The 66,918-nt window shown below is 34.3% G+C and overlaps 4 protein-coding genes and 3 long non-coding RNA genes across 8 annotated transcripts; 2 read left to right on the top strand and 5 right to left on the bottom strand.

Moving 5' to 3' along the window:
- Window positions 1-3,968: 3,968 nt before the first annotated feature.
- LOC114751521 (uncharacterized) lies at window positions 3,969-4,717 on the bottom strand. Of its 2 annotated transcripts, XR_003740757.1 has the most exons (4): window positions 4,645-4,717; window positions 4,347-4,562; window positions 4,176-4,268; window positions 3,969-4,080 (listed from the first exon to the last, which is right to left on the bottom strand). It is a non-coding gene; the product is annotated as an uncharacterized LOC114751521 (long non-coding RNA). The 2 variants fall into 2 exon arrangements; XR_003740756.1 differs by having other exon boundaries at window positions 4,176-4,562.
- Window positions 4,718-4,729: 12 nt separating this feature from the next.
- LOC114751522 (uncharacterized) lies at window positions 4,730-8,935 on the bottom strand. Its single transcript, XR_003740758.1, has 3 exons — window positions 8,857-8,935; window positions 8,701-8,771; window positions 4,730-8,333 (listed from the first exon to the last, which is right to left on the bottom strand). It is a non-coding gene; the product is annotated as an uncharacterized LOC114751522 (long non-coding RNA).
- A 5,968-nt stretch (window positions 8,936-14,903) lies between these two features.
- Window positions 14,904-16,160, bottom strand: LOC114751527 (uncharacterized). The gene is made up of 2 exons (XR_003740759.1): window positions 16,128-16,160; window positions 14,904-15,665 (listed from the first exon to the last, which is right to left on the bottom strand). It is a non-coding gene; the product is annotated as an uncharacterized LOC114751527 (long non-coding RNA).
- LOC114751526 (pentatricopeptide repeat-containing protein At5g04780, mitochondrial-like) lies at window positions 16,160-20,113 on the bottom strand. Its single transcript, XM_028940188.1, has 2 exons — window positions 20,079-20,113; window positions 16,160-19,759 (listed from the first exon to the last, which is right to left on the bottom strand). Exon 2 carries the CDS (start codon window positions 19,025-19,027, stop codon window positions 16,253-16,255), a length of 2,775 nt encoding a protein of 924 aa, XP_028796021.1. The 5' UTR covers window positions 19,028-19,759; window positions 20,079-20,113; the 3' UTR covers window positions 16,160-16,252.
- Window positions 20,114-29,600: 9,487 nt separating this feature from the next.
- On the top strand, window positions 29,601-30,146 carry LOC114751525 (cysteine proteinase inhibitor 2-like). The gene has a single exon (XM_028940187.1). It carries the CDS (start codon window positions 29,601-29,603, stop codon window positions 30,144-30,146), a length of 546 nt encoding a protein of 181 aa, XP_028796020.1.
- Window positions 30,147-31,787: 1,641 nt separating this feature from the next.
- LOC114751524 (fanconi-associated nuclease 1 homolog) lies at window positions 31,788-57,298 on the bottom strand. Its single transcript, XM_028940185.1, has 17 exons — window positions 57,163-57,298; window positions 55,265-55,359; window positions 48,661-48,825; window positions 47,540-47,738; window positions 46,722-47,179; window positions 46,533-46,637; window positions 45,715-45,970; window positions 45,565-45,627; window positions 44,247-44,321; window positions 43,967-44,085; window positions 42,434-42,504; window positions 41,986-42,073; window positions 41,757-41,897; window positions 41,448-41,668; window positions 33,641-33,914; window positions 33,271-33,504; window positions 31,788-32,312 (listed from the first exon to the last, which is right to left on the bottom strand). Exons 1-17 carry the CDS (start codon window positions 57,296-57,298, stop codon window positions 31,881-31,883), a joined length of 3,132 nt encoding a protein of 1,043 aa, XP_028796018.1. The 3' UTR covers window positions 31,788-31,880.
- LOC114751523 (probable splicing factor 3A subunit 1) lies at window positions 57,221-62,257 on the top strand. The gene is given in 6 exon segments (XM_028940184.1): window positions 57,221-57,274; window positions 57,706-59,976; window positions 60,082-60,151; window positions 60,154-60,937; window positions 61,035-61,102; window positions 61,202-62,257. Coding segments are annotated over 3 exon segments (2,439 nt in total). The 5' UTR covers window positions 57,221-57,274; window positions 57,706-57,804; the 3' UTR covers window positions 60,351-60,937; window positions 61,035-61,102; window positions 61,202-62,257.
- Window positions 62,258-66,918: the final 4,661 nt, after the last annotated feature.

The following is a 66,918-nucleotide window of genomic DNA, read 5'->3' as shown; positions in this document are numbered from 1 at the left end:
ACCCGCAGATGAAGCTGATGGAATTTTTGGGGGCCACGTCGAACACTTTTCGCAGATTACGAGAGGCAAGAATCTTCCCACAGAGGTAGCACGTTCGCAGTCGGGAGAGGGCAGATTTTTCACAGAGTGGTAGCACGTTCACAGACCGAGAGACGCTGCAGTTTTCCTAGAGTGGTTGCACGTTCCCAGAGCAGGAGAGGGAAGAGTTTTCGCACACAGATCACGTTCACATAGAGAGAGAGCGGGAGAACTTTTGACCGTCGCTTTTTCGCCTTATTTTCAAATTTCAGAGGAAGTAAAATGAGGGGCAGTGGCGTCATTTCATTTGTGGAATTAATAAGATTGGCCCCTTGGTCCTGCAGTGAGGTTTCAGAAAGTTTTGGGGGCTCTTTGAGATTAATTGTCTTCTGCGGTCCTACAGTGAAATTTTCCCTAAAAAGAAATTCCTCGTATCACAATTAATTCAAAAGATATAATATTTATATCAAAATTAAATTACAATACAAAAATATAAAATAATAATAATCTCCTATCTTAACCATGGAACTTGACATTTAAAACATCAGTAAATGATTCTTTTAGTTCCATGCAATGGCTTAGATTATCCTAATAAATTGAATAGAGATATATATGCTTCGAAACACCGTATATACGATGCTTGGGATATTTTTATTTGAATAGAGCCAACGATACTCTAGAAAAATTATTATAGATGCTCTAAAGTTATGCTAGAAATCAAAGGTCTATCAAATGTATCTTAGTTAGAGCTTTATGCTCATAACATGTTATAAAACTAAAAAAAAGATAGAGAAGAAGATAATAGAATTAGGGAGAATAGAAGATAAGGGTATTTCTAACTCCATTCAAAGTGCGGATACAAGATACATGCCATCTATTTATAGGTACAACTTTACATCTTTATTATAATCTATAGCTTAGAATTAGATAATAATAGGAGATAATTATGAGATACAATATAATAAAAGATATTGGAAATGATATGAGATAAAAGATAATGGGTGATATATGGGGGGGGAGGGGAGGGGACATTTTGACTTTTCTCTCCTCTAAAATTTTAACCCAGTGAGAAAAGGGGCTCATTTTTCCTCCCCTCCAACCAAACAAACCCTAAGTAAAAAAACCTTTCAACCATGACAACCCAAAAAATTATGGGACAAAATTCAGCCTTAACCCATATATTTAAAACATTATACTCTTATGATTTTAGCTTCCCCTCCCCAAATTTTAGCTTCCCTCCAAATTGGGGGGTTTGGAAGAGAACTAAGTTTTTGAACCATCATACTTTTATGATTTTTTTAATATTCTACTACTGTTTATAAAAATATATTATTATAATATTTATTTCAAAAAAATATTATCCTAAGTAAAAAAATAAAAATTATTATAATTAAAAAAATATTATAGCAAAATTAATTAAAAATAAAAAAGTATTTAAATAAAAAATATAATATTATAAAATTAATTGTTTTTTATAAATATATTATTTATTAAATATATTTTAAAGCTGAAAAAAAGATAGCCTAAAGAGAATAAAATTTCATTTTTCTTAGAGCATATAAAATTTGTTAATTTGATTATTTCAAATATTATTATATTAATTAAAATAAAAAATTACTATACCAATTTTTTAATGCACATATTAACATGATAAGACTGAATTTTCATTAAATTATATAATTTAAATTAAGATGTAAATTAATTTATATAATATATCAATAAAAAATATAAACTAATATATAAGGGTAAAATGATAAATTGATTATTACTATTCTTCCCTTCCCTTCTTGAACCAAACAAGGGATCATTAAATATCATTCCCTTTCTTCCTTTTTAATCAAACCAAACAAGTTAAGGATAAAAACTCCCCTCCTCTCTCCTCCCCAGCTTTCCTCTCCCCAAACCAAACAGTCCTTAATGTCTCTTCAAAGTGTTGAAATAAGAGCATTATTGTTATGCTCTAACAGGTAGTTAAATGAATGTTTATCCTATCGAATTTTATGACATGTATGACTCTCCATGGCTATGATTGTGCCTTCTTCTTTAATTATTTCTATCCTAAAAGTTTTCGTGAAAGGGTAATATTGGCTTTAAAATGTTAAAAAAGAAATAATATCACCCAAATTTAAAAAGAAAAAAAAAGAATATGAAATATCACAGAAGATGTAGAACAAAATACATGATTGAGATGATCAATGGCTTACCATACCCTTGCTATTAATCCATTCTCTTTCCCTTTTAACATTATCGCAAACAAGTTGAATTCGTCAAAGTCAAACCTGAATCTCTAGCTTCCCAAGTTAATTCATCTAATAAATTTTTTATGCAATTCTGATTTAATTTATATTTGGCATCACAGGTGCAGCATCATGAAAGGTGCTTAGCATGCAATCATGAGCAACAACCCTACGACGATTCCATCATTCTAATTGCAACTATGAATGTGAGTGCCATAATCATGTGGATAGCTATTTACCATATACTTCTGCCTCATGTTCTTTGGTGTTTGTTTACATATGCTTCACGATCTTTGTCATTTACTTTGATTGCGTCTTTGTCAGTCTTTCGTATGCTTTTTTTTTGCCCTTGTTCTACTATTAGACTTGGTGATATTACTCTCTCTTTTTAACACTTTCCGACAACAGTGCTTTTTTGGAAAAAAAATTAGGGCAAAAGGACTAAACAAAAGCACAGTCATGCTCACGTTGAATCATACATGGTATAAGGTCTGATATGGCAAACATCTATTTGACTACCCCTTGGCTGGGCAACTTTACTCTAGGTTAACCCTTTAATGTGACATTGAACGTTGAAAAGATTTCTAATACCAACAACTCTTAGCAAAAACTTCCAAAGTAAAATTAAACTTTAACCCTTTTAAAAACATAAATATTTAATTTAACTAAAAACTCAATATATTGAGTTTAGCATCCATATTAAAGTGTAAAAATCATGGTTTTAAGTCAACGTTAACTGTTTAGTAGTAATGTGAGTTAAAAAAAAGTACATATAAATATTACAAAATGGTACAAAAAATGACATGATCATCACCACAAGTCACCACTGATTCTATCTTCTACGACGACATTTTGGGTCACCGCTAATGCTATCTTCTACAGTGAATGGTGTCTCAGTAGCAACTAATGTCGATGACAAAAGTTAATACTATTATTATTATTTTACATTATTGTGTGGATAAATGAAATTATTGAAAGTTGCAAAATATGAAAATCAATACCTACATAAGTTATATCATTGGAAACTAATAGATTAGTTAACATAGTCTTTACACAATTATATAAAACCATCAACATAATTCAAACATCTAATGAAAGTAAAAAAAAAACAAGAAAAAACAATTGTCCTATAAAAAGATAAGTTCATTTGTTGACAAGAAAAGAAAACTAAGTTTATAGGCTAGTTGGAGGAGGAGTAGATGTAGAATTTGATTGCATCTATTGTAGCAAGACAGTCAATTGAGCTTGTATTCTCTGCTCTATCATTTGTTTCATTTTTTGCTCGAATTGTGAACGCTTTGCTTCCATCTTTTTCTCAAGTTGCACACGCTCTGCTTCCATCCTTTGCTCAAGCTGCGTATGCTCTGCTTCTATCTTTGCACGCTTTGATGCAAGATTTGCTTCTATCTTTTCTCATTCCTCATCAAATCTCCTATCAAACTCTTCTTGAAATTGGTAGCACATGTTCTCCACAAATGACTTATCAGTAGATTAAGTACGAGCTCTTTTCCATAAAGGCTTTGCTCCATAGCCTTTCCCTCTCACATACCCTGACCTCTCACCAAGGACAGCAAACAATATCTCATCAGAATTCATTCAAGCATCACTCTCTAGCTCTGACAATTGTTGTTGAATCAGATCTTGCATGAGACCCTATGAAATTAATAAAATGAAATGAAATTAAATCAAAAATATATATATAACATACATAAATCTGTCTAGAATGTAGATCCACCCGCACTAACTGTCTGTTTGCAGCCTTTCCAGTATGTGTTACCTCCCACACCTGATCAGGGGGAGCAGGCTGTCCACTTGTGGGGTTTCTCTACAAAATATAATATCCAAAAGCAACAAATAATAATATTTTTAAAATAAAAGGAAATATAAATATAAAATAAAGTGAAGGTAGATTGAACTTACTATCAAGAATTCAACTTTCGCAAATGATCAAGGGCCACAAGTATGCTTAGTCACTTGTTTTTCTCGATTTTGAATGTTTCTTATACTTTTTTGCTACGACACATTTGGCGAGTAAGCAGGATGTAATAGCAGAAGTAAAAATATGATTTACTTAAAGGGACGGTAATATACCTTGAACTTGTCAGACTGAAAATATGTCATTAACGACTCCCAATCCTGAGAGCTAATAGTTTGAGGTGTGTTACCCAGCCTCTCCTCAGTAGTGTCATATTTCTTAGAATGAGTGTGTAAGTTCGTCTTCCAATTTTTAAAGACATTTTGCATAGTAGTGATTATCATTTTTTCGAACTTCTCTTCATTTCCTATGTCAATAGGTTCAAATTTTTCCTAAAACAAACACAAATATAAATAATTAATATGAAAACATAAATAAACTAAGATAAATACAAATATGTGAAATAAAAAGTACCTTTACTTTCAAAATCATCTCATCACCATACTTGGAGTAAAGATCCTTCCACTCAACACTATCATGAAAAGATCCTACCACCAAGTTTTGCCTTTCTTGCCAAGTGTATTGGCAAGTGAACCATAATGTCAAAAAAAGTAGATAGGAAAATAGTCTCGAACTTGAACAAGTTTAATACAATTCGAGTTTGAAGCTTGTTAAGTTCTTCACATGTCAAACACTTTGAACAAAGATTCTTAAAGAATCTTCCCAATTCTATAATCAGTTCACATAATTTAGAATGTAACAATCCACATATTGCAATTGGAAGTATTTCTTGTAATAGCACATGATGATCATGACACTTCAAACTAAATATTTTTCATTCATGAATGTTCACATACCTTGAGATATTAGATGCAAATACATCAGGTACCTTCAAGTTACCTAAGAATTGGCAAAGAGATTTTTTTTTTCAAGGGACAATATGTAAGAAGCAGGAGGCATGGAAAAATTACCATGTTCGATTGGGTGCAAATGACTCCTAATACCCAAGTCCATCAAATCAAACCTATTATTCAATGTGTCTTTTGTCTTTCCAACCAAACCTATTATAGTGGACACAATATTATCATAGACGTTTCTTTCTATGTGCATCACATCAAGATTATGTCGTATTAGTAAATTCTTCCAATAAGGCAATTAAAAAAAATGCTTTTTTTCCTCCAATTGAGGGTCTCAGTGTGTTTTTGACGCTTTTGCTTCTACCCTTTCCCAAATGACACGTTTCCTAGTTTTTCTAGTTACAGAAGTGCTTGATCACTGGTTAATCTAATTGGTGGATAACCATGTTCTTCTTTTCCATCAAATGATATCTTATTTTTACGCCATGGGTGATTTTGTGGAAGAAAGCATCTATGACCCATGTAAGACAATTTGCTCCTTAGTGAAATGCAATGTGTGTCTTTATGGCAACATGGGCATGCAAGCTTGCCCTTTGTTGACCATCCTGAAAGGTTTCCATATGCAGAAAAGTCATTTATTGTCCATAAAGTTGTTGCATGCATGATGAAATTTGATTTAAAATGTGCATCATATGTTTGAACACTTACTTCCCATAGTTGTTTCAACTCCTTAATCATTGGTTGCAAGTAAACATCTATTTCATCACCTAAACACTTAGGACCAGGAATAAGAAGTGTCATCATAAAGTATGAGCTCTTCATACAAAGCCAAGGTGGCAAGTTATATAGTACTAAAACAACCAACCAAAAGCTATGATTGGCACTCATCTTCCTAAAAGGTTGAAATCCGTCACTAGCCAAACCCAATTGAACACTCCTTGGATCAGCAGAGAAGCTAGGATATTGTTGGTCAAAGTGTTTTCAAGCAAGAGAATTAGCTGGATGTCTCATTACACCATCATCTATACGTTTCTCCTTATGCTACCTCATTTCTTTAGTTGTGTCCCTTACCATATAAAGCCTCTATAGTCTAGGTGTTACTGGAAAATGTCTCAAGACTTTTTGTGGAACATTTTTCTCTTTCTTTTTTTTTTTTAATTTCCATCTAGGCATCTTGCACTTAGGACATAATTTTGCATTTTCATGCTCCCCTTGATATAATAAACAATCATTTCTACAAGCATAAATTTTGTTATAATCTAAGCCCAAATCACGAATTATCTTCTTAGCTTCAAAGAAAGAGTTTGGGATTAAAGCCCCTTTTAGGAGAATATCTTTTAATAAGACCAATAATGCATCCATAAATTTATTACTTCAATGGCTAAAGCACTTTAATTGAAATAGCTTCACAATAAAAGATAATTTTGAGATCTTACCACAACCAGGATAAAGTTTTGTTTCTGCATCTTTTAATAAGTCAAAGAACTTTTTTAGCATGGACATTAGGCTCCTCACCCTCATTTAACCCAATATTCACATCATCTATATAGGGAACTCCATATGTATCACATACCATCCTTACAAGGTTCTCCTCCTCCTCCTCAGTGTCATTTTCTACTGCATTATTATTAGAAGTCCCATAATCTGTTGAAAATCTTCTAATTTCCCCATGCAAGTCTTGCACTTTATAACTATCCCAAAAACCTTTAGTCAATAAGTCTGTCCTAACATCTCTCTTCACTTTGAATATAACATTCATAAATTTTTTGCAAGGACATCATATTTTGTTTGTCACCCCATGTTGACTAAATGCCTATTCTAGAAAGTCATCTACTCCTCTAATATATGTTAAATAGCCTTTATCTTTAATATCTAGCCTACTTTTATCCACATATATTCCTTATAAAGTTCAAGATCATCAATATTTATTTGAAATCTCATTAAAAATAAACAGGACATAATATATGAAAAATAAAGGGAAAATCAAATACAAGTTTTATGCAACACTATTATGCCTTGTATATTGGCTCAAAGGCAAAAATTTAAGAAACCAAAAAATATCTCAACAAATGATAGATTTTATTGCCAATACTAACAAGCAAAAATCAAGTCTTGCAAATATATCATATAGCCATAATTTCATCATGTGATTTAATTATTTTTAAATATTCACAGTAATGTTACATGTTATTACATAATAATCCCAAACTATTGTCTAGCCTCAACGTAGGTCAACGTAGGTGGATGTGTGTTCAGTTCTCAAAAAATGACTAATAGAGAAGTTCACTCGTCATTATTTTTTATCCAGCTGTTATTTATCTTTTTGTGTGATTCAGTTCCAAGGCTTCTCTGGGTGGGTTTCAGTTTTGTCTGTGTATAAGAAAATATGGTTTTGTACATATATAGTAGCACGTTTAGAAAGGATTCTGCAACTTTTTGCAAATTTTCTTGTTTGGCCGCTTGATTATAATACAAGGAAGCTAATTGAATATCACATACTGATGGTGTGATACCTGCTAGGAAAAATAATTGGAGAAGATGGGGGAAAAACTTCTTCATACAACTCGTGATATTGCTTTTACAAAGAGTTCTATTTCGCCACCACTTTACTAATTTCAAGATGAGAATTTTATGATATTTTTGTTTGGTACTAACTCCAAAATCAGAATTTTATTATACTTTTGTTTGACCAGACTTGTGATTCAAATGTTGCCATATCAAAAATCAAAATGAAAATACTTCCCATAAAATTTGTTGTCATTTCTCGAAGTACAGAACATTTTTTCTATAGCATTCTAACTCATTCAGCTTTAAGAGTACATAAGGTGAGACCATTACTATCAATAAGAGTCAATAATAAGTATGCACTAGAGTCAGTAAATCTACATTTTCAACTTGATAAGAAGCTCAAACTCGTAGTCCACAAGCGGCCTATCTCGGGTTACATCAAATAAAAAACTAAAAATAAGCTAATGCAATAACTTTAAAGTTTAGACACGGCCTCTCATGCTTCTTTAACCATCCCCATGCAGGAAAATCAAGACCCAAGATTCAAGCCCTTCAAATTTGACTCAAGATGGGCCTTTGTATGTGCAGGATTGAAATAACTATGAAGAGGTTGAAATTTAGAGCTAAAGAATCAATATATTACTAATATAAATCATGGATAAAGAGCAGGAAAAGCTTACAAATGCCATTACACAATTCAAGTAGCAGAACACGTACAATAACCATTAATAGCCAGAGTGTCTGAAAACTTAAACATATCATTGCCCTCTTGTTTCCCGTATACGTTGTACCCAACGACTGAAATAATGGAGAGAACTTTTTAGGGACTCTTTATGGATTTTTTTTTTCAGGTTGGGGGCGGGGGGTTAGGTTAGCAAACAGACTTTTAGGGCAGCAAGATTAACCATACAATTAAAGGGCCCAAACAAAAACTAGTTAACACCTTAGTGTAATCGTCTCTATGAGATAGGCAAGTCAAAAAACAAACTAGCAGGCAATGTTCAGAGCTTAATAAAAGAAGAGGATTATCAAGTTTTGACAATCAAATTGGCTGAACTGAAAAATAAATACATAATACATATGGAGGTGGGGGTGGCAAAGAGGGGTGATGAAGGTGCAAAAAACTTGCTTTGATGATGATGATGATAACAATAAACCCACTAACCTAGTATATTGACAACCACAGTAGCCAGCTTTAAGCCTTGAAGAAGAGAATCCTAAGAGAAAAGATAGAGGCTTCGAGAAAATACCACAAAGTAACAAATTAGATTTCTGAACGGAGTGGAGTGAGTAAAAACTTAGGATATGAGAAGTCAACTACCTTGAGAATGAAGGGGAGTAAGTGGGATATGAGGATTTAGGGTTTTCTTCTTTCATTTTTCAGAGGCCACGCTAGTTTTACAGTTTAAGAGGGAAAGGAAAAATTTAACGAAACTGGGTGCCTCAGCGAATTAAATGATTTGTTATTCCTTTTAGCTTATAAAACGTTAAAGCATAATAATAATTTAGTAAAAGCTAGCCAAAGGTGTGTGGCTTTGTTGGCGAGAAAGGCACTTAAGATTGATAGCCACGAGTGTTCGAATCCTAAAAAAAATTTTAGCCTAATATTTTTTTCCAAACAATGGAAAAACTAGAACAATCCCAAAAGCACTCAACTTTCCTTAGTAACAGAAATTTCCAGATTTGAATTATCTTCATCTCCTCTAAAACTCAACATGCAACCTGAAAAATATATGTATATACAAAATGTCCTTCAAATTCCACAGAACCCGACGCAACAATCCAAAACAGGGGCATTTTAATTTTTCCCAGGGACATCACAAAATAGAACCAAACATACGGGCAACCTCACAGCAACCTTATTGAAGCTTCTATATGACTTCCCACCATCAATTCATTTGATTCTCATGTTTTATTCGCAACCCAGATTTTGAAGCAGTCACCATCTTTTTGAGGATGCAGTAAACTGAAGGGGGGGACTATAGGAAGATAATCACGAGGCTTACCTTACGCTAAATCACCAATTGCATGCAAGAGGTTGGCCTTCTCCTTCTCTCCTTCTTCTTCGCCGTCCATTGGTTCCTCTTAACTCTGTCACTCTCTTCTTCACTTCTGCCATGAAAATGAAGAGGCGAGGTGGGCAGATGTGCTTATAGTAGCCATTAGACTTCCAGTGTAACCCTTCCATTAGTATTCCATTTGACATCATATATTTATATATAATATACAGGTACTCCCTCCGATCCTAAATATAAGACTCATTAAATTTTAATTAATCACATTTTAACAGAGGAGTACATGTGTTTCAGTAAATTTTAATTAATCACATTTTAACCAAAAAAAAATCAATAGTAGTACTATATATTTAATTAATCAACTATATACATGACTTTATTAACTATCTTTCTCACATGTACTTTAACTAATTATATTATCTTCTTTAATTATATTATTTTTTAACTCTCTCATATAGATGTTAATTGCCAAAGTGATTATTATGTTATACAAATATACCCAAACTAATTTAATTATAATCATCTCTCCCTCAGAAACTTAACTATATTATGCCTTTTAGTCATAATACCCTTCTCTCTCTCACACATACATCCTATCTCCCTTTCAGTTATATTACCTCTACTTTGCACTCTCACTACTTTCTCCTCTTTCCCACCTCACAAACATGCATCCCACTCTCATGCATGCTTCCGCTTCATTCCTCCGTTAATTCTATCTCTTACACATATAATTAAAATATATCTATTTTATACATACTAGACCCTCCCTCCCTCTCCCTTTCTCTCTCAAATACCATATTAAGTTGTCCTAAGTCTCTCTCTATCATAGTAATACAAGAAAAAATATTAGTTATCAAAGTTAGTTACATTAGTAACAAAGTTATAATATAAATGTAGTATAATTTTTTTAAGAACATAAATATAAACTCCAAAAAACTTTTAGCAGCGACATACCTTTGACAGCGACCAAAAAAAGTCGTCATTAAAAGTATCAACTTTCAGTGGCAATACAATAAAGTTGCCGCAGAAGGAGACAACTTTCAGCAATGACACATTTAGTCACCACTGAAAGTTGACCCTTTGGCGGCAACAACAGAGGTTGAAACCTTCAATGGTGACATCATAATGTCGCCACCGTTCTAGACAATTTTAGGGGTGACATTTTTGTCGCTGCTAAAAATCTAACTTTCAGCTGCAACTTTTTTTGTTACCCCTGAAAGCGTGACTTTCAGAGGCGATAAAAAAAGTCACCGCCGAAAATCATCGCGGAAAATATTTTTTTTATAGTGACATTAAGCTAACTTATATTAACCATTTAGCAGATAATCCTTACACGTTGCACAACATTCTCACTCCTACGGCTTGTTCACCTCTCCAATGTCTTTTGCCCAACACAATGATTTTACCTCCTCAGTGTTGAAGCTGTCCCTCCCTCGACTGCCTCATTTGCTATCTTTTTCTTTGATTTCTTTGTTGTCAGATGAGTTGATTAACAAGTCATCTTTAACGCCCTCTTTATCATCCTCTTCTTCGTTTCCTTCTAACGCACGGCTAATGTATAACAACAATGACCCTAACTTGTAACTCCTTATATTTGAGATAAGACAACTATTGATGAAGAAACCAAAGAAAAAGACGAGAAATGAGTCAGTTAAGGGAGGGGAACGGTAGCTTAGATATCGAGGAGGTGCAACAATTGTGCTATACAATATACGAGAACTATTTGTTAATGATGATTGTAACAGTTTTACACCATCTTGAAATCTTAATGTGTAATTTTACATTATTTTCTTGACAGACATATTTACTAAACGGTTCACGTTATACCATTTTGAAACTTTAATGTGTGTTTTTACGCCTAAGAAAACTCTGTAGTGTCATGTGTATATTGGGAAATACTTTATGAGTAGATTTGCATCTTAATCAAATCAATAAAAGTGTGCATAGCTTGTTTACTTCAATTTCAAACTCAGTAATGCAATGTAAAATTGTTATAAAGAATAGTAGAATAATATTTATTAGAAAAATTAAAATATGAAAGTTATGAAACGAGATGTTGCAAAGAAAGGGACGGTGAAGCCAAAGAGGTGGTGCATCCAAGCAGGAGAATGATGGAGGGGGATCACAATAAAGCAAGTATAAACAACATTAGAAGGAAGAGGGGAATGGAGCTGTGAACCACACGATTCGGATATTTCTTTCTTAAGATTAATTAGGTTTAATTATAATTAGGATGTGATTAAAGTTAGTTGGAATGGGTTACAAATAAGTATTGGGTGGAATTGATCTTGAGTTTTGAGAAGAAAAGAAAGGGAGCTTGTGCTTGAAGGGAAATTGAGTTCCATTAACCCAAAAAAAAAAATCAATATTAAATGCTAATAAAATATTCACAAATACTAACATATTAACTTTTAAAACTAAACGATATTAAGGTTATATGACATAAGATATACTTTATAAAATTAAAAGACCAAATTAAAATTGTTTATGAAATTAAATAATCAAATGTGCATTTTTGTCAAATTAAAATATACATATTACACGAACTTTTTTATATATTTGATTTTCCATTTTCATTTAAATTCAAATCTTAATTTCTATTATCTAAAAACACATCTTAAACATAAAAACTATTATTATATTTATTTTTATGAAAAAAATTTATACAACCAACAAAAATTCTATTACATAAATTTTTGTGCTTTATAATATGTTATAAAATTTATTAATTTTAATTGTGTCCTTAAATTTTATAATTTTAATTTTTATCACGTCCAATAAAATTTATTTATTTATTTTTTTGTAAATAGATAAAACATTTTAAAAGTGTATTTATGTTCATTATATAGTATAAATTATATAAATTTGAGATATTATATAAATGATTTTAATTTTTTAAACATATTTTTTTGCTACAAACATTCATAAAAAAACATTTAAGTAAATATTTATTAAATGAACTTATCAAATTTTCAGCCATGTTATTTTTTTGTGCATTAATTGAATTATTTAAGTTTATGCTAAAAAGATTATACAAATGATTATTGTAAAAATAAAAAATAAAATTAAGGAAAACTATAAATTATATGAAACATCGCCAAAATATGCAATACAAAATAAACACACCAATCATCATCATATATAAGTGACTATATAACATGCGTCCAATAAATTTGAATTTGATATTACAAAAGAAAAAGCAATAAAGCATAATTCAAATCCTAATCTCAAAGAGCGGCTAAATGCATTGGAGAGGCACTTGAATGAAAATTATTAGAAATTCCTCCTGACATTAGTATCTTCAAAATCAAAGGAAAAAAATCAAATTCAATAAAGTACTCCAACATATTTTGCAAAACACATCAACTGTGGTAAATTTGATGCGCATGCATTCTTTTTCACTTAACATTCTAAACAATGTCCATGATTTCATATTCTGATTATGTTAAACTTCGTTTGAATTACATAATCCCTTAAAACATTTTTATAAACACTTCATATTCTGCAAATTACGATCAAAGAGCTACTAATAAACTATTTCAAACAAACCCTTAAGCTCGTATTGATAAACAATATATCTCTTTTCAAATACAGTACAATTAGCATCGTACTTAGATTTTTTGTTTTTGGGTACATCCTTAACTATGCCAAGAATTTCAGGCTTTTCTGCATCACTACGGTTTATACAATTTTCACTGTCACCATCAATTTCAAGCTGGCTACCTTCATTGGCTTGCACATTATTCAAAAATAGAATCATCATCAATCCTTTCACTCCCCCACTTTCTTCAACTTCATTATCATCATAATCCTTCTCTTCAACATCGGTCTATAATTTATCAATAGGAGGTCAGTATTTATCACAATTATCAATATCTCCAACATGAGTTATATTATCCAAAAATGGTGAAATTATTTTAATTTGAAATAATAATAAAATATAACTAAAACATATTATATTTTCACGCAAATTACTTTAGGAATGATATATGTTAATATTTGTTCAATAAAAAAGAATTGAATGAATGATTAGATAGTGGTATATAATGGTAAAGAAAGTGTTCGTATTAATCTATTATATGCAAAGCACAAAATATAGCAATGGTTACTTCAACAAGAGAATTAAGCTTAAGTGCACATGCGACAATGCACCCTGTTGCTTTATATTGCAAGCGAAATGCTTAGATCACCAGCAGTTAATAATACATCTCGTTTTTTGGGCAGTTTGGCTTCTATGGATATTTGCAAGTTTTGCTGCTTCGTTTTCAAAGAAAGGAAAATATGTTGGATATGCAAAACAACATATTTTTAGAATCTTTTTAAAATATCCTTAATAAGGTTAACAATTTGAATTTAAGTATTTGTTTTCAAAATAAATCAGAAATCTGCAAGGAACAAAACACCGGACTGGACACTAAACCGGTTGAGGTAGTGATTCAAGAGTCAGTTGGTCGGATCGGGATCAACTCGGAACCTAGCCGGTCATATTAAAATAATATAATTTAATTAAAAATAACAAAAATAACAACATTAACAATCACTAATAACAAAATACAAGAAAATATGACAATAATTTGATTGTAACAATAACAAAGCATAACAATATTGAGGATTTTGATCTTTATGGTTCATCATTAATTAAAATTAATAATCATTTATACCAAAATTATCATTAAAATTCATTTATATTTATAGGAACTGATATATTAAGAGTTACATGAGAAAAAATAGGACTAATAACAACCTAATTATTCAAACCGGTTTATTATAGGTTCACACCAGTTTTTACCGGTTTGACCAGTTTTCTAGTGGTTCAACTCTCTCCCGGTTTAATATCTAAACCGAACATGTCCACTGATCGGTTCACCAGTTGAACTAGCCAGTCCGAACCGGTTTTTTGTTCACCGAGAATTTGTATAATTGATACAAAACAAAAAATATAGTTAAAGCATTTTACTCTAATTAATGTATCTTTGACGACTTGGAATTTAGCATAGAGTTCCATTTTTGATGAATCTGAGCATTTTCCTTGGACGCGTTGCTTGTGAGCATTTTGCTTTCCTAGAATACAAATTTAACTAGGATGTTTCTTTTTTCTTTTTTGGGTAAATAGCTAATTAAGATGTTGATCACCTCTTGTGATGCTTGTGATTAAGGTTTGAGGGAATTGTGATTTTTTAAAATTCTAACCATATCGGTAATGTTCTTAATTTTTTACAAGTCCTTGATCGCGTGGTGTATTTTCCGGGTTTCTAATTCACCAGTTTCCCTAGCGGACTAGCAGTTCATAACATGAAACCCTACCAAATTGAAACCATTAAAGCTCTTTGTAGAACATAAAGTAACTTCTGTATTTCAAGCAAATGAAACGCAATGCATTTGTCTACTTTTTCAACAAATAAAAATGTTAACTTTCGACGAAAGTAAATATATATATATAAAGGAATTTTGTCACCATGCTTTGTATGATATACAATGGAACGTAACATTTGCTTTCTGTATGATTGGTTGGATGAAGATGAAATAAAAATGAATGGAGAACGACCAAAATGCATTTTCAATCTTAGAAAGACACAAAAATCCCTATGAAATAGGGAAACCCCGGATCAGTATCCTAAAATGCTGAAATGAAAGAGAAGTCCTCAGGTACTGATTTAGGGTTACTTAATTGGGGGAACTTACCTACATGCCTTCCACTGTTTGTCTTCCTACTATCCCCTTTCATTGTTAGAAATGTGGTCGTCATTCTCTTCTTCAGTTAGCTTTGGTCAGATAAACTTCCACTCGGTTCTGGTGGCTCCTCTGGACTTGCGTTGCATGGAACTCGCTGAGCTTGTGGAGTAGGTTATGCTATTGCAGATTCTTAAGGATACTGTTGGCAGCCACTATATCACCATCTCCACTACCAGAAATAAAGAGAATGAACAGAGATGAGGCCACGGATTTGATAGGCCTTAAAAGGAGAACCAGCATTCAGACTCCGGGGTTTGTTTGGGGTGCTGCGTTTTGATTTCAGCTTGAAGTGAACAATATTAGCAGATGCTGAAATTTCTGTAACTGGCTTGCCTTACTCTTGTCATTTCTTAACTTAAACCATCAACGGCGTGACTTCAAGCTATACAATGTACGAAAAATTTATCAAGTTAATCAGGAAACATGGCATAATAGAACTGAAATACTCAGTTCTTGAGATTCATAGTATATCAATACCCTGGAATAGAAAGACCTAATTTAAGAATACAACTTAGGCGATCAACAATTTGACAGGCTAATGTAAGGTATTATTTAGAGCAAAAGCTAAACATGCTCATCTCAGCACATCACCAATCATAGAGAAGCAAAGACCTCATATCATAAGCATGCACCTTGACTTATCAACAATTTTATAGCCAGACTGAAGGCATTATCATACTAACAAAATCTGAGGACAGCATCTCGATATCCATATCTCTGCTAAACATTTTCGACCATTCTTCCATTTTCCTTCAGATTCTCTGGCAGTCGAAATTATGAAACATAAAAGGGAAAACAATCCCTTCAAAATCAAATAAAAGATGTGAGTACGAAGCACTTTTACCTTGTAGCTTGTGTACTGCAGCGTTGTCTTTGATGCATCAACTTTGGTTGAGAGGATGGTAGTAGCACATATGTAAGGAATCAGTGTGCTCCATAAGAATGGAATAATGAACCATCTTGATGACATTACCAATAATCACCACATGAACATGAACCGTTTTTAAAATGATGGAATCTATTGATATCTCTGATAATAATTTCCCTTGAAACAATTTTACATAAAAACTTGAAAAAGGTGTGGCAGTCCATGCAGACTCGTAGATTCTTCTTAACCCTTATTGGGGATCCTGGAGGTGTAGCAATTAATCCAAAGACTACAGCCAGTTTCTCACTATGGTGAAATAAGAGTTGCTCCTTTTCACTTTGGTTCACATTATGTAGATCAATCTCTACGATGGGACTATAACCGGCTTTGCTTAGAAGGCCACATAGCTCATCCAGTTTAGCATATATTTCAGCACTTCTATAATGGCTTCTATCCCCAACAATAAAGGTGTACACTTTGTCCTTGACCTCGATCCAACTCATGCCAGGCTCCTTCTTAACCTTGCTGTCCTTCATAAGCTTTCTAACCTTTGCAACATTTTCCCACATCCCTGCTGATGCATAGATATTTGCAAGAAGAACATGGGTACCAGATTTCTCAGGCTCAATAGCCAAAAGCATTTCAGCAGCTTGTTGACCAAGTTCTACATTTTTATGAATTCTTGCAGCTCCAAGAAGTGCCCCCCAAACTGATCCATCTGCTTCAAATGGCATGGATTTTACAAGCTCAATTGCTTCATTTAATTTTCCTGCTCGACCAAGGAGATCAATCATGCAAGCATAATGCTCTTGCATTGGTTTAAAACCAAACATCTCCTCCATTTTCTCGAAGTATTGCTTTCCCTCATTTACCAAACCAGCATGATTACATGCACAAAGAACACTAACTAATGTTATTTGATTGGGACTCACACCTTCTTCAAGCATTTGACTAAACAATTGAAGAGCCTCCTTCCCATGACCATGTTGTGCCAACCCTCCAATCATAGCAGACCATGAGACTATTCCTCTTTGAGGTATCTCAGAAAAAACACGATTAGCATCCTCTATACTTCCACATTTTGCATACATATTAACTACAGAATTGCTTGCAAAAATATCAGACATAAATCCAAACTTGAGAGCATGAACATGTAATTGTTTCCCTTGCTCATATGCTGACAAATTTGCACAGGCATTCAAAAGAGAACTGCAGACAAATGAATCTGGCTTGATATCTGCATCTTGCATTCGCGAATAGAGTTTTAGTGCCTCTTCTCCATCCCCATCCTGAGAGTACGCTGTTATCATGGATGTGTAAGCCACCAGATCTTCACACGTGCATTCTTCAAATATTTTTGAAGCTTCATCAATATGATTACATTTTCCGTATGCGTCAAGAAGACTATTTATGACATAAAAATCTGAATGAAGTCCAGATTTGATGGAAAGTGTATGAATTTGCCTGCAAACATCAAGTACCTGTATACTAGCCACAGATTTAAGAACTGTTGACAAAGTAGTTTGGTTATAAACTACATCCTCCTTGTACATTTCAGCAAAAATGGACACTGCTTCTAAGTCTTCTCCACATTGTGAGTAACCAGAGATCAAAGCATTCCATGCAACCAACTCCTTTTTTACCATTAAGTCATAAGCTCTCCTTGCATCATCCATCATTTCACATTTAGAATACATGTCTACTAGTCCTGCGGCCACAAACGAATCTGAATCAATATCTGTCTTTATCAAACCAGAGTGCAACTGTCTACCCAAGTCCTTGAACCCCATTGCGGCACATGCCTTTAGAGCACTTGATACGGTGAACATATTGGGACAAGTTCCCGCCCTTTTCATCTCACCAAACAATGCTAAAGCCCAATCATGACACTCATGAAGAACACAACCAGCAATAATTGCATTCCAAGAAATAATATCAGGATGTGCAATTTCTCTAAAAACTGCAATTGCATCTTCAATGTCCCCTCCTTTTGAGTACATGTCAACTAGAGCATTTGCAGAAAATAGATCCAGATTGTAACCCAACTTTAGCAAATACGCATGAACTGTCCTTCCATGATTGCCATCTTGCAATCCTGCACAAGCATTTAATATGATTGAAAGGCTAAACTCATTAGGCCTTATTCCACTCTGAACCATTTCTCTAAACAAATCCACAGCTTCTATACCCAAATCACTTTGCACATAGCAAGAGAGCAATGCATTCCATGAAACAACATTTAGTTCTATAATTGAGCCAAATAGTCTCCTAGAATCACCAAGCTGTCCACATCTTGCATACATAACAACCAAAGTATTTGTAACAAACACATCAGACTCAAACCCTGTGACTATTGTCATACCATGAACCAATTTCCCCAAATTCAAATCTTTCTTGATTGAGCACGCCTTAAGAACACTTGAAAAGGTAAACTCATTGCATTTAATATCCAACATTCGCATCTCAGAAAATGCTAACAAGGCTTCCACCCCGAGCCCATTTTGTGCATATCCAGAGATCAAGGCAGACCAAGAAACCAAATCTGGTTCTGAATTTTCTTCAACCAGCTTCCGGGCATACCCAAATTGTTGAGACTTGGAGTACAAGGTTATCAAATAATTTTTAAGACTTGGATTTTGAGATGAACCAAACTTAATCATGTGGGCATGAACAACCATGCCTGAGGTTACAGATTTGGAAGCAATACATTGTGACAAAAGATTTGAGTAAGATACGAAGCTTTGAGTAGAAATTTCTCCAGCCAACTTCTGGGCATACCCAAATTGTCGCCACTGGGAGTACCATGTTTTCAAATGATTTCTGAGACTTGGAATGTGAGGTGATCCAAACTTAACCATGTGGGCACGAGCTTCCATGCCTAAGGTTACAATCTCGGAAGCAACGCATTTGACAGGAACTTTGAGTAGGAAGTAAAGACCCTCGTCTCAAAGCAGGGAAAGCTTAACATAGCAGCATTAGTTTGCATAAATTTAGGGGAGTAGAAAAATTTAGATGGTGGTTTAAGCAGTGGTTGAAGAATAGGGTCTTGGAAGTGGGAAAAAAGTTACAAAGCCAGAACTTCATAGTACACTTGACAACCGGACATGAGAAGAATTGAATTACCTCATGCCCACTGGATTTGTTAGGCAAGGCATCCTATAATAGATCAAGCTATTTAAGTGACAAAACATAAAATATCTCCAACTTCCCCACGTACCCAGTACATAATAGAAGAATTAGTGCTCTCAGATCACAACTGCGTATCTTCAGACATTCAATCAGAGGCAACTTCTGCATACAAAATAGCCGAGGCCAACAATAATGGGAAGCAAAAGATAGGGTTAGACTTCAAACTTGATAGCCATAGCCAAGAATCCAGAAAGGAAATAGCAGAGTAAATGACAACAAAATATCAGACGATGACTCCATGAATTTCTGAAGAATGTCAATGCACATTCAAATAACAGCTAAAACAAGTACGAGAAGAAATGGGGTTTCCAGTTCCAAGTGGGAAAAGCTTCCAATAAGAAACGCAAAACATGGTTCGCCCCAAAATTGCTCATGCCAGAGATGCCCATCATAAAGCATTGCTCAGCAAAGCAAGGTGCCTGCGAAAGTGTGATACAATATGATACACAATTGGACTGTTTTAACAGCAATATGATACTGAAGAAAAAGTGGTGCTTGCCAAGGAGGGGGAATACTTTAACAGTACTATGATACAGAATCCTTTTTCAATTCACAGGATCCAGTCTAAAATAGAAATATCACATACAACCATTTCAACAGCAATACAATCTAGACAATATAAACATATATAGCAATAGGCTTTTCGACTGAAGAAAGAGGGAACGAAGGGTTAAAAAGAAGGCTGAAGCTATAGAGAAGAATGAGAGTGAAGAGTCACATAGATAAACGAAAAAGAACCTGATCATGGCGAGGCTGTGCAGCACCGCCTCACCGACGGCGAACGACGGTGGACAATCTGAGACTAGGGATTTGCAAAATTCAGGACTTTACTCAACGGCTAAGATGATAACTAAATGGACGGTGCAGATGAGACAGTGCGTTCTAGGTGACGTGGCAATGCAAGAATTTCTCATCAGCCCAAGCAAATATTCCCTCCCATCTTTTTTTTTTTTAAATAATATCTCAAAGCTTAGCACAAATAAATTAAAAATTATAATATTTCAATTTAGGTACTTAAAAAGTCAAAACTTTAGGAGAGAAAGTGACGTCTAATATGATATTTTGCAAATATAATTAAATAACTGAAATTTCCTTGCATAAGTTTTTTTAAAAAAAAAAATAAATTAATCATTGTGAGTATATTTCTTGTTATTGGTTATTCAACACTTGTTATTATTAGTCATTATTTGTATATTTCTTGTCATTTGTTATTCAATACTTGTTATTGTCAATTCACCACTTGTTAATAAACTTTTTGGTACAAGAGTATTTTTGTCATTTGACTATATTTACAAAATGTCATATCAGACAACATTTTCTTTTTTAGGTTTTTGATCTTTTAAATGTTTGAATTGAAATATTATAATTTTTACCTTCTTTTAATGTCATTTTTTCTTCTGTTTATAGTGTTTGAACAATGAATACTCTCTTCACTCTATAATAGAAATTGCATATAGAAGAATGACTTGGTTGAAAATATAAGTAAGTAAAAGATTAATTAATACTATTTTTTGTTAATATTATCCCATAACCAAAGTTTAAAGGTAACTCCTTATATTTTTCTCTTTTCTTCGTAACCTCATTTAATATGGATAAAAAAAAAATCTCTTTTACTGCTTAAATGTGATTTTTTTCTCATTTACTAAAGTTTTTTTTTTCAAGTTCTATCATGCAACGAAAAAAGAGAAAATGCTTTAAAATCTCAAAATACCTAAAATTAAGATATTCTAAAGTTACAAAAGAGTAAATGTGCATCTAACATCTTGATCTTATTTCTGGGTGCATCTAACAAACAAAAGAAAATGATTTAAAAAATCTCAAAATATCTAAAACTAAGATATTCTAAAGTTACAAAAAAAATAAATGTACATCCAGAACCCTGATCCTATTTTCTGAGTGTATCCAACGTCTTGATCTTTTATATGGTGCATCCAACACTCTCATCTTATTTTCATTGTGCACCCCAATTTTTTTTTTGTTACATCTGGCATTCAATTTTTAGGATGCTGGTTGTATTAAAAATAAAATTAGAATACTAGATATAACAAAAATCAAAATGACAGCCGCGATATACAAATCAGGATGCTGCGCCTTTATCCGTCGCTAGTTTTTCCAAATAAACAATTTTTAACCCAAATGAGGGGGCAGGTCAGAAGACCAGACAAAAGCGCTTTACGATATGGCAATCTAAAGTTCTCATCCTTCCACCCCCTATGTTCCTTAATTTTCAGATTAAGGTACGCCGAGCAGGGTGGAATTTGCCGTCAAATGTGCACAGTACTTTAAAATATTACATGATTTGTCCAGCATCATGAAGTCCTTTTTAGGTCCAACGTCTTAAAATATTTATGATGTAATTTTAGTTTTAGAGTATTAATTTTTTTTTCAGAAACAATTATACTTTAAAGTATTATTTCATGATCAATTTTAACTTTGTCATTAACTTTAGTCAACGGCTAAGATGATAACTAAATGGACGGTGCAGATGAGACAGTACGTTCTGGGTGACGTGGCAATGCAGGAATTTCTCATCGGCTCGAGCAAATATTCAGGAAAATTTTGATTAAGAACCGCAGTTGAGAATTTATTTCAAATAGTTTCCAAAACATTCTGACATGTCACTGTAAGACCAAAAGACCAAAGTGAAATTAAAATTATGAGTAAGATTACAATAATACCTCTCACTTTTATTTTTCAAAAAATAAATATTAATGGTCGTCGGAATTCCAGCCATCGAAAGTTGAAGGTTCAGCCACCGGCGCTCAGGTGGCCACCATCGAAGATGGGAGCTCCGGTGGCAGCTACTGTAGCTCCAGTGGTCGGAATTTTTTTTTTAAAAAAAATAAGGTGCCTAAGGGAAGGTTTAAACCCATAACCCTTAGCACACTAAAAGTGATATGACCACCAAGCTAACCAAACCATTTAGTTATATGATGCAAATAAAAATACATATAACAAAACAAACACAGGTATCCAAATGTAATGAATAAGTGAAATTTGACGATTTATAAGTGAAATTCAGTAATTTACAACAAAAATTTGATGATTTACAAATAACATAATGGAATTTACAACTTTAAATGCAAGTGTTTAAATACAAATGAGTAAGTGAAATTTGAATATTTACAACAAAAGTTCATAAATTTACAACCCAAATTTGGCGATTCACAAAAAATAAAAAAGAATTCACAATCCAAAATGTAAATGTTTGAGTATGATCGAACAAGTGAAATTTAGCGATTTACAACAATAATTAAGATATTTACAACCAAATTCAGCGATTCATAAGAAACATAAATACTTATATTTGAAGTTATGAATTCTCTTATTAGTTTTGTAATGCTTATGTTTCTTATGAATTACTGAATTTAGCTTGTAAATAGCTGAATTTCACTTGTTTATTTACACTCAAACACTTATATTTTCGGTTGTGAATTTTCTTGTATTTTTTGTGAATAGCTGAATTTGGATCTCAAATTCATGAACTTTTGTTGTAAATCTTCAAATTTCATTTGCTCATTTATACTTAAACACTTATATTTTGAATTGTAAATTCCATTATGTTATTTGTAAGTCGCCAAATTTTTGTTGTAAATTGTCAAATTTCACTTGTTCACTTACATTTCGACACCTGCGTTTGTTTTGTTATATATATTTTTGTTTGCATCATATAACTAAATGGTTTGGTTGGCTTAGTAGTCACATCACTTTTAGTGTGCCAATAGATCATGAGTTCAAACCTTCCCTTGGCCACCTCATTTAAAAAAAAAAATCCAGCCATCAGAGCTACCACCTCTGGCGGCAGCCACCTAAGCACTGGTGGTCGGAACTCCAACAATCATTAATATTTATTTTTTAAGAAAAATAAAAATGAAGGGTATTATTGTCATCTTACTTTTAATTTTAATTTTAGTTTGGTCTTTTGGTCTCGCGGTGACATTTCAGAATGTTTTGGGGCTGTTTGAAATAAATTCTCAACTGCGGTCCTTAATCGAAATTTTCTCCAAATATTCCCTCCCATCCTTTTTTTTGTTTAAATAATATCTCAGAATTTAATCAATTCATGTACTTAAAAAGTCAAAATTTTAGGAGAGGAAGTGATACCTAATCTGATATTTTGCAAATATAATTAAATAACTAAAATTTCCTTGCATAAGATTTTTTTTTAAAAAAAAAATCAAACTAGTCATTGTGAATATATTTTTTGTTATTGGTTGTTTAACACTTGTCATTATCGGTCATTGTCTGTGTATTTTTTGTCATTTGCTATTCAACACTTGTTATTGTCAATTCACATCTTGTTAATAAACTTTTTGATACAAGAGTATTTTTATCATTTGATTATATTTGCAAAATATCATATTAGACATCACTTTCTTTTTTGGGTTTTTGATCTTTTGAGTGCCTAAATTGAAATATTGCAATTTTTAACTTCTTTTAATGTCATTTTTCCTCCTGTTTATAGTGTTTGAACAATGAATACTCTCTTCACTCTGCAATAGAAATTGCTTATGGAAGAATGACTTGGTTGAAAATATAAGTAAGTAAAAGATTATACTCCTCCGGTCTTTAATATAGGACCCAATTATTGAGTTGGTTTTGGTCTTAAATATAAAACCCATTTATCGTATTTATCAATTTTCTCTAAATTACCTCTATGGATACTCCCTCAACTATAATCAAGTAGAAGAGAGAGAGGGGATATTAAGAAAGATGATTATGGTGTTTTAAGAAAAACGTGTCACATTTCTTATAATTAACTAACTTACCTAACTTTCTTAATATAATCAAATTAGTTAAATGGGTCTTATATTAATGATTGGAGGAATACTATTTTTTGTTAATTTTATCCCATAACTAAATTTAAAGGTAACTCCTTATATTTTTCTCTTTCCTTCATAACCTCATTTAATATGAATAAAAAAAAATCTCTTTTGCTGCTTAAATGTGATTTTTTTTTCTCATTTACTAAATTTTTTTTTAAAGTTCTATCATGCAACGAAAAAAAAAGAAAATGATTTAAAATCATTAAGATATTCTAAAGTTACAAAAGAGTAAATGTGTATCTAGCACCTTGATGTTACTTTTTGGGTGCATCTAACAAACAAAAGAAAATGATTTTAAAAAATTTCAAAATATCTAAAATTAAGATATTCTAAAGTTACAAAAAAGTAAATGTACATCCAGAACCTTGATCTTATTTTTTGAGTACATCTAATATCCTGATCTTTTATATGATGCATCCAATACTCTCATCTTAGAAAATGATTTTAAAAGCGGTTTTGTTACATCTGGCATCCAATTTTTAGGATGCTAGTTGTATTAAAAATAAAATTAGAATTCTAGACATAACAAAAATCAGATTGCCAACTGCGACAGACAAATCAGGATGCCGCGCCTTTATCAGTTACTAGTTTTTCCAAATAAACAATTTTTAACCCAAATGAGGGGGCAGGTCGGGAGACCAGACAAAACCGCTTTACACGTATTGCAATCTAAAGTTCTAATCCTTCCATCCCCTATGTTCTTTAATTTTCGGATTAAGGTATGCCGAACAGGGTGAAATATGCCGTCAAATATGTACGGTACTTTAAAATATTATATGATGTGTCCAGAAGATCTTAAAATATTTTATGATGTAATTTTACTTTTAGATTGTTAATTTTTTTTCAGAACCATTTACACTTAAAGTATTATTTCATGACCAATTTTAACTTGTCATCAACTTTTCAAAACTCTATTAATTGAACGTATATCAAATAACATAAAGTAGCATATTTTAGGGTATTGGACAGATCTGAAAAGATATATCTAATTATTAGATGAACTACAAAATACTTTATGGTATATGATGCACTTAAACAAATATTTTAGGGTGTTGAAAATACCACAAAATACTTTAAAGTACTTGACTCATTTAACAAAATACTTTAATATGGCGCATGCACCTTAATCCTTAATTTTTGGGCATAAGACGGCTAAAAGGAAAAGCCAAGTGGGGATTAGGTCCCATACAATCTTTGTCGCATGCCGTCTGAAGATGAGGCAGACAATCACGGAAAATAGAAGAGCAGAACAAGTCCACATTTGCTAAGGCTTTGTTTGGATTTCCGTTGAGACAAAAAAAAAAAAAAACAGTGTGAAATGTTAGTTGGTGGGTTATTTCAACATTCGTGTGTTTTTGGGGGGGGGGGGGGGGAATACAGTACGGTAAAAGCAAAAAAAAAAGAATTGCGCCTTTTCAAAACAAATGAGGATGAAAAGAAAGAAAAGGGTACTTAAGTGGGTTAATCTAAATAAGTCTCAATTTTTCAAACTAACTTTTGTAAAATTAATCCAAACATAAATTAAATTACACTATCTGATTTTTAATCCTAATTAAAATTTTTAAAAATCAACTGAAATAAAAATTATTTTTATCAATGTTAATCTAAACACACTGTAAGATGTTTTCAAGGTTCCAAGCGAGCTGCAGTCCTTACGAGCCCAATCCTTAGCTTCAAAAACATTGCAATGTCCCAACAACTGATTAAATCCAACAATTCAGTTTTCTTTATGATCTCTAATAACTTCTCCACATCCTACCTTATAGGGGTTGTGTATGGATTAGACTACACCGAATTTGTTATCAACCCGAAGTCTTATCTAGTAAAAACCTCGAGCTGAAAAATATAGCCCGAGGTCTGGTTCAATCCAGTACTAACCCGAGGTCGGGTTGGACTGGACTTGGTCCTCTGGACTACCTGAACCAATCCAGATAGTCCAGGACCTAAATTTATTTTTTTAAAAAAAATTTCTTCAATAGAAGGCAAGATTATAACTTACTATATAAAATTTTGCACATATTTTAATCCAAAGTTCATCAAATTTGATCATTCCCTTTCAATTTCCCAATAATGTCATGTTTTATTAATTACTCCTCATTAATATAGATCTTATATTGTAGAAAATATATACGCATGCTCATTACTTAGGAAGTTAATAGATAAATCTTGATAATTTAAATAGATAAAAAAACTTCTATAGAAAAATTAAATCAAATTAAAATTATATAAATAATAATTTAAAAAAACTAGGCTAGACTAGACTGGACCAACTGGTCTGGAGGGGCCAGTTCCTAGTCCAGTCCAGCCTGATGAGACTAGTTCAGTCCAGTCTGATCCAGTCTTGTTTCAGACTAATTTTTTCTGAACCAGATTGGACCAAGTTTGCTCGAGTTGGACCGGATCATACCAGACCACCAGGTTTTTGCACAGTCCTACTGCCTTACATCCTGCCTTGTTAGGCGAAAATGAAACAATACCATCAATGTTAATTTTAAAAGCATTAGCGAGAGAGGTTTTACCATGCCACTCTAGCTCTTAATATAAGTTATTTATAATATATTTTCATACATAAAAAATGTATTAAATTGACAAAATTTTCTAATTTTGCCCTTATTAAAGTTTTAGTCCTCTCTATATACATTTATAAATCATTCTCATTACCTTTCCATTCTCTCTTTCTTTCAGATGAGAATTAAATAAGTATACCATTAAAATATAAGCATTAAATATACTGCAAGCAACTTATATTTAGAACTAAAATTTTTTCTTATAAATGACCTTTTTTTAACAAACCTATAAATGACTTTTATTTGGAGCTAGAGTGATATACATTTCCCTAAGTAAGCTCTTTAGATTGGCTTATTAACAACATGAATTTTTTTAACTATATTTATTAACTAATAATAATAATAATATAATCTGACTTACACCAATAATAATTCTATGTGTGTGTATTTATATATATTGTGTGTGTATTTATATGTTTATAATATATATATATATATATATATATATATAGATCATCTTATCATACTCAAACTAGCCCTTACAAAAATAGGCATAGTTCAACAAGCTTGGTTACAGGCTTGAGTTTCTTGGTTTGGTCAAACAGTACTGAGAATATAAGCCAACCTGATCTTTGGGGGCAATCTTACAAAACCTCAGGCTTAAAGGAACTAGCCTTATAAGGTTGAAATTTCATAAATGTCTTTTTTTGTTAGGCTTAACCTTTAAAATGGCATGCTCAAAATCAGTCCATCGGCTTTCGGCCTATTTAAAGAAAAATATATAATTTTTTATATTCTCTGCATGTTTCATTGAAAAAATAAAAAATAAAGCAATAAAATTAGTAATAAAAAGCATGAATATGAATAAAATTAAGTCACAAAAACAAAACATCGTCATATCCAAACATTCATCAATATTCAAGAACATCTAAACCATCCATGAACAAGACAATAACATCCAAAAATTTTATCAACGATATAAATGTGCAATAAACAAATATTATCATAAATTTTTTGAAACTTCGCTATCACTATCATTAAGTGCTCTTCTTTATGAGTATGCTCTTCTTTAAAGGCAAAAATGTCAAGCTTTTCTTCACAAAAAATTTTACTTTTAAATTTTACAATTTAGCTATTATTTTATTTTAATTTGAGATAAATTATCATTGAAACTCATAAATTTCTAATTCAAATTATAGAATCACAAGTTATATAAGTATAAATATATTCTCTTATCAAATATATATAGTTTTAAAATATCAACAAATATAATATAAATCAAATTATTATTAAATTCTAAATTAACCTATTTTTTTTAAATTTAATTGAACAAATCATTGTCCGAAACTAAATAAATCAAACCATTTTATAAAATTTAATTAAAAAAGAATAATAATAACTGAATATTTGAAATATTATTAATAATAATAATATAATAATAATATTAGCATTATATAAAAAAAACTAAAAAAGACAAAAAAAATTATTGAAGGCTATAAATTGGCTAGCTCTCGCCCCTATATGACTAACCTGTTTAAGCCCTCAGCTCCATAAGGCTAACCTTTTTAAATTATTTATCATTTAAAGAGAAAAATTATAAACTCGGCCCTCACACTTTTTAGGCCTAAACTGACATGCACAATTCAGCCCATTTTCCCAACCCATGGTCAAGCCATCTTTCTATAGAGGTAAGGCTGAGCTCAGACCCCAACCTAGACCATACCCTTTGATTGGCGTTTTTTTGACCTCTCACCAGAGGTCTAATATTTCATCTATCGCTTATTATAAAATCTGAATGACTGATGAATCACATGTGGTTGACAAAAATTATTAAAGTTAGTTAAAAATATAAATATGTATAGTATATTTTTATTTTCCAATTATGCTTATAGGTGGGTAAATAAGACAGTAATAATATGAAAAATGATGAAAGAGATAGTATGAAAAAAATTAAGAACATAATTAGTAAAAATGTATTTATTTAATGCTCAAATAATCTGATATTGACCGTGTAAAAAGGGATAGAGTGGTTCAAAATTTTGGATTTTATAAAAGAAATAGATGGGTAAAGTACTCTTACGATCCTTAATATAGAACCTAATTGTTGAGTTAATTTTGATTCTAAATATAAGACCCATTTCTCATATTTATCAGTTTTTCTAAATTGCCCCTATGAATACTCCCTCAACCATAATCAAGTAGAAGAAGGAGATGTGGTATGAAGAAAAATGATTATGGTGTTTTAGAAAAAACGTGTCACATTTTTTATAATTAACTAACTTACCTAACTTCCTTAATCTAATCAAATTAGTTAAATGAATCTTATATTAAAAACCGGAAGAGTAGTATTTATATAAGTTTGAGTAAAGTAGTATTTACATAAGTTTCTTATATTCATTAGATTCTCTAATCAACACATGTTCATGTATCATATTTTACTTATTTACATGTGATTGGAAAAGTGCAACTGGGCGGAGCATTTTCTCAGCATCAGTGCCAGCTCCCACAATTACATGCATGTACGGACGTGTCAGCCTCCAAATTTGATACTCGCACATCCTTATCTGTTACGTCGGCCATGAACAATTTTGTGAAGATCAGCGACGACAAAAGCCACTAGTTCCTCTCTCTCTCTCTCCCTGCCATTTCCCCATACCCTTCATCTCATCATCTTCCTCCATCACGCACCAGAACCCGATGTGATAACATATATATATATACACATATACATACAAATACATATATAACAAGAAGCCGCCCAATAATATATTCCCGATCCAAATCTTCTGTCGTTTACCTCCCCACTCTTTCCAATATGCGGCACGCCGTTTCCGTCACCCTCCCTCTATATATACCCCACATCCTCTCCCCTTCTTCCTTCACCAAGACGCAAAATTAACAAACACATTCTCAAAGCTTTCTTCGACATGGTGTTCATGATGCTAAACTCACCCGCCGTCACCCTGGCGACTTTCGTCACCGTCCTATTGGTCCTTGTTACGGCGTCGGATGGGAGGGTTATGATGGTGGGGGAGAAGACGGACATGGGAGACGTGAGGAGGAACAAGGAGGTGCAGGAGCTGGGGAGGTTTTCTGTGGACGAGTACAACGAGAGAGTCGGAGTAGTTGTAGTGTCACCAAAAGACGCCGTTTTTGCCGGAGGTGACTGCCAGAACGGAGTCCTAGGAGGACGGAAGAAGAAGGTGGAGTTCATGAAGGTGGTGGAGGCAAAGAAGCAGGTGGTGGTTGGGACGAAGTATTACCTGAAGATATGGGCTGTGGATGAGAAGGGACGTTACAGAGAGTTCGATTCGGTGGTGGAAGTGAAGCCATGGCTGACTCAGAATGCTAAGCAGTTACTTAGCTTTGCTCCTTCTCATACTAAAAGAGATCAGAAAGTTAAAGATGATGAAGATGATGATGTTCTTAGTGATGAATCTGCGTTGAATAAGAAGCTTGTCTCAAGTATGTAGGATGCCTCTCACGTTCTATATGTATATCGTCACGCAGCTTTGCTGCTTATTCTTCACTGTCTTTTTTCCTTTCATGCCAAAATTTGTATTGCGGGATTTGTAATTGAATGAGTTTTACATTTTCAATAAATTTCTTTTGCTACATTCATATGTTCTTTATATTTCTTTAAAAAAGAACTTGGATGATCTGATAAAGATTACATAATCCTTATCGAGATGTGGAAAGCAAAAGACAATAATCCACCCATCTATGAAATGAGAGCTGGGAATCAAATATATTCTTTTTATTTAATTTAATGAGTAATAGAGGTAGATATCAGAGTTTATATAAATATATATATATATATATATATATATGAGAATAGTTAGTTTGTAAATCCTTATAATTTCACTTGATTTTTTATAGGCTTCTGTGGTTGTTTTATTGAATTTTACAATTTTTCAAATTATAAACATTAGACTCTATGCTCATAATATGGTAATTAAAGTTGATACTAAACGACATGTAGGTTGTCACAAAATACAAAATTTTAAAAATTTTAAAAATAAAATGATAGAATGAATTTATTTGTTATCATCGTATAAATAAAAAAATTATAATTGTCTCCTTGCAACTATATACATAACTTGTATAATTTTGATTTTATTTAATTCATGTAGTAAAACTAATCTAGATATTTATTGAGTATAATTCGTGTCAGCAACTACTAACCTTGTTTCTTTACTAATTAATAGTATAATAATGTATAATTAATCCAAATTTTATTCACAACACAGCTAAATATAATTGGTGATTTCAGCTCAACGAGTCCTTTCTTTCGTAATAAACTGTTGACACCAGTTCTACATTTTGTCTCTTTGGACCGAGGAGAAAAGGAGCTCCGCGGGAAGAGGATTGCAATATAAGAGAAGTAAGAAGGTCAACCTCTTTCAAATATACAATATGGGTTCTAGCAATGCAATATTACAAATTCTTAAGAGCAAGCCTAAGCCCTTAAAGAAAATGTGTTGTCAACTTGTCATACTTCAACATTCCTCTTAGAAAAATCTGTTCTGGTCTTGACAGATAGGGCACTTTCAAATTTTGATCTTAACCCTCATAATCATTGCTCTAAGATGTCCTTCCTTCATTTTACTTTTGCCCCAGGCTTGCAAACGTGTTCTCTCATACTTTGCTTTTTACATCATCTATTATGCATTGGAGGTTCAAAAAGTCAGAAGATTTATGCCATAGAATGGAAGTATAAATATTAAAATTGATGGTGATTGTTCGATTATTCATACAATTACACCGAAATTTAAACAAATTTTCCCTTACAGAATCTAAAAAGTGAGCTTCATTATGCCATATATTGATATGTTGGTGATTCTTGCCCACAGATTATTGCATGTGATTAGTCATTTACCTCCACCTCTTCACCTGTTCCTTGAATTCCACAAGCAATGAAATTCCTCTCAGATCCAAAAACCTAAAAAGAAAAACAAAAAACAAAAATATTTTGGGCAACTTATGGATATTTGCATCCTTTGTATCCATTCAAAGCAATGTTCAACAATGAATATTAGCAACCAAAGTAATGGTCCCAGAAACAGCTCCTTGGTATCCAACCAAGGTAATGCCCAACGATGAATGTTTGCGAGGTAAAACCATTCTCATAAGCAAAAGAAAAATTTGCTAAGCTCTCATTTTCATTTGCTTCTCCAGCTATTTTGGGCCACTTGTGTACTAATTCATCATGGCTTCACCTTACAAACCTCTACCTTGAATCCACAATCCATAAGCTGAAGCAGCCAGGCTCGCTGCTGTTCGGAGAGGCGATCTTTGGGACCTTTAACTTCAACAAGCTTGGCCTCACCACTGTGTTCCCCATGGAAACGCCATAGCAGTAAATCTGGCATTCCACTGGACCAGCTCTGATAGTCTTGAGCAAATAGTCTGCAGAGAGAGGCCAAACAGGGTCCTCCGACACACGCAACAGCAGCACGAAGCTCATCTAAAGAATGGCAATCCCAATTGACTCCCCTACATCTCGTACCATAATGTGTTTCCCATGATTTTATGAGAAATTCCTCAGCCATGCCATCATGAATTTGCCGAAGATGAGATTCTATGATACTCTTTCTCGCTGTATAAAATCCATCCGTGACAAGATCCAAAGGTGCAATCTGTAAATTTGAGGAGCTTTCAATCAGATTACCAAGTACGATTTAGAATGAAATAGCCACTCTTACAATTGAAGAAATATCAAATAATTCTTAAGTTTCTTGAAGTCATAGGAAGCATACATACACAAGGGAGAAAGGAACTGATCTCCCAATCAATCCCAATAAGCCATGTTTTTCTTCCTCAATTCATAGAATTCAGGGGCGGTAAGTTTATTTAAAGAGAAAAGAGAGAGAAAGGAAAGAGAATGTGCATAAGTGGGCTAGATACTCTCCCGCGCGTATTTACCCTGAGTTTACCCCAAAATTAAGGGTATCCATTCTTCATTTATCAGGGAAACACTGTCACTAAATTACTAGCTCACATGGTTCATGAGATTTGAGTGTATGATGGTTCGAGGATTTTTTACAACGGGTCTAGGTAGTGAAGGGACGATGAATTTGCAGAAACTCGGGTCGAGAGACTCTGGCCTGTTAAAAGTCAGTGGTGTCTACTTTTCTTTGTTATTCTCACTTGTTACTATTGTAATTCAGCTAGTTTAACTTCCTGACTAATTCTTGGTTAATGCAGGAGTATACTACCTCTTATTCTCAATATAAGAGTTAGTTAGAGATTCAGTTTAGTCTTAAATATAAGACCCCAATATACTTTATCTTCAATATTTATTCATTTTGCTCCTAGGTAATCCTTGTAGTGATTACACATGTTAGAGAGTTTTTATCAAAAGTTAATTCCAATGCACATAATTAATAAAGGCATTTTAGAAGAGACAACATCCATTTATTACAAATAACTAATTTTCTTAATATCCAAAAATTAGTTATCCAGCTCTCACATTAAAAACCGAATGTGGTATAATACTATTCTTCCCGAAAGTTCCATCAAGTAACTGGGACCAAAGACCAATACAGTGTAAGATGAAGAAAAGATGGAAAGTTTAATTACTCCAATAAAATGTACCTGAAATCTATTGTAGAAGACATTTGGTACATCTGCAAATATGATGTGCCACATAAGAAGCCCAAAAATGGTCAGCCATATACCACTTTCTGTATGAACACCCTGCCATCCGCCTCCCATCCCAACGTAATAACGCAAAGCAAGCTGCTCCACTCCACACTGCTCCCCCTCTTCATTATAGAACCTGCTCTTAGCACCCAATTCAGAATTCAAAGGTCTCCCTTGAACATAAACCTGAATCATAGAAGCAGTCACAATAGAAAAGCCATGATATTACCATAATGATCAGCGATTTTGACAATTCTTTTCAATAAGCAAATCAGAATCCTGAACAGGCGAACCATGAAATCACTAAATTGACAGTCGTTACCTCCGTGATCTCCCTCTTTATGGACTTTGAAAAACTTGGAACTTTCCATCTCCTTGGTGGTCTTCCTAAGCGAAGAACCCGTCTTTGAAGTGCCATTCTTGAACCAGCACGTATCCATGGATCAAGCAACCCATTTTCAGCCACCTGAAGGCTCTCATCAATATAGCCTAGGTGCTCCAAGTCAACAGATAACCTCAGCGTCCAATATCCTCGTCTTACATCATGTGCGAAAAAACTCAGCAGCTGCTTCAATAAGCCAATTGCATCATTGTACCTGAGAATACAATTAGATAAATAACTGCAATCATATAACAGTGTCGGTAGAACAATAAGCTACATCATAAGCTACACCCATTTTTATGTTGATAAATCCAAACCAAGAGCATTACGATATTATTATGCTATGTGCTGTTGCAATGTTGTCTAAATGTAGTTAGTCGCAGATGCTAAACTGAGAGCCTATCCCGCATCCACTAACATGACTTCAAGAGATAGCCTTGCTTCAGACCAAAATTGCGTTAATTCATTATGTTATTAAGTGGCAGAGAAGAGGAAAAATTCTCTCCTCTCACAAGAGCAAATTCTCTACCCCGTGAGAGCACAAAACGCCCCTTGGTGAGTGAGTTCCATCGGTGTCCTCTCCCCAGCAGCGGTCAGGGAAGAGTGAGTCTAGTGTGTGCGCGTTGGTGTGTGTGTTTGAGAGTTGGAGATTTTGCAAGATCTGAAGATGAGGGCGAGTTCTGTAGTTTTGCTAGTTATGGATTTTATTATGAGGAAATAATATGAAATATATTTTCTTGTATTATTCTTGATCAATAAGAGGGAATATATACACAGAAGAGGAGCCTAGGTATTAATGGCTCATTATTAGGAGATACTATCCTATTGTATAATATCCTATCAAATTATATCTGATTTGATCCTATATTAATTACAATATATCTACATATCTTTACACTCCCCCTCAAGTTGGAGTATAGATGTCAATCATGCCCAACTTGTTACAAAGATAGTCAACCCGAACCCTATTTAAAGCTTCAGTAAGGAGATCACCCAACTGATCACTAGATCTCACGTGGCCTGTTGAGATGAAGTTTTTCTTGATCTTATCCTGAACAAAATGACAATCTCAATGTGTTTTGTGCATTCATGGAACACTGAATTAGAAGCTATGTGTAAGGCTGCTTTATTATAGCACCACAGTTTGACTGGTAATGAGGTTTTAAGACCAACCTCTTTTAGTAACTGATGTATCTAGACTATCTTGCACACAAACTGTGTCATAGCTCTATATTTTTCCTTCGTACTTGATCTTGACACCACATTCTACTTCTTGCTCCTCCAGGACACTAAATTTCCTCCCACAAAGACGCAATATCCTGTAGTGGATCTTCTCGTGGCCTTTGAACTATCATAATCAGCGTCACAAAAGCACTCAATATCTGTATGGCCATGATTTCTATATAGTATTCCACGTTCTGGAGACCCCTTCAAGTAATGAAGCACATGCTCTAAAACTTCCCACTGTCTGATAATAGTCGAGACCATAAACTGGCTAAGTACACTGACTGGGTAGGTGATATCAAGAGGGGTTACGGTAAGATAATTTAATTTGCCAATCAATCTTCGATACCTCTCCGGATTTTCAAACGGCTTGCTCTTAGTAGCATCAATGAGATTCTCAAATGGTATGCTTCCATTAGCATCAAGCAGTGGATTATAAATCATAGGAAAACTGTTTGGCGTAGCCTCTAACTTTCCAGTTTCCTTCAACAGATCAAGAACATACTTCCTCTAAGTCGATAAGATTCCTTTCTTACTTCTCAAGACCTCAATTCCAAGAAAGTACTTTAATGGGCCCAAATCTTTTGTTTGAAAGTGAGAATTAAGAAAGAACTTGAGTGAGGATATTCCCAAGGTATTACTCCCTATGATCACAATGTCATCTACATACACAACCAATAGAATCATGCCAGTGTCTGTTCTCTGATGGAACACAGAGTGATCACACTTACTTTGACACATGCCAAACTTCTGCACAACCGTACTGAACCTGTCAAACCATGCACGGGGACTCTGCTTCAGGCCACATAAGGATCTCTTGAGGCGATATACTGTCCCACGCTCCTCCTAAGCAACAAAGCCTGGTGGTTGCTCCATATAGACTTCTTCAAAGAGATCACCATGTAAAAAGACATTTTTGATATCGAATTGATGGAGGTCCCAGCCATAGGTCGCCGCGATAGAGATAAAAAGGCGAACGGAGGAAAGTTTTGCAACAAGGGAGAAAGTTTCAAAGTAATCAACACCATAGGTCTGAACATAACCTTTAGCAACCAAGCGAGCTTTAAGACGGTCAAGGGTACTATCAACTTGAGTTTTAGGAGTTAAGACCTACTTACACCCAATAGCCTTCTTTCCTGCCGATAGATCCACTAAAGTCCAAGTGCCAACTTGGTCAAGGGCCGCCATCTCCTCTTCCGTAGCAGCACGCCAACCCGAGTGAGCTAAAGCTTCATGAAGGGTCTTAAATACAAAAATAGGATCTAAAGAAGAGACAAAGGAGCAAGAGGCAAGGGAAAAGTGGTTATAAGAAACAAATGAGGAAATAGGATGGGCGCAAATGCGTTTACCTTTGCGAAAAGCAATGGGCAAGTCAAGTGAAGAGTCTGGAGGTAGAACAAGAGGTGTCTCAGAGTTGGAGATAGGTGTAGGCTCAGGATGAGTGATGCTCAACGCAGGATCTGATGACGAAGCAGATAATGGAGGACCGAAATCTGGGATGGTGACAGCGGTTTTCTTGGAACGTCTTGTGTAGACAAGAGGCAAGCGTGGCAGCACACGTGCCTGAGCAGGAGCTGGAACCGGAGGTGATGAAGTAGGTGACGAGAGAATAGTGTACACCAGAAGGTCATCCTCTTCCGCGGATGGAGGAGGAACAGATGAAATAGACGGAGAAAAGTATGAAACCGATTCTTGAAAGGTGACATCTGCAGAAACTAGATAACAATTAAGAGTAGGAGAGAAACACCGATAGCCCTTTTGAACCCGAGAGTATCCAAGAAAGACACACTTAAGAGACTTGGGATCTAACTTGGAGACAGATGATCGTACATCCTAGACAAAGCAAATGCACCCGAAGATCCTGGGATCAATAGGAAACAAAGGTCTTGAAGGGAAAAGAGTAATATAGGGAATGTTACCATCAAGAACTGAAGAGGGCATACGATTAATGAGGAAGCAAGCAATGGAGACAGCATCAACCCAGAAAGTTGTGGGAACCTTCATTTGGAACAAAAGTGCTCGTGTCACCTCTAGTAGGTGACGATTTTTTCGATCTGCAACACCATTTTGAGCTGGTGTATCAACACACGAAGATTGATGGAGGATACCATTTTGAAGCATATAGGATTGGAATGAAGTCAAGAAATATTATTTAACATTATCACTTCGTAAGATGCGAATAGACGTGTGAAATTGATTTTTGATTTCAACAAAAAAGGCACAAAAATGAGTGAATAATTCAGAATGATTTTTCATTAAATATAACCAAGTTGTACGAGAATAATCATCGACAAACGTAACAAAGTATCTAAAACTAGCGATTGACTCAATAGGACACAAACCCCAAACATTAGAGTGAACAAGCTCAAAAGGGGATGAAGCCCATTTATTAACTCAAGACACTAAGGGAAGACAGTTATGTTTGGCAAATTGACGGGACTCACAATCTAAAGATGACAAATGTTGAAACTGAGAATAAATCCTTTTTAAGGAAAACAAAGATAAATGACCCAAACGACAATGTGCTTCAAAAAGAGTGACACCATCGACACAAGCCACTACACAAGACCCCTGCTCGTCCAGGAAATAATGTCCACCAGATTCATAGCCCCTACCAATAATCTTCTTCATCAAAAGATCCTATATCAAGCAATTATCAGGAAAGAGTGAGACCCAACAATTTAATTGGCGAGTGAATTTACAAGGGGAAAGTAGGTTAAATACAAGGTCAGGGACATCGAGCACAGATGACAAATTAATAGAGGGGGTAGGTTTACCAGTGCCAGATCTGAGTACTCGAGAATGGGAGCTATTAGTAATAGTGATAGTGGAGGGATTAGCGTAAGAATTATAAGCAGAGAAGAGATGGCAGTTACCTGTCATGTGGTCAGTAGCACCAGAATCTATGATCCATTTGGAGGAAGAAGAGACAAGAGCAGTAGCCTGATTACCTGTAGCAGCAGGAGCGCTCATAGATAGAGTGAGAGATTTTAATTGAGCATATTCAGCAGCAGAGATTGTGACTTGTCATCAACCAGTGTTGTCACATGGGCAAAGTTATTATGTTGTTTGTTTTGCAACTTAGGACAAGGACGTTTCATATGGCCCGGTTCCTTACAATAGTAACATATCACCCCATTTGAATCTGTAAGGGTTCCCCCTTGCCTAGAACCGCCACGGTTAGTCATCCCCACCTCTCATTTTGTCCCCGACTGATTAACGCATTGACAGGAGCATTAATAACTAGTGATGAAAGATTTTTAGTCCTCATCACACGAGAAAACACCTTTTGAAGCGTAGGAATTTCAGATCCAGATAGAATTTGAGATTGAACAGTCTCATACTCAGGCGGAAGACCCGTGAGAAAACTCATGATGGCCATATGCTCCCGTTGGGCCTATTGAGCCTTCAAATCAGTAGTAAAAGGCATCAGAACATTCAATTCTTCATACATTCGTTTAAAATCCATGAAGTAGGTCTTGAGAGGGCGATCCTGTTTCTCTGCGCGATAGAAAGCTTTGCAAACCTCATAAACACGAGAAATATTTCCCTTGCCTGAGTATAAAAATTCTAAATAATTCATCTTTAACAAATTCACAATGAGTAATAGAAGGAATAATCTCACTATCAATAGAGTTGCGGATCTGTAAAAAGAGTCGTGCATCATCTCTTAACCATGACTGACGAGAGTCAGTTATTGGGGGATCGTCAGTTAAATGACCTTGCTTCTCAATGCTTCGCAAGAAAATACAAATGGTCTTACTCCAGTCCAAATAATTTGTCCAGTTTAATTTGTGCTCAGTAATTTTAACGACTACTGGAACTACTTCAGAGGTGACTGTAGACTTATTATCACCCATGAAAGATTAACAAAAAGGAATAATGAATAGCTCTATCAGTGATAAGAAAGAATAGCCACAAAAAGTCACACCAGGGACCAACCAACAATAATCAATGTCAATTTAAGACAAAATAAAAGGCAATAGTATGAAGACCAAAGCTGAAACACACCCTAGTGCACTATCGTTGCATCACAACTTCGCAAAAACCAAATAGAGCCAAAATGACGCAAAGAAGACAGACCGAGATCTAAAACACACCAAGGATAAGCTGGAAAAGGGGAGACGAAGCCGAGAAGGAGCTCAGACGTCAAAAACAATGGCGGCGTGTGAACAGAACCGTCGCAGGTGACGGCGCTTGAGGCTCACGCGCTGCTTGGACGACGGCGATGCTTCAGGGTTTGGACCGTCAGCACCTTGTGACTCTCCCTGGCTGACACATGCTCCCACCAAAGGTCCAACACAGAAGCCCTAACGTCGGATATGAGAGCTGACAGCAGAGGACCAGCGTACAGGGCAACCAGTGTTGAAACAAACGAAAAAACTAACCCTAAACAGCCTGCTCTGATATTATGAGGAAATAATATGAAATATATTTTCTTATATTATTCATGATCAATAAGAGGGAATATATACACAGGAGAGTAGCCTAGTTATTAATGGCTCATTATTAGGAGATACTATCCTATCGTATAATATCCTATCAGATTATATCTGATTTGATCCTATATTAATTACAATATATCCACATATCTTTACAGATTTGAAGGAGGAATATCAGCAAATAGCATGATTAAGTGCCTCAACAAGAATGGTGAAGACGAAAACAGAACAGCCGAGCACAAATTGTGAATCGATGGGAACAGAATCAGAGATGGTGAAATCTGAAAGCTATTTTGGTCAGAGGAGAATGGATGAAGGAGAGTTCTTTGTGTTGCAAGCAGTGCTGCCTTAATGTAAGTCTGTTCTATGGGATTCTTTTGCCTTGGCCTTGTGAGGTAACAAGATCTCGTACTCTTTCTCCTAATAGCCTCTTTGTGAAGTCCTGTTGACCATATGGTCTGATTAATTGTTCTCAAGTGTGTGTTGTGCTGTTTCGTCTGATTTGTGCTTCTTGGTGATTTTGGAATATGAGGAGAACTTTGGTTTCTGTTTAAAATGATTGTTGCTGCTGGTTTGTACCGTTGGTTTTATCTGAGATAGTGCTTGCCATAGTTTTTTCAAAGGTTATAGGGATTTTCCTTTCGAGACAAAGATATCTTTGGGGGAGATGCCGTTAGCTTGGGATTTATTGGTAGTTCATTTGTTTACTTTGCTTCAATCTTTGCAGAATGGAAGGTTCAGAAGTTTAGTTTCTTTGTGGTAGTGAAAAGGGCTCCATTGGAAATTAAGGATGATTTAAGATGGGTGCCGCCTAGCTGTCTTTGGTCTGTATTTGATTTTAGGAATTTAGTGTTAGTAGTTGCTAGGATTGATGGTTCTGGTTTAAGAGAGAGGATTGCTTCTGCTGTGGCTTTGGAGATTGGTCACTGATTGACTAGAAATCTAGAGGATAAAAACCTTCTGGTTCTCTGTGTTGAATTTGCTCAACTTGGCTGTGGTTGGTGGAGATTCTTTCTTGAGAGCATGATCCCTTTGGAATTTGTTGCTCTCTCTTGCAACTTAGCTTCTTTGGATGAGCTAAGAAGTTTTGTAAGGGGTTTGTGGCCTCTATGGTTCGGTTTTATGCCCCCCAATCCCAATAATTTCTTCTTTTGTTTGTTGGTTTCTCCTCTAGATGGATTGTTAACTGGTGCATCTTTGCTTGCCTGGTTTTGTGATTGTTTTGGCATGCAGCTTCAAGTACATTAAGGGTATGTGTTCTTGGATGGATTTTTCATCTTCTCCGCTTCTCTATCACGGTTTGTTCTCAGCCACCGCTATAGGAGTGAACCAGATCTGTTTGTTCTCAACTGCTGCTCTAGGAGTGAACCAGCTTGTTTCTGCTATTTCATAGTTTTTTCGGTTTCTATTGTTTCCTTTGCCTTTAAACTTTGAGTTGTTCTGTTTTGTTTTTAATGATATTATATACTTTTTCTGACCCAAAAAAAAAAAAAGGAAAAAAGTGGCAGAGCGGATGAGAATAAAGGAAGAGCTAAAGTACAGCACTCTGCTTTAGATAAGATACCTCATTAACTAAACACTAAAGTTGAAACACAACAAAGCGAAAATTGACATAAAATTATACTACCTCCAGTCCTAATATAAGAGTTAGTTGGGAGGTTGAATTTGATCTTAAATATAAAACTTCAATTTACTTTGTCTCCCAAACTTATAATTCATTCTCCAAACATGTTAAGTGAGTTTCCATCCTAGGATAGTCATAATTAAAAAGGGTATTTTACTATTTTGAGGAGATCAACTCCAAAATATAAGAGCTAGTCATATCATCATGAGTTGAGGGTTTCTTAACCGATAACCCCAGTCATGTAGGGATTTCAGGCCCTGCCTCAACATGCTGAGCCCAGCCAAAATGCTGTGTCATTATATGTTTAGGAAATAGGCTATGCCCAGCTGAAATCAAACGGATGTAGGTGTGATCCCATATGCAGAATTGGTACTTGAATGCAAAGATAAGTTAATGAAACTGTAACTAAATAGAGAAAGAAGCAAGTGCCAGTATATTCGACCTAGAATCTCCATACCTGCGCACTTGCTCAAGAAATGAAATCCCTAACGTGACCACTTTGGAATGTACCCATGATGCAGTATATAAATGACGAAATGAAACTACTGATTCAGCAGTCGAGTACTGGATTGGCAAAACAGTAGACACATGGGATTCAGCAATCTTTATGCATTTCAATACCAATTCATTGTCATGTGTATCAAGAGCTTCATCCATTATCTGAGCAACTTCAATGGCCTGTAAAACCAGTTGATATAAGTGTTTGTGTCTTGAGGTGGCAATAAGAGGCAAATAGTATCTCTGAAGTCTGAAACATAACATATACCTCCTCGTACAAGAGCAGGTCACTGCGGTTTGAGAAAATTGGTTCTGATGTTATGCAACTGTAAGTTGGATACTTAACTTTTCCCATGTCAACAAGCAGAAACGTTGAGAGATCCTGCTCTCCATTTAGGAAAAAAAGCCTCTGCGGCAAATACCAAAGCGTTAAAATTATCACCTTTAACTAAATTCTTCCATAAGAAAGAGCAACTGAAGGAAACAAACAAAAGAACCTCAGCACGCCACATGAGAGTTTCAGCTTTTGAAGCTATTTTGATACAGGTGCCAGTTCTACTCAAAATCTCAGTTGATAGAAATGGCCTGCACAGAGAGAACCAAAAAAAAAAAAAAAGACGCTTATTTGCTATTAAATATTATATTAAGATTATGCATGGGCCTTCATTTAAATGCAAATTACTCAATTTGAAACAGTATGTGACACGATATCAAGAAGCCTCTATGATCAAGTGGTGAGGACAACGTATAAAGGTGAGTCTGTGCCTTGTTCACAATTCCAGCCCAAAGCGCCTTTGTGTTGGGCACTGGTCAATATCTAAAAATAAAACTAATCATGAATTTTCACTGAAAAAGTTTAAACTTTTGAGTTGAAATGATCCGTGAAAGGCTCCTTTACAAGTTAACTATAAGACAAGAAGAACAAAAATTCTGAATAGTAAATACCACAGTCCATCAGCGTATGAAGAAAGAAGAGATGCAACAAGATCTTGCTTTCTCAACCCACGATTGCAACTCTGGAACATTATCAGAAAACACCAGAAATTTTATATATTGATCAAGAAGAAATGAAGAGAGACAGAACAAATAACATCTGTAGTGCCTCCTACTCATGCATATAGAGAAACACTGTATGATGTTTAATTGTTTGGCCCGTATCTGTCCACAGGAGGTCTCTTACTCTGTAGTCATCAGAAGCCATTCATCAATTTAGGAGCATCTACTAGAGATACAACCAAATTTAGGAGGATCCATCCAAAATGCTCCAATTAATAACACAACAATGCACAAAAATACTGGTTTCCACCATAGCCAAAGGTAATAAAAGATATGGAAAAGACAATGAGAACACTGTTTGTGTCAGGTCTACATTCCTGAAACATAGCTAGCAAAACTGAATCAAATAGGTATTGTTTGAAGGCTGAACGTATTCTACAGAGGAGACAGTACAAGATTACAGGATAAGATAATCCCAGGGCAGCATATAAAACTGAAAAATGAAACTGAACGAGTAAAATTATCTTGTCCTGAAGAACAAGAGCATTAGCTGAAGCAACTCAATAATTGTTAATGTTTATTAACAGAACAAAGTTTTCATATAGAAAACATTTTCTTTCAGCCCAAAATGCAGAATGATATCCCATACAAGGTGTAAGGGAAGAGATATTCGCTAAAACCGCGCTCCAACAAAACAACCCATGTAAACTAGACAGTAGACACTTGTTAAGTCTCGGAAAAAGCTTGCACCCCTTGTTTTTAATAACTCAACTGATTGTAGAGAAACATTCACATTCGACTTTTTATCTCAACCCACAACTGCTCCTCAAACTTGGTAAATTCATTAACAGCCAAGCAACCTAGAAAACAAGAAAGTTTCCTACATAGAGTATTAAATAAAATCATATACTGATTTTTTTTCTTGGTGGGGCAACTCTAGCTTAATACTCAACATCATCAACTTCCTTATCCTGATTTAGTGAGTTCTCTGAAACCGGAAGCAAATGCTTAACCCATTAACATTCAATTCAACAGACAAATAAATTGCCCACAACAGATTTTGTCATGGAAAAATTAGTACTGCTTTATGTGCATCAAAGAAAACAACTATCCATTCCTAGTACAGCATATTTGATTCCTAGATTCGAAAATTTGGATTCCTATGAATGTGCATCTTGTACACAATGCAAGAGCAAAGACTATGATATATAGCAATTTTTTGTGAAAGTTACCGATATTCAGTGCTGTTTATCCAAAGTCAAGTTGCATCATCCCCCAAATGAGGCAATGCTATCCTACCATTTTTTTTTTTAATCCATCAAATTTAAACCAGCCCCTTAATCAAAGGGTATCAAGTCTTTCCGCTTGACTTAATCCCCATTAGTAACAATTTTAATCCTCCAATAATTAACAAAATCCATTTATGCATGAAGTTTGAAATTAAAATAAACTACACACACAGAAATGACAATAGAATCTAACCTTTTCAAGAATACACCAAATTTCACGTAGCTCAGACACCGTGAGCGTATTCAAAATATCTTTCATCTCACTTTCACATACGTGGTCTCCATCTTCAACATAACATACATATCCTTTGTCTGTAACATGACAATACCAAAGACAGGTCACCAAAAGCTGGTGATATTTTTTATGAAAACGAAGGCTAATTGTATTGGAAGAGAAAGAAAAAACAAATCTTATAATAACAAGCCTTATAGTTGGCTACACAAAACAAATCTTACAACTTTTATTAAATTACCAGCAAGTCCCTTCGCTGCTTTTTGAACATCTATTATTTCAGTATAGGATATACAAGACATTCGAAACCAAGGCCCTAGACAAGAAAACAACATAAGATGTTTGTCAAGTCCGAAAGCACAAAAATAAAACAGCATAAAAAGGAAAGTCAGTAGAAGCATAACTCAACATTATAAATATTGCAGCATGTAAACCAACAGGAAAAGTTCTTAACTTTTGATGCAAGCATTGGTTTCCAAAGATTAGTAATAGAAGCATTTCTACTGAATGCATGATTCTTCCACAGATGACTGTAAGTTTCACAACATGAATAAACAACGGAAGACATTTGGATTATCAGAATATTGATTATCTGTGATGAGACAGCATCAGTTTTTGCATGTCAATGACGGGCAGAGTCGCAGATAGGGACAGATCAAGATTTTTTTTTTTGGGGCGGGGGGGGGGGGGGGTAATCACATCAAATATGGGGGACTATAATTAGTTTATCATATTTTACAAAGAAAATTTCAGCCAACCTTAAAGAAAAGTGGGAAATATGGAGCCCCCTGAAATCCATATCTGGTGGCAGGCATGTGGCATGAAAAAACAATTAAACCATGCCTTCGTTGGTGTCACTTGGACAGTAAAGTTCTAATATCTTTGACTGGGCACCAAATTTTGGACAGCTGCCAAAAGTTTGATTTCATTCCTAACACCAAAATCTCCGTACAGGTCTTTCACTTAGATCAATACAACTCACCAACTTAAGACTCATGACATTTTACATTTCGTTCTTAATTAGAAATAGTGGCTCATTCATCTATTTGTCCACTCATTTCAATTTCAATTAGATTTTTTGGTGTATTAGTTGAATCTTCAGTGTTTCCTCAGAGTTTAGAAAAGATTGTTTGATTAATTTTAAAGGTTTTTGTAGTTGTAAGGAGGGCAAAGTCTAATGGCAGCATGATTTATGCTCATGTGTAGTCATTTTGATTGCACTCATGTTTTGTCCTTTAGTATTTAGTTAAATCAGAAAAATCAGATTTTGAATGCTTGGACTTTTTGAGAAATCTGGCCAATAATGTGCAGTGGGACATGATTTCATTATGGGCACTGACAAGAATTTAGAGAGCTCAGTAGTCCTACTGACATTGACTTTGTTTCTACTTCCTCTGGTGATCTATAATTGCTCCCTAAGGTGAAAACACAATCCTTCTTTCCCTTTTCTAATAATTGCTTTCAAAAACAACATTAAGGTAGACAAAATCCAACCATAAATATAAGGCAAAACACTTAATATCAAGCCAGAGAAGTACACATTTGGATGTTAACGCAACCTTTTCTAGTGTACAGCCGGATAAAAAGCCTCTGACTATCATTTGAGAGCAAAGTGAATAACTCTGTCAATAAATAAGACAAAATTTAAACTCTGAAAAGAAAAAATACCAGAGAAATATGTCACAACTCATAAATATTGATGTTGATACCTAGATACCCTTTTTCATCATCAGTTAAAAGGTGAAAATTACTTCTCAACATCTCCTTCAGTATAAGACAAAAATTGAGCTGATACTTCACAGAAGGGGGATCATTCCTTCTGATCTCAACCACATGCTGAGCACTTTCCCATAAACATTTGAAAGTTTCATCGTCAAGCCCCCTTTCAAAGTCTGATTCTCTCTGGCATACAATTTGAATTGGAACAGCATCAACAGAATGTTCCGGAACAGAAGAGATATGTCCCTGCAAAAAATTCCACAGTGCGTACTGATGAGGACTACAACCCAGCAGCCTGCTCCTCATCTTTTTCATCATAAAAAAATTATTCTTTACTGCAATATATTCTTCTTTGGGTGGCAGTGTGCCAACACCCCAGATAAAACATTGAATAAAGAAAAAGGGAGGGGGAAGCAGAAGGTGGATAAGGTATTCTTCTCATCTATCTAGCTGAAATAGGACTCTGCATAAACAAATTGACCTTTCTCAGATTTGTTGAAGAAACAATTCATGAAAGCCATAGATACTCCAAAGCATCATGAAACAACCGTCCCCTATAGCACATAAAAACATAAATAGCAATAAACCTCAAAACTAAAACTTCGACGAAGTATACTCCTATGGAAAGACCTGCTAGAAAATATCTAAAAAGTGAAAATATGCACGAAACTAAAACTTAGAAGCAAGGAATGCCTAAAGGTACCTTCATGAATAATATAAAAGATATTTAACACATGTCGACAAAACAAAGAAAAGGAATAAGAAATCAAATCACAAAAACTTTGTTGTATGGTTAGAACTTTAATACCTCAAATATAAGGCCATAATTGTCCACTAGAGGTGATAGATATTGTGCTAGCTCACGAGAGAGGAAACCTAATAATTTAGAACTTCCAGAATCAGCAGAAACAACCTGAACATACAGAAGAGCTCAATTTCCTAAGAACAATAATGTGTAAAACCAATACTAGCTAATAGAATGAAAAAGAATAAAAACCTTAATGGCATTGGAATCGTTAACATTGTGAGGATCCCTCACAAGAGAGAAGGTATCACCAGGGTGTATCTCCTCATGACCAGTATATCTACGACCCACTAAGAAAGTTTCAAGTGTTGCCCTGGATACACTGGACCTACAATTAGCCAGCTCTAATTTTGGGAGGCCGTCCTTAGAGGACAAGGATGAGCTTCCAATTTTGCAAAAACCATTGTGATTATGGTCTGGATTGTGAGTAAGTTTACACTTTTTCTCACTTTCTTCCTTGGCTGTAAGAGCAGGTAAAACATTACTTAGATTATGTGGAACATGGTTATTACAATTTCTCAGGACCACAGCATTTTCTGACTTCAACGAGTCACCAGGAATATTCTGCACTTTTAATGTTGGGCTGAAGTTCAACTGAAGGAGGGTACGCTGAGTGAGTTTTCGCTTGGTTCTTCGAGAGAGGCATACATCTGGAAATATAAATTGAATTAAAACCATCATCATGCAAAAGAGGCTATCTAAAATTAACGTACAAAAAAGTGGATAAACCAGCAAATTGGTATACTTTCCTTAGGCTGCTTTCAGCCAGAATTGTCATCATAGGTAATTAGATGGTGTAAAATTAAGAAAGGCCAAGTAGTTTTTCAACCAGAATGATGCACACATAGCAAGATACCACATTAGATTAAAATAATTTCCTTTAGTTGTACTAGTATACTGATTTTCTATCATAAATGATAATATACCTAATTCAAGATGTAGACTCTTTTTCACATACTACGGGTTTTATTGGTTAACCAAATAAGAAAGAGACTTACAAGACTACGTACCAAGATGAGCATTGACCTCATAGTTATCCCCATCAATCTTACAGCCACAAACTGGGCAAGCTATCTCAACATGAGGGGTCTTATTCTCATTCTCTTCCCCAACAGATTTAAATTGGTTCAAATTAGCTTCTTGAGGTTGTTCAGCAGACTTTCCCGAGCAAACTTCTCCATCATTGTCATTGGAGAGATTCAAAGAGATCTAAAATCAAATAAACAAGCATCTGCATAAATAAAGATAATTGAAACCAACCCATTGTAACTGTACCGAATAAGGTGCTCTGAAAAATAATAATCTGGTGAATCCTGTAGTATTGATACAAAGCACGCAGCCATTCACTCTCCCCCTTGCTGACAAGTTCTACAGCAATTTGTTGGCTATTTTATTTTATATACCTTGGAAGTTGTTAATTGTTAATGTCTTGTTCTAACTTCAATCTCCAATAAGAAAAGCTATAAACATCTACTACTCTCAAAGGAAATGTAGGATGTATAGAAAAGAGAATATAAAGTAGAAGGGCATTCGTCCCATCTCACTTGCCCCCCATAATCGATAATATCTTATAAGATTTTGGCATCGTAGTTTATCAGAAATAATCATCCACTACAACAAAATCTATTATCCCAATTCTTTGACCAAAAAAAAAAATTCAAATTCAGTAGTCCCATGCAAATGAATGTTTGAAAAGATTTTATAAAAAAAAAAGGCAAAACAAGTTGACACGCCCCTTTATGAATCGGAAGGAAATAGTTTAACACATATCGGGTGGCAGGAGTCATGGCTTTAGAAGCCAAAATGGTTATAGAAACTAGGAAGACGACAATATGTGATGCCATTATCAGATTAAGCACTCCCTCTTCTTCTTAACTAGGTGTACCCAATGAAGATTTACATACTAGGAGTTTCGCGGAGACTCCCGACTTGAAAGATGCAGTTTCCTACGACCATATTCACCCGTGGGACAAAGTTTCAAACACATGGTGAACATAGCTAACGCGTCCCCGCACCGAATACAAGTGACAAGAATCTAAATGTCACTTATGGGCCATCATGTTATCAAGCAATAAATCGAAAAGTAATCAGAATAACTTAGGGGTGAAAGAACATGAGCAAGTGCAAATACCTGTTCTGGATTGGAGAAGAGAGACTGGCGACTTGGAAGAAAGCGCCTGCGTTTGCCTATCAATCGGCTCAAGCTTTCTCTGCCGGTCAGCATCGCATTTGCATCGTAGCCAGTCACGGTGGGGAACTCCGGCAGCGAGGGTTTGCTCTCGCCTTTCTCCCTCCACTATCCAAGCAACTCTTTCATGGTTTCATTGGCGTTTCACAGGCTCTAGAATAGTAAAATTCAATGTCCAGTCCCGCCAACTGCGAAAATATTTCGCGGTTTCTTTTTTTAAAAAAAATTAAAAGATTTTTTTTTTTGCCAACATATAAAATGAAAGAATTACATTAAAGTTTAAACTAAAGTTGATGTAAAAAATTATAGAAAGATATGATAATGGAAAATGAGTAAACAATTTTTCTAGAGTAGACTTTTTAGGTTTTTCGCACTCTTTTTTCACGTTTCTTTTTCACTTTCACCTTTGTCCATTTTTTTTAATTGAGAATGGAAATTAATAAAACACTGGAAAAAAAATGAAGATTTCTTTCTTTTTTTCCTTTTACTTCTTTCTTTTTTTATTTGCCCCTATATTTAATATAATTCATGTTACCACCATTTCTACCACACAAGAATATGATGTGAGTGTCTCCCTTTGCGGTAGGAAGAGTTAAATTATGAGTAAACCGGGGAAAAAAAATCTGATTATTTTTCGCTATTGCTCTCTTTGAATTATTATCCTTTTTTTTAATTTTTGTAGCTCTTAGTTAAGAAAAAAATTTTAATATGATCATTGATTAGGGTGGTTATACTCTTTTTGTCTGAAGTTATTACTATATTTGATCTAGTGAACTTTTTTATAAAATGAGGTCGGGTGGATGTTTGTATGCAAAAATCATAAATTTTAATTTATAAATTCTGATATGAAGCTAGTGAAATCTTATTCCTTTCATTTTATCCATTTTCACACTCGTGCATTTATATAAATAAAATTCATAAATTTCATAATTATTTTTTTTATATAAACTATCTGGTATCCAACCGCGTCTTTTCTGAGCCCCAGCCTCTTTAGGCAGTTGTACCCGAGCGATCAACTAGTCTGGATTCGGACCGGGCGACAAATAAGGCCCTCCCCGGTACCCTTTTTAACAAGTGAGGATTTGAACCCCCGCCCTCAAAGAGCAGAGACTCGCCTCACTTGTGACCTAGCCAGTCACCACTAGGCCAGGAGTATTCGGGTATAAATTTCATAATTATAATCATATGGGAATAGAATGCAAAATATGAAGCTGGTAATGCAAATTAAGGTATGAGTTGTGAACTTGATAAGGCATGCTAAAAAAACCTGCCTCCAAACGAGTTGGCTAAACCCCTCACCTTTTTGCTCCTTTAAAAATTTCTATTTTCTTTTTTTATATACATTATACATGAAAATATAACGAATCTTTTCCTTTACAAGCCTGAATCACTTAAATACATTATTGACAATTACAAACATCAAATATTCAAATTCTCCGGAACATTACAAACATAAAACACGTAATTCAAACATGATTTTTGAATGAAATAATCGGCACAATCTGTAACATCCTAATCTTATCCCAAGGTTTAGCGTCTACTTAAGCTTTGATTTAGGAGAAGAATTGGATAAAAAGGATTCATGAAGAATTAGTAGTTTAATTTTGATTATTATAAGCCATGTCTTTAGAAATTCCGAGCAATCTTAGTATTTGGGAATTTTTGAGAATCAAATGATAATATTTTTTTAGTGGTTCTTTTTGCATTACAAAATAGACATATCAAGTATTTTAAAGAGTTCTAGTTTATAATTTTTCAAGACATGTAGAATTAATTATAAATTTTTTTATAATTAATTAATTCTAGGGCAAATTTGTTCAGCATAATCGACACGATCTGTAACATCCTAATCATTGGTCGCAGCGAATGCATTAAAATTTGATTTTTTAAAAACAAATCTCAGACGTGAAAATAGGAGGGAGGCATGGAGGAAACTTTAGGGCTCTTCTAGGGCAAATTTGTTCAGCATGAGGGGAGTGTTTTTAAACTTCCTAGTACAAAAGGAAGTTATCTAACCCTGATTTCTCTCTTCCTCTTCTCATATTTTTTAGATTTTTGAATAGTTAGAATATAGGATTCATGTTAGTTTTCATCATGACTAATCTTTTAGCCAATTATTTTAGCTCTAAATGAGTTATACATATTAGATTAAATATTTTAACTCAAAGTGAACAATTTTGAGTTATATAAAATTTTAAGCCAGTATTTACTTCCGTAGTTAAGGATTTGTTGAGATTTGACAATGTGATTATTTATAGTTTGGTATTTGGGTTATTTTTATGCGTGATACTACCTCCGGTCTTAATTATAAGAGCCAGTTGACTAATTTGAAAAAATTAAGAGAGTAAGTTGAGTTAGTTATTTGTCATAAATAGATGTTGTCTTTCCTAAAATATCCTTGCTAATTAAGTGCATTAACTAGAACTATTATTGTTAGAAGGGCTACTTTGAAAAAACTGTATAAATATGAGAGACAAAGTGGATTGGGGTCTTATATTTATGATCAAAATAAAAGTCAAACAGGGTTTTATATTAAGGACCGAAGGTAGTAGTTTAGATGTGTGATTAGTTTAGAATGTTGATATTGATAGTTTTACTTAAATGGGTATGTTGAAGGTTGAAAATCACAAGCGTAAATTAATATTGGTGAGGTTGATTAATATTTCCAATAAGTTGTTTGGGTGGAGGAGTGTAACGAGGATCCTCTTATCACAGTTACTTACCAAATTATTTATTTTCAATGCTATTATAGTGGGAAAAAACGAAAGGGTTGACAAACCTTATCATGGTAGAAAGAGTTTTAACTCAATTTTAAATGCTAACAAAGATAGAAAAAAAATTCAACCGATCATTTGAAAATAGCGTCATAGTTATAAAAAGAATATTTATTAATTCAACAAGATAAGCATGATAGAAAAAGGATAGAACTTAAGTACTTAACTTCAAAGTGTCAATAATGATTAAAAAAAAAAGATAAATTCCTTTTTAATTAGCTTATCCATGATAGAAGGCAAATAAATTAATATTTAAAAGCTATCATGGATTTTTGGCCAAAAAAAAAGCTATCATGGATAATAAAACCTTTCTAAATCAATTACAAACATTGTATTGAAAACCGGACCGGAAACCGGTGAACCGGCCAGGAAACCGGTCCGGTTAAGCTGTGAACCGGGTTACTGTGTGAACCGGGGTGACCCGGACTGAACCGGGGTGACCCGCCCGGTTTGGTGGATCAACCCAGTCTCCCCTTTTTAAAAAAAATTTTTTTGATGATTTTTTTTAAAAAGCTATTGATAATTAGGACTTAGTGACTGAGTAATTATAAGGAGAAATATTTTATTATCATATATCCATTTTGATATTTTGTTGGGATGAATATTTAGTGATTTTAGTAGTATGATATTATAAGAAAATGTAAGAATGTAATTATTTTACTAGTAATTCAAGATATTAAATTGATATCTAATTCTTAGTGAACATTTAAATTTTTTTTTTTTATTTCTCATCGGTTTGACCCCCGGTTTGACTCTGGTCTGACCCACTGACCCTTGACCCATTGCCTTGATCGGTTCAATTGCCGATCCGGTTTTCAGTACCTTGATTACAAATCAAATTATGATAGACGAAATACAACCTATCTAATAATATAAAAATCAACCTCTATTTAACGCTGTAATGTGACAGATGGGGCTTTGGGCTTCATTTATTTTGATTAGTATCCTTTCAAAGTTTCAATCATATTTCATTCCCTTCTTAATTCTATATTTTCAAACTTCAAACAATGAATTTAATCTAGAGAGAATTCCAATTAAATCCAACCAAAATACCAAAATTAAAATTTAGACCTATAGTTTTATTCAATTTCTAGTGAGGCCATGAGACCTAATTAGAAATTTCTGGATGTTGTTAAATAACCAAAATGCTCTTCTTTTATTTAAAAAAATTGATTATTTTACTTTTTCTAGGGGATTCCTCATCTCTTATCATTATTTTTTGAGACCAAAAATATATAAGTAATTTTACAATGTTTGAAATATGTGTATATAACGTACACCAATAAAAATATTTAAATAAAATATGTTAAATTACAAATATAAGTAACCTCTAAATAAATATTTTTTATTTTCAATTCTTATAATTTACATTATTTTATTTATTTAGCGTAAATTATTACAATTTAATATTAAATATTTCTTATAATTAAAATGTTTTGAAATGTTAAAATAAATATTTACAACCTAAGAATAAAAAATATTTATTTAAAGACTATTTATATTGTGATTTAAAATATTTTGAAGGTTTTAGTTATATATACAAAATTTTAAACACTAAAAAATTACTTATATTTTTTTGTCTAAACATTAATAATAAAAGGGTTCAAGGGCATTATGGTCATTTAATAGTGTTCAGCAATCACTGATTAGGCCCCATGTCTTGATTAAAAATTTGTTAAAAGTGTAGGTCTCAATTTGAATTTAAGTATGTCGATTGGATTTAATTAGAATTTTCTCTTTAATCTATTCTAAACCTTAACGCTGTGTTTGGCTCAACAGAAGGGAGAGGAGGAGAAGGATTTTAATGAAGGAAATGGGAGGAAGGAAAAGAGGAGGGTAGTTACCGAAAGGAGGGTATGGCAAGGGAAGGGAGGGAAGGGATTTTAATAAAGGGGAGATGAGGAAAGAAATTTTAATGATACCCTATTTGATTTAGAAGAGGAGGGGATGGGAGCTAATCAAAAATTGACTATTTTAACCTTATAAAATGAATTTTCTCACTTTTCTATTTTGTCAAGATATAAATACGTGTAATACAATTCACCAACTTTAACTTGCCATAATACAAATTATTTATGACTACTTATTATTTGAACAATAATTAAAAAATAACAAGAATTATAATATTTTTAATTGAACCGACCTTCTTAAAAAACAAATTAAAAAAATAGATTGAACTTGTTTACCGGTATATATTGCAATCAAAGTAAATATCCATATTTGTAAAACTAAAAGATTCACATGAAAAAAGATTCATAAGCGAATATATCATTTACATTAAAAAAGAATTCAAATACCAATAATATGATATAAGACTACTCCTAATGAGAACATGAAGAAGATCCAAACACTATATCCATGATTACTGCTTTACATGCTGGAGGTGGGCACTAAACAATTGATCTCAACTTGTTAACATCACTTACAAGATTGTTATAAACCTTGCTTGTCAACATCACTTACAAGATTGTTATAAACCTTTTTTTGTCAGCATTAAATCCATATTCACTTATCAAATGCCAAATTTTTTCACCTGACATGGGTGAAATCTAGTGGATAAAACTCTCTCTTTTTATAACATTTGACTCATGTAATAAATCATTTCCCATGTTCAAAGTGTCATGAATTAAATCATGACCTCGAGCTAATGCTTCATTGCCTTTTCTAATTGTTGTAGTCATGTTAGATACTACGCTCTTCATTATGTAGAGATCAATCTCCTTATCTTGAGCATGCTCTCTCCTTCTCCTTTTACCACAGTCACTAGTTGCTCCTTGTGGCTATTTAGAAGGTAAGGGATTTTCTTTACTAGTATCACAATCACTTAAAATCTTAACACCATCTAGTGTGTACTTTTTTTTGTGAGATAAGTTGATCCAGGTCATTGATAATTTCATAATTTGCTTCCACAGGAGATGAATGGCATCATTTTCACTTCTCCTTTGCTGTTAGAGACTCATCTCCACCAACTCTATCAGCTTCATATAAGATTATCATCTTATCGTAATTAGAAAATGGAGTATTTCGCCACACTGCAGCCTTCGGTTTAGACTGAAATAATACATATACATTTTAAAAGAAACATAATTTAAGCTTGACCAAAAAAAAAAGAGACCATATATAAAATGTAAAAATCATACCTGAATAAGAGCCTTCCAGACTTGAGGTTCAGCATCCCATAATTGAGTTGATGAGTCCCAAGTAAAACCACTTAGACTATTTTTAAATATATCATAAATTTCTAAAAAGTTTCTTTTTAACGTCTTCCAATGATTTTTTATTTTGTCATTGTCAATCTTCTTGTCAAATTGTGCGCTCAACACTTGAGCAATATTTTCATAAGTTGTAGTGGTAAATATCCCATTAACTTTTCAACCGTGTTCATACTTATATATGAAGGCATCAATAATGGCATCATCCATAGCCTTTGTCCAATTGAGCAATTCTTTGCTATTGTTTGATTTTGTTGGCATTCTATAGGCCTGTTTATTATAACATAATAAAATTTGAATTGAAAAAAAAAACAGAAATAAGTCCAGACTCAATCAAATTAATACCATAAATTGTTCTGACAATAACAAATATAGGTATTGAAAACAAAATTCAATCAAATTAGAAATATAAATCGTTCTGACAATAATAAATATAAGTACTAAAAATGAATGTCGATTAAATATGTCAATTAATCAACATGCTTGAGCTTGAGCTTGAGCTTGATAAGTAATCCACATTTTCCTAGCCATATTTTCTCTAATAAGCTCACCTTGAGTAACCTCCACATCTTCATTATTTGGAGCACGACTATCATCATTTTCATTTAGATTTGTGAGTTCCTCGTCAACTTCCCTAATAAGATCTTCATCAGGTCCTATGGTTATCAAGTAATTATGAAGAATACAACATGTAAGTATTACTAACGTTTGAGCTTTAACCCTATGAGTAGGCTTTGATTAATTAGATAAAATTTGAAATTGTTTTTTCAATACTCCGGTTGCTATTTTGATTACATTTCATAATGATGCATGCCTTAGATTGAATAATTCCTTGTGATTTTGAGGTGGATTTCTTGAATATTCTTTTAAATGATATTGAACCCTTCTATAAAGAGTGATAAGTCCACTTGTTAACATGAAATTAGCATCCACAAAAGTAATATTTTCCTATATATGAATGAAAATAATTAATATAAATGAGCGATAATAACTTGATTAATTGCATTAATTTTAAAAATTATTCAAGCAGTTACCATGGGGGATTTTAAGCCTATCTTCTCTAGTCAATGTATTCTTTAAAATTCTTGAGTCAGATGCTGTGTCTTCTCACCCTAGGAGCACATAAGTAAACTTTAGATCAAATGAGCATGTTGCTAAAATATTTTGTATTGGGTGCTCTTTCCTACCATGATATCGAGGGACATCTGTTGTGGATACTTTAACATGTATATGTATCTCATCTAATGCACCAACATAATCTTTAAAAAAAGGGAAAAATTTACCCTTATTGAAAATCTTAGAAGGCACTAAAAAACCATTAGCCTGTACAAAATTTTTTTTCTTCTAGTTCAATAATAGTGTCTAGTACTTTATAGAGATGTTGACTAATTGTCTCACCAGACTTTTGAAAAATAAAGTTAATTACACGATTTCTTGCTTTGTGTACTAATATATGAAGAGTCTTAACAACTTGTTCTTCCACACTTGCATATCGTGTGGCTCATAAGTTGCCCTCTTTCTCTAACATACTACTACCTCCGGTCCTTAATATAAGACCCCGTTTGACTTTTAGTTTGGTCCTAATTATAAGACCCCAATCCATTTTGTCTCTCATATTTATGCATTTTTTTCCAAGATAGTCCTTTTAATAATGATAGTTCTAACCAACACACTTAATTAGCAAGGATATTTTAGGAATGACAACATTTATTTGTTACAAATAACTAATTTAACTTACTTCCTTAATCTCCTCAAATTAGTCAACTGGATCTTATAATTAGGACCGGAAGTAATACATAATTTTAAAAGAAGTTTTAGGACCCATCCTAATCATGTCTCGATCATTTCCACTATTAGTTATTTGAGTCATTACTTCTTCACGTACACTTTCTCTTCTGGAGCTTAAATTATAACATTTTTTTCTTATTCCACATATAAGTCACATAGAACCATACAATAGCACTAATGACTTGAACTATAGTTCTTCAACGCAATTTCAAGTATTGATGAACTAATATAAAATATTGAATCAGCATTTATTGAATCAACATATATTTATGTCTTACCAATTCCATCTAAAATAAATAAATAAAAAATACTTCTAATCAAATCATAGATACCATAATGTTAATTAGTTAGATAAACACAAATAAATTTCTTTTGCTAATTCTTATATTATGTACGTCTAATTTAATATCAATAAAAATGAATCATTAGCATATATGTGTAATAAAAGTAATAGGAATGAGAATGAGAACTACCTAGTAAATAAATTATAATTTATCAAAATCTACATGTGATTGGTGGTATCTCATATATTAGTCAAATTTGAAGAGAAAACAAATTAAAAACTATATCTAAGTTAATATAAAGATGTCAACCATGATTTTTTTTTTTGGTGATATAGGGGCTGTTATAATTTCTATGCAGGAAGAAAAGGCACAAGTCACAAACCCTACTCAAATCAGGATTCGCGAGCTCTGCTTGTTGGGTTGAGGAGACAGGGGAGAGCTCGCGATTAGATTGCACGCGTCCTTCGTCTTCATCTCCGTTAGCATCGACAGCAAGCAGGTGCGTCTTCCACTTGTTCTCCATCTCTGTGTCTGAATCTGTGTGCGTGTAGTGAAGAGGGGTTGGGGTACTCTGTTTGAGAGAGTTGTGAAGAAGTCTCTTTCTGAATCTCTATACTCTCCACCCCTCCGGTTCATTTCACTCTCTCCCTACTATTCGAATAGCCTGCAGCTTCTTCAGCTTCCTTGTTTCTGAATCCTCCGTGCCCGTCGTTACCTTGGCTCCGTCGCCGTTAAGGCGAAATCGTAAACGTTGGTGGCTCTCATTCACTGTCCTCCGTGTCTCTCGCTGTTCTGAGTGTTTTTATGTTAAATATAATTTCCATGTTTGTTGATCTGCTGGTCTCACTGATTTCGTCGTGCTATTCTTTTGTTTGATTTTTGTTTAGATTTTACTCTAATCGGTGGTCCTGTTGCATCTTCAATTTGCAGGTTGGTTTTGATAGCTATCGCCTACTTCTATGCCCTACTTTTGCTTTAACGTTAAGGTAAGGCGGTAAAAGACTTGGGAATTGTTTTGAAGTCGCCATAATGTTGGGTTCATTACCGATACTGCCTCTGCCTGCTCCTCCCTCTGATGGAAATCTAGGTCCTCGCCCTGAGGCTCAATTGCCTGAGGAGAGGGAGGATGAAAAATCGTCTAGCGAGGAGCAGACCAAATCGAATTCTACATCAATTGCTACCCACACTAGAACTATTGGAATCATACATCCCCCTCCAGACATTAGAACTATTGTTGATAAAACAGCCCAGTTCGTTGCAAAAAACGGTCCTGAATTTGAGAAAAGGATCATTGCAAATAACACTGGCAATGTCAAGTTCAATTTCCTGAATTCATCGGATCCCTATCATGCATATTATCAACATCGACTAGCGGAATTTCGTGCCCAAAACCAATCTTCCACCCAGCAATCTCCTTTGCAGCCTATAGATTCAGCTTTGTCTGAATCAACCTTCTCTGCGCCAGCCTCTGACAGTAATGATGCTGCAGCAGCACCTACAGCAACAATAAAGCCTGACCCCTCCTCTCAATTTAAGCCTGTAAGGAAAGTACTTGAACCCCCTGAAGCTGAGCAGTATACAGTTCGGCTTCCTGAAGGGATTACAGGGGAAGAGCTGGATATTATAAAGCTCACCGCACAATTTGTGGCTCGAAATGGAAAATCATTCTTGACAGGGTTGACTAGTAGGGAGGTTAATAATCCTCAATTCCATTTCTTGAAACCAACCCACAGCATGTTTACATTCTTCACTTCCCTTGCGGACGCGTATTCTAAGGTTTTGATGCCTCCGAAGGGGTTGACAGAGAAGCTGAGGAAAAGCATTTCTGACATGACTACTGTCCTTGAACGGTGTGTGAACAGGCTGGAATGGGAGCGATCACAGGAGCAAGCTCGGCAAAAGGCTGAGGATGAAATAGAGCAGGAAAGGATTCAAATGGCGATGATAGATTGGCATGATTTTGTTGTGGTTGAAACAATAGATTTTGCTGATGATGAGGATAAGGAGCTGCCTCCCCCGATGACTCTTGAGGAGGTTATAAGGAGAAGCAAGGTTTCAGCCATGGAAGAAGATATAGTTGAACCTGAAAAGGAAGTTGAAATGGAAATGGATGAGGAAGAGGCCCAACTTGTTCAAGAGGGCATGAGGGCAGCTAGTTTGGAAGATAATGATGATGGTAAGAAAGGTGGGGTCAATGTTACAGAGGAGCCTGAGCCACCTATGAGGATTGTCAAAAACTGGAAAAGACCAGAGGAAAGGATTCCTGCAGAAAGAGATCCGACAAAATTTGTTGTTTCCCCAATTACTGGTGAGTTAATTCCAATTAATGAAATGTCTGAACATATGCGAATTTCTCTCATTGATCCCAAGTTCAAAGAACAAAAGGAAAGGATGTTTGCCAAAATTCGTGAGACAATGCTGGCTCAGGATGATGAAATCTCAAGAAACATTGTTGGACTTGCACGGACCCGTCCTGATATCTTTGGTACTACTGAAGAGGAGGTCTCCAATGCTGTCAAGGCAGAAATTGAAAAGAAGAAAGATGAGCAACCTAAGCAGGTTATATGGGATGGTCACACTGGTAGCATAGGACGAACTGCGAACCAAGCCATGTCACAGAGTTTGGGTGGTGAGGATCCAAATAATGTTGCTAATAATGAAGCTAGAAACCTTCCTGGCCCTGCCGCACCTCCTCCTAGGCCTGGTATGCCTTCAATTCGTCCTCTTCCACCACCGCCTGGACTTGCATTGAATCTTCCCCGTGTTCCACCCCCCACAGTTCAGTATCCTCCCCCAACCAGTGGTGGTCTTTCAGTGCCTCCTCCAAGACCTCCGGTACCCATTATGCCATCTTTTCATCCTGCTTCTCATCCAGTGCCAGTCACTTCTGGGCAGCAAGCATTCATGTCCAGTCAACCACCTCCGTTGCCTTCAGTTTCTGTCAATGGACCGGGGATGCCTGTTCCTCCACCCCCAGGTTCTCAATTCACTCCTGTTTCAATTCCTCGACCGTATGCCTCTCTTCCTATCCCTCCACCTGGGATGCCTATGATGCCTCCACCACCTTTGCCTCAAGGAATGCCACCCCCGCCGCCACCTGAGGAAGCTCCTCCTCCGCTTCCAGAAGAACCAGAGCCAAAGAAACAGAAGCTTGATGATTCAGCTCTTATCCCAGAAGATCAGTTTCTGGCTCAACATCCGGTAGGGACTTCGATATTTTTTATGATGATGATGATTAATTAGTTTTTAATTTACAAAAAATAGCTTCAACATTTATCCTTACTGATTTTATTTTGTTGCAACCAGGGACCAGTTCGTATCTGTATATCAATTCCTAATATTGATGAAGGAAATCTCAGAGGACAAGTTCTGGAGATTGCATGCAATCTCTGTCTGAAACTGTTGGCAGTCTGAAGGAGAAAATTGCTGGGGAGATTCAACTCCCTGCTAACAAACAGAAATTGAGTGGAAAACCTGGCTTTCTCAAGGATAATATGTCACTTGCTTATTACAATGTTGGAGGAGGGGAGGTGCTCTCTCTCACATTAAGAGAGCGTGGTGGTAGGAGGAGATGAGTTCATACTTGCCCATCCGTTCGAGGTTGTTGTTGGAGCTTTTGCCTCACTATGGGCATATGATTTCTCATAATATTCATAAACTCTATGATGCTTTATTAATGTTGGTGACTTTATGTGTATTCTAGTATCAGCAAGCTTTCAGGATCTTATAATTGTTTGGCAAGATTGATGTTAACTGTGAAATGCTGATTTGGCAACCTAGGCCTCATCTTTTGAGAGCAGTGGGAAGTAATGCAGTTCCTTTTATATGATTAAGTCAATACTTACACCATTAATTATTATTTTCTTCTGGATTTCAGTTGATTTCTTGCAGATTTACTAGTTTGTTTCTGCTCGAACTCTTCTGCAATCAGGGAGGGGCCATGTAGATTCTTGTTTTTCTTTGGTCTTGCTCATTTTTAGTGTTGTTTCAAATTTGAATGGGAAGCAGTGATTTAGGTTTTTCTTCTCTTCTAGTGTTTAGGTCTTCTTATATTGGATATGCTCTTACACCAGCACAGTTAATTGGTTGGTTTGGTTGGAGGATCCTTTAGGTGCTGAGCTTATGCACCTTTAGCTGGTGCATTATGTTTGGGCTTAATAGGGTTAGTCATATTTTACTTCCATTTATGCTTCACATAACCATTCCATGTATTGGCTGGGATGTTTGTTGTCGTTGATTATGTTGTTTTCTCGTAACAGACATTTTACATCGACTTATGGGAAGGCTGTTCCGCTTAGCTGATTTATCTGTGAATGGGATGAGGAAGGTAGAATGGCCTACATTACTCTCTACTCTGTAATATTAATGTATTTTCTTTTTATTTTTGAGCTATCTGATGGCAGTTTGTGCCTGCTAATTTTTGCAGCATAGAGCAGGTTTGGTGTCGTCATTTGGAGGGTATTTTTGAAAAATTATGAGCAAGATTACTTTCTGCTTTACTTGGTTTAGCTGACTTGATTATTTTAGATCTTAAATCTTGTTCTGCTAATATTTATTGAGATTCACTTTGTCTTTCTACTGGGTTGATTCATAGCTCTTGAATTCTTAAGAGAGTCAGTATGATCCATTAGAGCCACTTGTTTGTCTTTTTATACTTCTCCGTAAGTATGTGATTACTTCTCCCGTTGGGTCTCAAGTGATCATTCTTTTGTCTCCTTGCATTAACCAACTTTTGTGGTGGAAGCAGAAGACCACTGCATTGATGGCTGAAGGATAAAGAATAACGCAAGTGATACAAAACAGAAATAGAAGGGAATGAATTATTTCTATGCATATTGACCTGCGACTGTTGCATTATATATAGAGAAAATCAAGCCTGATCAATCATTACTGATTTGAATCAAACTGTTCGACTAACTGATTTTGAGCTGATAGGTAAACAACTCTTCTAATCCCAAAGTTGGCCATTCATTTCCTACTTTTGACTTACCGTTCCTCTGGCATTTCTTGCTCCCGAGCACCATCTTTTGGACAGCTTTTATTATATTTTTGTAGCAAAGGTTACAAATAGACTAGGAAACCAAGATGCTGAGTTTTATGTCATCTCCAACCGATTTATTATTTGTCTGACCATATTTGGGGCTTAGTTTCTACCTTTTCAGTTCTCACATGAACAGTTAATCTTGCAGTGACCATTTGCTGTTTTGGGAATGACATACATTTGACTTAATGCGTGATCTCAGAGGCATGAATTTATGGGACCTTTTGTCTTTGCTAGTTTTGGGTCCATGTCAATATTCACTCGTCTTATATGCATGGAGTCTCAATTTTCCTGTGGCATGTCTGTTTCAGTGTCGCTATATCGTTTCTTCTTGGAATGTGATGCCACTGGTAACGCTACTGATAGAAGTAGTGAAATAGTGGGTTCGGTTGTAATGTTTTTGGATTGATCAGAATGACATTTGAGCTATTCGTGATAAAAGTTCTGTTGATGGTGTAATGGTGCTGAAAAAAGTGGCCATATAGCGCACCAAAAGTGTGGCCATTGTCTTCTGCCCCAAAAAGAGAAAAATAGCTATAAGAATGTTTGTGCCCTTATGTTGTGCAAGTCACCTATATGACCCATCTTGGAATGATGGGTGCTGGTAAAACGGGCCAGCTCATGGCCCATGGTGGAGCAAGGACTTACAAGGAAGGACCAATATATTAAACCAAAAAAATAAAAAAAACTGGCCTAGACTGTGGTGGTGTGGGGCTGTAAAATTTCAGATTCTAGCAGGCTGGCCTTTTGCCAACCCGCCTGTGGGCCCAGCCTGGTGGGTAAGGTGCTGCAGTAGTAAGCTTATTTGTTTGCCGTAAAAGCTTAATTGCTGTCATGGGATGTCTGTTCGTGGAAGAGTTACCAATATTGATTTGTGGTTCATGTGATTTTATTGTTGTCGGTTTGTTTTTCATTATCTTTAGATTTTGGGGAGAATGACACGTTGGTCCTTTAGACGAGAATTATTGATACGAGTGGGTGCATTACAAGTCCCAAGAAGTAAGGAATGGGGCTTGGGGAGGGTTATGTAGGTTCTCAAGAAAGAGTTCCGTACAGGCCAAGAACAATTATGTACTTTTAATTACAGAATGAGAAAACTTTTTTGGAGATATTTATATTTGTTTCCAATTTTCATTTTGGTATTTGTGTTTTTTTTTCTTAATTAAATTTTTATTTTTGCACTATTAACATGATTAATCCCCATATGACGATTAAAAATGTTAATAGAACAAAGTTACAAGAGATAATGTTGTTAGAAAAGTAAAATTCAATAATTAAGAAGAAAAATGTAGGTATCAATTTAAAAATTGAGAGAAAGTATAGGTGTTTTTAATATAGTTTTTGTTTTATAATCGTACAAGGGTATATTCTAGTCTTAGGAATTCATACAAATAGATGCATGCAAATATGTAATGTATTGGGAAAAAGTATAAATATGGTAATAAGACTTGACCATTTGCGATGTTTTAATGCACTAAAGAACCCTTGCACAAGTAATTTATAGACAAAAAATCCGAAATATAACATTCGACTGTCCTTTGCGGGTTTTTTTTTTACTTAAAATAATATAGAGTTAAAATAAAAAGATACAACATCCTAAATCGCGTTTTATAAAATATAGTTAATTAAAAAGAAAGAAATATTGTTTGAAATACATAAACGAAAACAAAAAAAGGAAGGAAATTCGTCAAGTAGCTTATGATTTTTGCAAATTCCTTTGGCAAATTTTGTGAGCTGCTATAATTTATGATCCAAGCTTTTTTAGGTGAAACAAGAGTATCTTTAAGTCACATTAGATTTGAAATTAATCCCTTTTAAGTCTGGAATGATTAAAGAATAACCTTTCCAATAAATGCGTTTTTCGCAATTCAAACTTGTATTGTATTCCTTATGAAAATGTACCACCTGAACCAATAACTTTTTCGCTGAGCAAGTCACATTCGTGAATTGCTATGGTTTATTATCCAAGTTAAATGGGAGAGGAATTGTTCGCTTAGTCAGATTTTTAACTCAACATGATATTTGACGTTATTGATGAAGGAGGAAGATTTTCTCCTCTTAATCTTACTGATCCAAATAGTCTATCCATGAAGGGATATTAGTAATGAGCGGGGAAGCTAATATTTTCCTATCTTAGATTCTTTCTTTTGAAGACTTAGAGAATTAGCATTTCACTTTTTTTTTTGGTGTTTCTTTCTTCCTCCTCTTTTCTTAGAAGCGATTCTAACGAGGCTAACGTATGTGAGAAGAATTTTGTACGACATCCAAAAACAATTTTGTTTTGTACAACATAAAAATCCATCTTAGAGTCAAAAGTTAAAATTTGTGGTTGTGTTTAAAAAAATCTCCAAACACAGCAAAAGATAAATTATGTTGGTTGATTTATTATATAAATACTTCATACTGACGAAAAAATTTAAGTTTTTAATTTGTAAATCTATTTTGCCTTTTGCTTTTATTCCAGACTTGCCATTTTATTAATTTTATTATATACATGTATCACGCAAAAATATATAATATAATACTGCCTCTGATCTTTAATATAAGATCTCGTTGACTAATTCGAGTAGATGAAGAAAATTAGTTAAGTTAGTTATTTGTAATAAATATGTGTTATCTTTTCTAAATTATACTTGTTAATCAAGTGTATTGACTAGAACTATCATTATTACAAATATTAATTTAAAAATAAATAAATAAATATGAGAGACAAAGTGGATTGTGATATTATATTTAAGACTAAGATAAAAGTCAAACCAGTTCTTATGTTAAGGACATGATGTAGTAATACACATAAATATCGATCAATTAATCATCAACTATCAACTAATATTTTTGAAAATTTGTAATACTCAATTCATTTTAAAAAACGTCGGATATGATATTATGATATCAGAATATATTCCATTAAAGAAATTTGAATAAGGTTGTGATTAAGATTTGAATATGTTGAATTAAACGGAAAACATTATAAATAAATAAAATTTCAATTAGAGGCTCAAATGAAGGAATGAAAAATTAACTGTGAATTTTAATAATACCTTAATTGAGATTTGAATATATTGAATTAAACGAGGAGTATTATAATTAAATAGTATATCAATTATAGATTTAAATAGAGAAATAAATAAATAATTTTAAATTTTTATCTATTCCTCCTAAATTCCGCATCTTTAATTCAAATTCTATATGAATGAATTAAAAAAAATCATAATTCTATAAAAATAAATCTTGAGCTATCTTAGGTAATGTAATTTGTTAAAATTTTAAATCTGATTAAATATGCTAATCTGTGCATCGTACATGGAGAAATTTTTAGTTTTAAAGAGATCATGTAATATATGTTATGCAAGTTATTGGTTGAAATGATAATTAGTCTACTCTAAGAAGAACAGTAAAGTTCGAATTTTAAAAACCACAGCGGACTTTAATTTTAATGCTTTCTCGACATATTCTGAATTACTACTTTTGATTCTAATTATAAAAGCCACTTGACTAATTTGAGAAAATTAAGGAAAGAAATTAAGTTAGTTATTTGTAATAAATATGTGTTGTCTTTCCTAAAATATCCTTGTTAATCACGTATATTGGTTAGAACTATCATTATTAGAAGGACTATTTTAAAAAAAATGTATAAATATGAGAGATAAAATAAATTAAAATTTTATATTTATGATCAAAATAAAAATTAAATAAAATTTTATATTAAAGACTGGAGGCAGCATAATTTAGTAAGTTCTATATTAAGAAGCGAGATAATAGTTAACATGATGCGAACTTCCCAAAAAAGTTTTTACTAGAAAACATATTTTCCGTAAATTCTAAGATCCCCTGCTGTGTCTGCGGCCGCAGCTCCCGTAAGGACGTAGCCACTTCCTCATTCGCAAGCTTGTATGATTTTGGACTGAAGTTCCAATGCACAATCTGAGTTCAAGCATAGCATCCTTTGTGGTGGAACCACGCTAGTTGATCAAACCTTCTCCGATATCTCTCTTAGCTTTCTGCACTACAGTGTGAGTTCTTAAGTTTTGAAGTGCTGTTTGATATTTCTAAAGGATAGATTTTAAGAAATTACTGTGGGAATTGGAGGAAATATTATTTTGCTTAGTTTTTGCGAAATGTTGCTCATCAAGTGCTATGGTTAATACTAGGTGGTAATTTCATGATCACAAGGTGTTCGAGGGAATGCGTAGATGGGAATTATGTGTAGGATGAGTTTTTCTTCTCTCTGAGTTTGTCATTTAATTAGTTAAATTTGATATGATGTGTACAGAACTCAATACCAATGGCGTGTACGCTATAGCCCTGTTTTCTTGGTCCTTTATGGTTATCCTTCTGATATGACGTATACACTATAGCCTGTGACATCAAGTTCAATTCCAACGAATTGGGGTTTAATTTCTGAGTAAATATTATGACGATTTCTGTATTTTCTAGGTGAGTTGGCGGAACATAAACATATACATTATGTTTTTGACATTACTTTAAAGGTGCAAAACTCATTGTTTTTTATTTTAAATAGTTGGCTGTAGAAATGAGGGATTAGGGTTAAAGCAAAGCTGTATGTCTTGTATGTGTTTTCTACATCACTCTTGACCTCCACTGCCTTCACTGAAAGCTGTTCAATGAACAGGCAGAAATCTTTAGTTTTATCTTGTTAGTCTTGTTCTGATGAGTAATATGTTTGTACTAAGGTCTTAGTTTACATTATTGGCGTTAACTATTCATGAATTTGCATTTGCAATCACTCGATGATAAAGCCTCATTGTGTCATTGTGCCCAATAATCTTGTATTGTGGCTGTTTGATCTGGCCTTTTAGCTTTTTGATACAATGTATTGATACGAAGAGAATTCCCTCTATCCTACTTTTAACATGCAAACAATTTGTTATTATCTCAATGGATTTTGCAGCTGTCTTTAGCAAGATAACATAAATAATAGTGTTTCGCTGCCTTTGGTGATGGGGAGTGAGGTGGATGCAGTAAAGGAGGCCCGGATAGTTGATGCCCGGGCAAGAACATCAGTCATAACGTGAGGTGCACAGAATGTGGGAGTCAGTCCATTGAAGATTCTCAAGCAGACATTGCAATTCTACTTAGAA

Source organism: Neltuma alba, unplaced genomic scaffold, assembly GCF_004799145.2.
Source record: "Neltuma alba isolate B1F8T4 unplaced genomic scaffold, ASM479914v2 tig00006965_pilon, whole genome shotgun sequence".
Classification (NCBI taxonomy): Eukaryota; Viridiplantae; Streptophyta; class Magnoliopsida; order Fabales; family Fabaceae; genus Neltuma; species Neltuma alba.
This window is presented reverse-complemented; position numbering and strand designations above follow the sequence as displayed.

What these genes read in the sequence shown, in the direction of transcription:
- LOC114751524 (XM_028940185.1), bottom strand. Translation starts at nt 57,298, where the DNA reads ATGGAGAACAAGTGGAAGACGCACCTGCTTGCTGTCGATGCTAACGGA. An exon ending in AGCAGCGAAGGGACTTGCTG is followed by an intron (nt 44,086 to 44,246) that starts GTAATTTAATAA and finishes GTCATGTTACAG; the next exon opens with ACAAAGGATATGTATGTTAT. An exon ending in TTTGGTGTATTCTTGAAAAG is followed by an intron (nt 42,505 to 43,966) that starts GTTAGATTCTAT and finishes ATAATGTTCCAG; the next exon opens with AGTTGCAATCGTGGGTTGAG.
- LOC114751525 (XM_028940187.1), top strand. Translation starts at nt 29,601, where the DNA reads ATGGTGTTCATGATGCTAAACTCACCCGCCGTCACCCTGGCGACTTTC.
- LOC114751526 (XM_028940188.1), bottom strand. Translation starts at nt 19,027, where the DNA reads ATGGAAGCTCGTGCCCACATGGTTAAGTTTGGATCACCTCACATTCCA.